Source organism: Monodon monoceros, unplaced genomic scaffold, assembly GCF_005190385.1.
Source record: "Monodon monoceros isolate NGI ecotype Baffin Bay Population unplaced genomic scaffold, NGI_Narwhal_1 Super_Scaffold_3, whole genome shotgun sequence".
Classification (NCBI taxonomy): domain Eukaryota; kingdom Metazoa; phylum Chordata; class Mammalia; order Artiodactyla; family Monodontidae; genus Monodon; species Monodon monoceros.
In genome coordinates, this window is record NW_021703780.1 from 40,808,942 (window position 1) to 40,881,030 (window position 72,089).

The 72,089-nt window shown below is 42.7% G+C and overlaps 2 protein-coding genes across 2 annotated transcripts in view; both read right to left on the reverse strand.

The window, feature by feature from the left end:
- Positions 1–482, reverse strand: part of LOC114907142 (rano class II histocompatibility antigen, D-1 beta chain-like) — a 1,965-nt gene extending 1,483 nt beyond the window's left edge. Inside the window, exon 1 of the mRNA XM_029242452.1 lies at positions 1–482. This exon is cut by the window's left edge and continues 1,483 nt beyond it. The gene's annotated coding sequence lies outside the window, so the exon portion shown is untranslated.
- Positions 483–13,259: 12,777 nt separating this feature from the next.
- Positions 13,260–51,879, reverse strand: GCLC (glutamate-cysteine ligase catalytic subunit). Its single transcript, XM_029243445.1, has 16 exons — positions 51,321–51,879; positions 33,651–33,763; positions 32,632–32,814; positions 30,306–30,419; positions 28,686–28,744; positions 28,430–28,563; positions 23,961–24,035; positions 23,372–23,488; positions 22,152–22,290; positions 21,618–21,730; positions 21,046–21,138; positions 20,644–20,748; positions 16,344–16,425; positions 16,164–16,267; positions 15,952–16,072; positions 13,260–14,881 (listed from the first exon to the last, which is right to left on the reverse strand). The coding sequence occupies exons 1-16, from the start codon at positions 51,468–51,470 to the stop codon at positions 14,670–14,672; spliced, it is 1,914 nt and encodes a 637-aa protein (XP_029099278.1). The 5' UTR covers positions 51,471–51,879; the 3' UTR covers positions 13,260–14,669.
- Positions 51,880–72,089: the final 20,210 nt, after the last annotated feature.

Consider the following 72,089-nt stretch of genomic DNA (forward strand, 5'->3'; position numbering starts at 1 on the left):
ACGTGTCTCAGAGCTCTTATTGGTTACATATGGTTCTGTAGCTTCACTGTGTGTAAAGATACATATAGACATAAATATACACATATATATCATATGAATGCACATATTTTTGACTTTTTGGTATTAAATTACAGTATCATTAACATTATGTTAGTTCCAAGTGTACGACATAATGATTCAATATTGTTAAAAGTTATACTCCATTTAAAGTTATTACAAAATAATGGTTATATTTCCCTGTGTTGTACAGTATATCTTGTTGCTTATTTATTTTATTCACAGTAGTTTGTATCTCTTAATCCCATACTTTTATCTTGCCCCTCTCCCCTTCCATTTCCACACTTGTAGCCACTAGTTCACTCTTTGTGAGTCTGCTTCTGTTTTGTCATATACATTTGTTTTATTTTTTAGATTCCACTTATAAGTGATAACATAGAGTATTTGACTTTCTCTGTCTGACTTATTCCACTAACCATAATACTCTGTAGGTCCATCCACATTGTTGCAAATGGCAGAATTTCATTCTTTTTTATGGCTGAGTAATAGTCCACGGTGTGTGTGTGTACGTGTGTGTGTGTGTGTGTGTGTGTGTGTATATATATATATATACACACACACACAAACCACATCTTTACCCATTCATTTGTTGATGGACACTTAGGTTGCTTCTGCATCTTGGATATTTGTAAATAATGCTGCAGTGAACGTTGGGTTGCATGTATGTTTTCAAATGAATGTTTTTGTTTCTTTCAAAAATGAAAATATTTTTGTCTTTAGATTTAGTTGAATTGTGAAAATGTCAAAAAGAGTTAAAGAATAACCCTGTGGTTAAAGGTAAGAAGAATAAATGGAAGTTTCTGATATCATTAATAGTGTGGAAAGTAGCATTGCTGCAGAAATTTGAGGCATTTTACTGAAAAATATTGTAACAGCCACCACTATTTATGACTTAAAAAGACAAGTTGTTGAAATCAAATAGAGGTGTGATGACCAAGACCTCGTGACATTTTGAAAAGCATGGCGTAAGGCAAAAAATAAAAATGAAGATCTTGAACTTGCTTTGATTGAATGGATTCAACAAGAAAGTAATGAATTTGTTCAACCGTCTAGTTTTGGGGGTAATGAAACAAGCTAAATAAAACCACGAAGAGGTGAACTGGAAGGTGGATGTGTGTGGAGAGTGTAAGTCTAGAATGTTTAGAAGCAGCATAGTGTATATAAGGCAGTGCTTTCAACCTCAGTGCTATAGGCATTTCGGACCAGGTGGTTCTTTGTGGCTGGGGAGAGGGAGCTGTTCTGTGCATAGTAGCCTGTCTATCAGCTTTCCTGGCCTCTACCCACTAGTTGTCAAAAGAACCCCCCTGTGTGACAACTAAAAATGGCGCTATCTGGAGCCAATGTTCTGCGGCGGGGGAAGGAACGGGGAGAAAGAGTGCTGAGCTGTCGCTGGGTGAGAACCATGGGTGTAAATCATATGAAAAAACTGTCCTGGAGAAACCGCTCTCAAGTACGGAGCAGCTGAGACTGACATAGAAAAATTTGCCAGTATTATTTCTGTTGAAAATCTTGGTCCTACATGAAATATGTTTTTTGGGAAGCCGGTCCCAGTGAAGAGCTGTTTTTTCCAATAAAATAAATTTGTTCAGTCCAACCAAAGTTGACTGATTTCTTTGCCTTGGCAATTAGTCACTGTGATATTGTGATTTATGATAAGAAACATGTATTTGTTCTTCATCCCCGTTTCTGCCACAGGTCTCCTAAAACCCTGGAAATTTCCTAAGGGGTAAAATCAGTAAATGAGTCTTTTATATTAATTAGGTGACTTTTGGATCCAGTCTAAGGAGATGTACTGGTCCATAGTCCTCCCTATCTCAATAAACAGCACCACCATCCACCTAGTTATCATGCAAGACAAAATCCTGAGGGATAAGCTTTTGATTTTCTATCTTCCAACTCCCACCATTTAATTCATTAACAAGTCACTCAACAATCTATCCCAGATCTGTTCACTTCATCGCTACTACACTAAATGAAGTCACAGGCACATCTTCCCTGGAGAACCCTTCTACTCTCCCCTAACTGGTCTCTGTAACTTCACTTGGAACCCCTGCAATCCAACCTCCATGTGGTAGCTAGAATTAGTTTTTAAAATAAATATAAATGGACTCTCCTTGTAACCCCTTAGTAGCTTCACATAGCTCTGTAAATAAAAGTCAAATTTCTCACTATGGCCATCAGGGCCTAACATGATTTGACTCCTGACTTTCTCTCTAACCTCATCTTATTCCACTCCCCAACTTGCTTTCTCTGCTTCAGCTCCTCTAACCTTCTTTCCATCCCTTAAACACAGCAAACATCTTCCCACACTTTGACCTTTCCCCTGGTTCCTCTCCCTGGAGCATTTGTCCCTTAGATCCTTCCCATGTCTGGCTTATTCTCATCATTTATGTCTCAAATGAATGTCACAGGGAGAGCCCTGTAGACACTTGCAGTGAAGTCAGGTGAATACAATTTTCTCAGTCCCTTAACCCTTATATATTTTTTTCAGAGCATTTATTGCTGTTTGAAATGTTCTTCTTGGTTCAATGTTTATTGGGTTGTTGTCTTTCTCTCTTGTCATTAGGTAACTTCCATGATCATAAGGGACTTTTTTTCTGTTATTCAAATAGAATCCTCTGTGCCTAGGACAGAGCCCGGTATATAATAGTTGCTCAAAGAAGTATTTGTCATCTAAATGAATAAAGCCATAGTTTTGGGAATTGATCTTTGTGGGGCTCCTGGTAAAGCAAGAAGGGGCTCCAGTTCCAACACACTTTTGTAATCATGACACCTTATGTCTCTTCTACTTTCCTGTGAGAAATTCAGACTAACTTGCTCTTTCTCCTCTTACTACTTGGAAGAAACATTCACAGGTAAGGAAAAGGTGATTTTTAAGAGATAGGGAACATTTCATGAAGTTTCATTTCATCCAATGCGTCTGTTATAGTGCTGAGGGTTTGTGCAAACCGGGGATTTTTAGTAGCGGTGATGACATAGTAGGGGAAAGAATAGGGAGAAACTGGAAGGAGAGGTAACCAAAGACGGCTAATTATGGAAAATAGGTGGTATGATGAATGAACCTATGAAATTTGGGCCCAAGACTCCAAGAGGTCAATGAGTTCCCTTGATTTCCTTACTGGCTTTCAGCCCTATGGGATGGAAACAGCCTTCACACGCTCTGTATCCTGCTCAGGGTGTATGGTTTGAACCATATGAAATTGCTGATATTTGACTATTTGGAGTTTATAAAAATATAATTTCATAATTTATTCTATACTAGTTGAATCTCTTCTTGTGGGTTCAGGCCAGAGAAAGAGGAGATATAGAAGAAACTGATAGGATAGAAAGGTTCAAAATAGAATAAGCACTAATAAGCACTAACCTGTGTCAGGTTTTCAGTTCTTATGAGTTCTTTGAGGCATCACAGAATGCCCCTTAGATGCTCCTTAACTACAGGGTCATTCTCAGTACTAAGGATCCCTGCTTCAGGTCCAGAGTGCTTTACGCAGGAGAAATAGGGAGAAAACTAACCCCAGCTTTTGTCAGAGTACCTCCAGTACAGGCATACAGGCCTTATGAACAGTGGGGTTTAGGGAGAAAGAAAAGGAGACAATAGATAACCAACAAGGACTTACTGTACAGCACAGGGAACTCTACTCAATATTTTGTAATAACCTATAAGGGAAAAGAATCTGTAAAAGAATATATATATATATATATATAATATATAATATATATATATAACTGAAGTGCTGTGCTGTACACCTGACACTAACTCGATATTGTAAATCAACTATACTTCAACTTAAAAAAAAGAAAAGAAAAGGAGACAATGGTGAGGTCTCTTGATACATCCTCACGTATTAGTGAGAGGTAGCCGCATCACAGATCCCATGGACATAACACAGGATCTTCTAGGAGAGATCTTTCTAATTCCTTTTGAGTCCCCATAAAATTTTCAGAGGATTATTCCCACTTTCTGGCATAACTCAACAGAATAAAGGGAACCACGGATGGGAATTATTTTGAAATCATTAATAATCATTTTAGATTATTTTTGAAAGCATTTCTAAACCCTCTCAAAACCCCGAGGGAATGGGATATAAGGCTGGAGAGGTTTTATTAGAAGAGAGTTGACAAGAAATAGCCTATATGTATATATACGAAGGCACCTTATGCTGGTCTTATAAAGAGGGCAAGTATCCAGGCTCCTTTTGTTTGTGGAAGGAATTGAGGATCCATATGATAAAGGTAAGTAGTCACTGAAGAAGATGTCGGTGTTTTAAGTAACATGGCCTGGACCCAGACAAAGCTAACTCCCTCCCTTCCCCCACACCCCAAAATAGCTCACCATCCAAGGTGTGCACTTACCTCTCCAGCCCAAGCCAGGAGCGGGCTCAGCACCATCAGTATCACTGTCAGTATTACTGTCCAGGAGCCTGCGGGGAACCAAAGGCACACCATGCAGAAGAAGAGAAGAAGGCAGGGTGCAGGGAAGCAGACAAATCTCAGTGAGGACTAGGACCCTCCTCCAACCCACATCTCAAATATTACCGACCAAGGAACTCATTTCTTTGTTCCTGGATTGGGTCGTCTCAGTTTCGGAGAACCAATCAGATTCATCTGTGAATATCATCATCAGTTGCTGGTTAGATACTCAATATGAAGTTCCTCTTTTGAAACTCAGATTTCCTTCCTTAGGAGGATTGTTTTAATTTCGTGCTTTAAAGGTTTGATCCAGTTGTATTTGTAACATTTTAACTGGGGCCCTATTGTGAGCCAGCTCTGTGCTGGTCAGCGATGGTCACCCAAATTTTTCAGGATTGTCTCCAGATACTGTCACTGAGTTTAGTGGGACCTCCAGGATACACATAGAGAAAGCGGCTTATCGGGGGCAATCCTTGTGGAATGGAGGGTCTTGAAGGTACCTTTGTAGAGCTTGTAAATAACAATGTAATAGGGTCAATGTCCAAATCACATTCTACAAGACCCTCCATGTGGAATGGAGGTTCTTGAAGGTACATTTGTAGGGCATGTAACTAACAGTGTAATAGGGTCAATGTCCAAATCACATTCTACAGGGGGCTGAGAGATTGATAAAGGACTCAAATCAGCCTTTGGCACAGCAACTCTGCTTTAGAATAATTAATATTTTATGTGAAAAAGTGATCAATCCATTCCTCCTAGTTCCCTTTTTGACTTCCTCATTTAATTGGGGATATTTCCCTTTCTTTCTCTTTTAAAAAAATTTTAATTTTATTTCATTTATTTTTTATACAGCAGGTTCTTACTAGTTATCTATTTTATACATATTAGTGTATATATGTCAACCCCAATCTCCCGATTCATCCCACCATCACCACCCCCCACCATCAGTTTCCCCCCTTGGTGTTCATACGTTTGTTCTCTACATCTGTGACTCTATTTTAGCCCTGCAAACCTGCTCATCTGTACCATTTTTCTAGGTTCCACATATATGCGTTAATATACGATATTTGTTTTTCTCTTTCTGACTTACTTCACTCTGTGTGACAGTCTCTAGATCCATCCACGTCTCTACAAATGACCCAATTTCGTTCCCTTTTATGGCTGAGTAACATTCCATTGTATATATGTACCACATCTTCTTTATCCATTTGTCTGTCGATGGGCATTTAGGTTGCTTCCATGACCTAGCTCTTGTAAACAGTGCTGCAACGAATATTGGGGTGCATGTTTCTTTTTGAATTATGGTTTCCTCTGGGTATACACCCGGTAATGGGATTGCTGGGTCATATGGTAATTCTATTTTTAGTTTTTTAAGGAACCTCCATACTGTTCTCCATAGTGGCTGTATCAATTTACATTCCCACCAACAGTGCAAGAGGGATCCCTTTTCTCCACACCCTCTCCAGCATTTGTTGTTTGTAGATTTTCTGATGATGCCCATTCTAACTGGTGTGAGGTGATACCTCATTGTAGTTTTGATTTGCATTTCTCTAATGATTAGTGATGTCAAGCAGCTTTTCATGTGCTTCTTGGCCATCTGTATGTCTTCTTTGGAGAAATGTCTATTTATGTCTTCTGTCCAGTTTTTGATTGGGTTGTTTGTTTTCTTAATATTGAGCTTCATGAGCTGTTTATATATTTTGGAGATTAATCCTTTGTCCGTTAATTCATTTGCAAATATATTCTCCCATTTTGAGGGTTGTCTTTTCGTCTTGACTGTAGTTTCCTTTGCTTTGCAAAAGTTTCATTAGGTCCCACTTGTTTATTTTGTTTTTATTTCCATTACTCTAGGAAGTGGATCAAAAAATATCTTGCTGTGATTTATGTCAAAGAGTGTTCTTCCTATGTTTTCCTCTAAGAGTTTTATAGTGTCTGGTCTTACCTTTAGGTCTCTAATCCAGTTTGAGCTTATTTTTGTGTATGGTGTTAGGGAGTGTTCTGATTTCATTCTTTTACATGTAACTGTCCAGTTTTCCCAACACCACTTATTGAAGAGATTGTCTTTTCTGCATTGTATATCCTTGCCTCCTTTGTCATAGCTTAGTTGACCATAGGTGCGTGGGTTTATCTCTGGGCTTTCTATCCTGTACCAGTGATCTATATTTCTGGTTTTGTGCCAGTACCATATTGTCTTGATTACTGTAGCTTTGTAGTATAGTCTGAAGTCAGGGAGTCTGATTCCTCCAGCTCTGTTTTTTTTTCCCTCAATATTGCTTTGGCTCTTCGGGGTCTTTTGTGTCTTCATACAAATTTTAAGATTTTTTTGTTCTAGTTCTGTAAAAAGTGCCATTGGTAATTTGACAGGGATTGCATTGAATCTGTAGATTGCTTTGGGTAGTATAGTCATTTTCACAATATTGATTCTTCCAGTCCAAGAACATGGTGTATCTCTCTCCATCTGTTTGTGTCATGTTTGATTTCTTTCATCAGTGTCTTATTGTTTTCTGAGTACATGTCTTTTACCTCTTTTGGTAGGTTTATTCCTAGGTATTTGATTCTTTTTGTTGCAGTGGTGAATGGGATTGTTTCCTTAATTTCTCTTTCTGATCTTTCATTGTTAGTGTATAGGAATGCAAGAGATCTCTGTGCATTAATTTTGTATCCTGCAACTTTACCAAATTCACTGATTAGCTCTAGTAGTTTTCTGGTGGCATTTTTAGGATTCCCTATGTATAGTATCATGTCGTCTGCAAACAGTGACAGTTTCACTTCTTCTTTTCCAATTTGTATTCCTTTTACTTCTTTCTCTTCTCTGATTGCCGTGGCTAGGACTTCCAAAATTATGTTGAATAATAGTGGTGAGAGTGGACATCCTTGTCTTGTTCTTAATCTTAGAGGAAATGCATTCAGTTTCTCACCATTGAGAATGATGTTGGCTGTGGGTTTGTCATATATGGCCTTTATTATGTTGAGGTAGGTTCCCTCTATGCCCACTTTCTGGAGGGTTTTTATCATAAATGGGTGTTGAATTTTGTCAAAATCTTTTTCTGCATCTATTGAGATGATCATGTGGTTTTTATGCTTCAATTTGTTAATATGGTGTATCACATTGATTGATTTGCATATACTGAAGAATCCTTGCATCCCTTGGATAAACCCCACTTGATCATGGTGTATGATCCCTTTAATGTGTTGTTGGATTCTGTTTGCTAGTATTTTGTTGAGGATTTTTGCATGTATATTCATGAGTGATATTGGTCTGTAATTTTCTTTTTTTTGTAGTATCTTTGTCTGGTTTAGGTATCAGGGTGATGGTGGCCTCATAGAATGAGTTTGGGAGTGTTTCTTCCTCTGCAATTTTTTGGAAGAGTTTGAGAAGGATGGGTGTTAGCTCTTCTCTAAATATCTGATAGAATTCACCTGTGAAGCCATCTGGTCCTGGACTTTTGTTTGTTGGAAGATTTTTAATCACAGTTTCAATTTCATTACTTGTGATTGGTTTGTTCATATTTTCTTTCTTTTTTTTAAACATCTTTATTGGGGTATAATTGCTTTACAATGCTGTGTTAGTTTCTGCTTTATAACAAAGTGAATCAGTTATACATATACATATGTTCCCGAATCTCTTCCCTCTTGTGTCTCCCTCCCTCCCACCCTCCCTATTGTTCATATTTTCTATTTCTTCCTGGTTCAGTCTTGGAAGGTTATACCTTTTTAAGAATTTGTCCATTTCTTCCAGGTTGTCCATTTTACTGGCATAGAGTTGCTTGTAGTAGTCTCTTAGGATGCTTTGTATTTCTGCCGTGTCTGTTGTAACTTCTCCTTTTTCATTTCTAATTTTATTGATTTGAGTCCTCTCCCTCTTTTTCTTCATGAGTCTGGCTAATGGTTTATCAATTTTGTTTATCTTCTCAAACAATCAGCTTTTAGTTTTATTGACATTGCTATTGTTTTCTTTGTTTCTATTTCATTTATTTCTGCTCTGATCTTTTTGATTTCTTTCCTTCTGCTAAATTTGGGTTTTGTTTGTTCTTCTTCGTCTAGTTCCTTTAGGTGTAAGGTTACATTGTTTATTTGAGATTTTTCTTGTTTCTTGAGGTAGGCTTGTATAGCTATAAACTTCCCTCTTAGAACTGATTTAGCTGCATCCCATAGGTTTTGGATCGTCGTGTTTTCATTGTCATTTGTCTCTAGGTATTTTTTGATTTCCTCTTTGATTTCTTCAGTGATCTCTTGGCTATTTAGTAACGTATTGTTTAGCCTCCATGTGTTTGTGTTTTTTACTTTTTTTCCCCTGTGATTCATTTCTAATCTCATAGCATTGTGGTCGGAGAAGATGCTTGATATGATTTCAATTTTCTTAAATTTACCGAGGCTTGATTTGAGACCCAAGATGTGATCTATCCTGGAGAATGTTCCGTGCGCACTTGAGAAGAAAGTGTAATCTGCTGTTTTTGGATGGAATGTCCTATAAATATCAATTAAATCTATCTGGTCTATTGTGTCATTTAAAGCTTCTGTTTCCTTATTTATTTTCATTTTGGATGATCTGTCCATTGGTGTAACTGAGGTGTAAGCCCCCCAGTATTATTGTGTTACTGTCGATTTCCTCTTTTATAGCTGTTAGCCATTGCCTTATGTATTGAGGTGCTCCTATGTTGGGTGCATATATATTTGTAATTGTTATATCTTCTCGGATTGACCCCTTGATCATTATGTATTGTCCTTCCTTGTCTCTTGTAACATTCTTTATTTTAAAGTCTATTTTATCTGATATGAGTATTGCTACTCCAGCTTTCTTTTGATTTCCATTTGCATGGAATATCTTTTTCCATTCCCTCACTTTCAGTCTGTATGTGTCCCTAGGTCTGAAGTGGGTCTCTTGTAGACAGCATATATATGGGGCTCGTTTTTGTATCCATTCAGCCAGCCTGTGTCTTTTGGTTGGAGCATTTAATCCATTCACATTTAAGGTAATTATCGATACGTATGTTCCTATAACCATTTTGTTAATTGTTTTGGGTTTGTTTTCGTTGGTCCTTTTCTTCTCTTGTGTTTCCCACTTAGAGAAGCTCCTTTAGCATTTGTTTTAGAGCTGGTTTGGTGGTGCTGAATTCTCTTAGCTTTTGCTTGTCTGTAAAGCTTTTGATTTCCCCATCGAATCTGAATGAGATCCTTGCCAGGTACAGTAATCTTGGTTGTAGGTTCTTCCCTTTCATCACTTAAATATATTGTGCCACTCCGTTCTGGCTTGTAGAGTTTCTGCTGGGAAATCAGCTGTTAACTTTATGGGAGTTCCCTTGTATGTTGTTTTTCCCTTGATGCTTTCAATAATTTTTCTTTGTCTTTAATTTTTGCCAATCTGATTACTATGTGTCTTGGCATGTTTCTCCTTGGGTTTATCCTGCCTGGGACTCTCTGTGCTTCCTGGGCTTGGGTGGCTATTTCCTTTCCCATGTTAGGGAAAGTTTTCAACTATAATCTCTTCAAATATTTTCTCGGGTCCTTTCTGTCTCTCTTCTCCTTCCGGGACCCCTTTAATGCAAATGTTGTTGCGTTTAATATTGTCCCAGAGGTCTCTTAGGCTGTCTTCATTTCTTTTCATTCTTTTTTCTTTATTCTGTTACACAGCAGTGAATTCCACCATTCTGTCTTCCAGGTCACTTATCCGTTCTTCTGCTTCAGTTATTCTGCTATTGATTCCTTCTAGTGTAGTTTTCATTTCAGTTATTGTATTGTTCATCTCTGTTTGTTTGTTCTTTAATTCTTCTAGGGGTTTATTCTTTAATTCTTCTGGGTCTTTATTAAACATTTCTTGCATCTTCTCGATCTTTGCCTCCATTCTTTTTCTGAGGTTCTGGATCATCTTCACTATCATTATTCTGAATTCTTTTTCTGGAAGGTTGCCTATCTCCACTTCATTTTGTTGTTTTTCTGGGTTTTTTTTAATCCTGTTCCTTCATTGGGTACAAAGTCCTCTGCATTTTCATTTTGTCTATCTTTCTGTGAATGTGGTTTTCCTTTCACAGGCTGCAGAATTGTAGTTCTTCTTGCTTCTGCTGTCTGCCCTCTGGTGGATGAGGCAATCTAAGAGTCTTGTGCAAGCTTCCTGATGGGAGGGATTGGTGGTGGGTAGAGCTGCATGTTGCTCTGGTGGGCACAGCCCAGTAAAACTTTAATCTGCTTGTCTGATGATGGGTGGGGCTGGGTTTCCTCCCTGTTGGTTGTTTGGCCTGAGTTGACCCAGCACTGGAGCCTACTCGGCTCTTTGGTGGGGCCAATGGTGGATGCAGCCTGCCCACCAGCCACTCCGTGACCCTGGCTTCCTGTTCCTCTGGACCCCGGGAGCAAGGGGGCAGCTGGTGGGGGCGGGGTGGGAGGATGACGTCACGGGACTTTTTTTTAAAGAATGAGGCTGCAGATGATCAGGCCGAATGCCTTGGGTTCTAGGAGGAAGGTACTGATGAGGACGGGGTACCCAGGGCATCTTTCAGGGTAGCGTTGGAGTAAATAAAATGGGAAGCCCATGGAAAATGTCCTGTGCCCATAATGGGATTTATTTTTTTTTACTATTGAGTTGTATGAATTTTTGTATATATTTTGGATATTAACCCCTTTATCAGATACATGATTTGCAAATATTTCCTCCCATTCAGTAGGTTTTTTCATTTTCTGAAGGCTGCGAAGGAATTTTTGTAGTTTGATGTAGTCCCACTTGTTTATTTTTACTTTTGTTGCTTTTGGTGTCAGATTCAAAAAATCCTCATCAAGACCTATGTCAAGAAACTTAACACCTATGTTGTCTTCTAGGAGGCTATGGTTTCAGGTCTTACATTCAAGTCTTTAACCCATTTTGAGTTAATTTTTGTGTACGATGTGAATATTGATAGTAGTCTAATTTCATTCTTTTGCATGTGGTTGTCCAGTTTCCCCAACACCATATATTGAAGAGACTGTCCTTTCCCCACTGTATATTGGCTCTTTTGTTGTAAATTAATTGACCAAGCATATGTGAGTTTATTTCTGGGCTCTCTATTCTGTTCCATTGATCTGTTCTTCCAAATTCCGTACGGATTTGATTACCACAGCTTTTTAATATGGTTTGAAATCAAAGCTGGAGGCACCATTACTCTTAATGCATCTTCCATACTTAACTTTATAATGTTTCATTTCATAAAATGTTAAGAATGAAAGGGGCTTTAGGGACTTCCCAGCCAATTTCAGCCACCACTTACCAAGAAAATGCAAATAGTCGGAGGAGTGTATCTTTCCCAGCCAAGGTCACCCACCAAGGCCTCCTCACGTCCTGTCCAGACCTCATGAGTTCCCTTCCAATTTACACTTTCCTAAATATCACTTGGCATGTATGTTCCGAAGTTTTTACAGGGAATGTTAAATATTTACACAAAAGCATAATGGAGAGGAGAGAGCAGCTGGTAGATCTCAGTGGCTTATCTTCAGGGAGAGCCAGGGGGAGCCTTAACCTAAATGGCAAATTCATTAGCAGCAGCCCCAAGAACCTTGCAGTGAAGCAGCCTATGTACAGTTCTGAAAGGGGCCTCTTCCTAGCCGAAAGCCTTGACGCCCAGTCATCCCAGGCACACATCGCACGTCCCTTCCCCCACGTCAGACACCACCAGCTGCTTGAAGGATACTGTCACATTTTCTTCTGCAAGATCCCCGAGAAACCTCCTGAGACATGGCCTCTCGCCACATCCTGGGTTTCCACACTTTCCACTCTTAGTTACTTTTGTGTAGGTGGTTTAGAAGGCGGCGGCTAAGGCCAGCTCCCTCCACTGAGGGACAGAAGGCTCACAAACAGCCTCAGGGAGGAGCCGGTGGCAGGGGTAGAGGCAGCCTGGGACCAGGAGGAAACCGCTTGTCAATCCAGGAGACTGGATGGGTTAAGTTAGGGCCAGTTGTGTTCTAAGTGAGGGTCCGGGATCAGCCGCAGCTATTTCCACCAAGGAAAAGGCCCTCTTTGCTTATCTCAGTGTTCATCGTTCTGTTCCCAAAGCCCTGAACCCTCAGCTGAGTTCAGGCAGGAAAGCTTATGAAAGGTGGTACTTTCTGTCTTGGATATAGATAGGGTGCCGTTATTTGGTTTTCAGATAAACACACATTCGAATTGAAGACCAGTGTCATTTGAGACTTAGAATTGATTTGTGTCTGAGGTACAGAAGTGATCTAAGTCCTTGTTACTTGACGTGGCCCACACACCAGCAGCGTCAGCATTACCTGGGGGCCTCTTAGAAATGCAGGAACGTGGGCCCCCATGTCAGGCCCACAGAGCCAGAGGTGCACTTCAGTAAGAGACATGTATGCAGGTTAGTTTGACAATGACCCTGCCCTAGGATCGTTCAGATAAAAGTAGACAAGCAGATGAAGCTGAGAAAAGTGGGTGGACAAGATGAACTAGGGGTTGGGGGTAGGAGAGGGATGTGAGTCCAAAGACATGGGTTGGAAACAGTTCTCTGCAGGGCCCGCTGAGCCAGTCTGAGCGGGACAGCACCCCAGTGCGCACACAGCCCGATTTACCTGTAACTCACCATGTGACCATTGACTTGGCACAGCGACAGTTTGGAGTAAAAGAAAAATTCACTTCCAGTGGTCATTTCTCCTCTCCCCACAGGGGTTGACAGCTACTAGGGAGGTGAGGCATCTGTTTTCATCACTGTGAGTCTTTCTCGAAGGAGCAGAGGATCATGATGAAGAAATTATTTCCTGGCATATCTGGGCTAATTAAAAAAAAAACCACCCTCACCACCATCCGTTTAGTTGTACAACTCACACATTCAAGAGTTTTCACAATGCCAATTCCATTCTTTTATTTCCTCATACCACAAACACTTTACTGCCTTTTTACAAACTGAATTTACACAAGCAGATTGCAAAGGAAAAACAGGTGTTCTTTAATCCTCCAAAATGCATGTATGAGATATAGCACAAACCTTAGCATCTATACACAAACAGGTTTAGCTGAAGCTTTATGGCAATTTCTTAAAATTAGCATGACAGTTTAGATATTTATGCCTGTGAAGTTTGCATAATCTACTATACATAGTTTTTTCAGAAGCAGTTTTAAGACTTTTAACTAATTGGGGGGAAAAAACTTCAACAAAAAGCTCTAACAACTCTGTGAAACTTAAATTATTTACAATTAAACATTTAGGGTCCTGATTCACAAAACTTAGTGCATATCATGATTAATTTATGAGTTTCACAGAGAAGGTAAGTAGTATGTAGAATAATCCCCAGGTAAAATCTAGAATGAATGGCTTTTAGAAGAATGTCTGTAATATGCTTACTGGAAACTAGAGGAAAAGTAGCAAAACAAAAACTTCAGCAGCTGTGTTTGATTTGAAAATTTAAGTAGACAGCCGCAATCAGAATAAACAGGTGACCACAACAGAAGAGGTGGCGGCATTTTTGACATTACTCTTGGTATGTACAAGAAGAAAAACGATTCTCCCCTTTTTCCATAAAAAAATTACCCCCAATAATCACTACACGTGAACTCAGAGTCTTTCTCCAGAGTTGTCTTCAAACTTGATGCCAAAATTAGCAAACGTAGACAGAAAGTACTGTCAGTTCAGTGGGTTCTGTTTAGTGGGAAAAGCTTGGGACAGGGTTACCGAGGGGTTAGCTATTCCAACTACAAAAGAATCGTCATAGGTAAGGTGCCGGAAATCTAAGCTTCCCCTCAAAGCACTTTGGTGGATTCAACAGTGATTTCAGGTATATGCCAAAGGAGATGACTCAAAGAAAGTTAGCAGGACAAACTGTTTTCAAGGTGAAGTGATAGATTTCAGTGAATCAGGTCCAGGTAAAGTCTTTTAAAAAAACCCAAAAACTTATAGTAAACATTTTAAACTCTGGAATGCAGATATGGTATAGTTATCAGTAAGTTACATTTACAAAACCGTTTCCACAGTAGTTGCTCCAGAGTCAGAACTGAAAAATGTACAAGCCAGCTCACAAATGACTTTAGATAGTGTTATTAAAATACATTGTTAATCATAAAAATACTTTACTATGTACATGTACACTGTATAAACTCTAGATTTGCCTAAACCCACTTCTGCCGAGCAGCTCAAGAAACAGTGCAGTGCTATTATCTGGTCCTCACACCACGCACACGGGCTGATCCTGCGGTCAGTCTTTCACTAACACGGTGAAGCATTTCTCCTTCTGCAGGACGCCTAGTTGGAAGAGTCAGTTTTACTTCCACTGTACTTTACTTTCCTAAATGCTGGTCCAAGTAACTCTGGGCATTCACATAATTCATTTGCGATTTGGTTACACTTTAAAAGAAGGCTATAGTTCATCTCGTCAGTTATTACACTGTCTTGCTTGTAGTCTGGATGGTTTGCGATGAACTCCCTCATCCATCTGGCAACTGTCATTAATTCTCCTGAAAAAAAAATTTTTTTTTTTTTTTAACAACTTAATGATAGTGGTTTTTTTTGTTTGTTTGTTTGGTCTTCTTCTTTCGTAAGTTGACATTTATTGGCCCACATAGTACAATCCTGAAGAAGAATCAGTGTGGCCTTCTGGCGTAGCCACGTGGCAGGGGCCAGGAACGAGCTGTGTTGCGTGGCTGTAATGTTGAAGAATCCCTCCGGGGAGGGTCTCACGTTGTAGGCAGGCAGTGAGGACACACACCTCCCACTGCTATGGGACCTGTTAGATGCCACCCACATGGTGATGCTGTCGGCTCTAAGACACGGGAGCCAATGTGTGCGGACTAGAGCCCGAGCTCTCCCATCTGGCCAAGTCCTGCCCATGCCGGTGTCAAGAGACTGCCCCGGGACAGGAGCGCCCCCGAGTTCCCCAGAGCCATCTGATCAAAGAGGCGGAGAGAATAATGAGAAGTAGATGCATGAAGACAGAAACTGGCAGATACAGCGTTTGGGGGGTGGGGTATATCCTTTGTGGGTCTGGAAATTTTACAGAAGCCTCGAGCAAAATACAGATGCCACTGCTACTCTCCTCTTAGTCACGGCTGACAGCTCCCCACTCACCATGATCTCAAAGCTGAGAAAGTGGGGTTCCAGGGCACCCCTGTAGGGAGGCAGGGTGGACGGCCACCGTCTTAGCTGTGCTATTAGTTAACCTGAGGACTGGCTTAGACTCACTGTGCAAAGAGCCCAGGGTGCCTCACGACACACACAGTCGGGCATAAATGTCGAACAGGCAATCCAGATACTGTATTTCGTTGCCTAAGAGGCCATCGGCTTAAAGATGCAGCGTTATTGTATGAACCAGTAAGAAAAAAGAAAAAAAGCACTGCTAATCAAACCGTGACTGTCAAAGATTACAAGGTGCATCCAACCGCCGAGATGGTACAACGTGGGAAAGTTCATTGATTTACGATACCGTATACTTTAATAAAAGACTGCTTTAAAAACTGAATATTGTAAGATTGTGAGGTTCTGCCTACGTTAAAAGATTTTTAAAAAAGCAAAGTGCAGAATGCCATACCGGATGCTCTCTTCTTAATCAGCTTCAGGTAGTTCAGAATACTGCATCTGGTGTCCACGTCCACCTCCATGTTTTCCAAGTAAGAGTTCAGGATGGGGATCAGCCCGGGGAACATGCCTTCCTGCAAGAAGCGGGGTGCGCTGTCAGCCGACTCCCCGGGGGCGGGGGGTGGGGTGGGGGGAGGGGCGGGGTAGCTGGGGCGCGGGCCCTACCTTGCCGTTGATGATGGTGTCGATGGTCATGAGTGCGTACTCCTCGGCTGCTGGCTCGATGCTGCCGGTGGTCTTGCTGCGGCCGTCCACCATGGCGTTGCCACCTGCCAGAGGGGCGCAGAGGGTGTTAGCGGCCCGTGTGGCCTACAGGGACCCCAAAAATGCAAGAGAAGGCAGTACCTTTGCAAATATCTTTTCTGAAATAAAACAATCCCTGCAGGACGGCATCTCGCTTCTGTGCTACTTTCATGTTCTCATCAACCTGAAGGAGGAAAACCATCGCAGCCAAGTGAGAACGTTGCCAAAGTCAGGGCACTCCCGCTCCGGCGCATTTGGGGGCTGTGGTGCCTCGCTCACCTCGCGGTCTGGACCCATCTGGGAAGAAGCCTCCCACAGCCAGCGCTTGCTGGCGGCCAGATAAGACTTTGCACTGTCATGTGGGGCTGTGTCCCTCAACCCCAGACTGCTGGGATGTGCTTTTTAATAACAATGGGGCAATTCTAAGAGAAGCTTACCTTAAAAATCAATGCGAAACTTACACTCGTGTAGGCTGCCCACATCTCGAGGTCCCTTGAGACACCCTGGGATGAATCTATGGCATTGGGAGGTCAGGGGGCTGGTCCCTCCTCACAGCCCAGACTCACGCTCCTGCCTCTCCTGCCACCTGGAGTTGAGGGCTGTGCCCTCCCCACCTCTGGGGCTTTGCTGCCTCATAGGCGGGCTGTGGGATCTGGAATAAGGTGACCCCTCCCAGGGTAGGTCACCGATGCTGCCTGCCCACCTGCGGCTCTGCCGTGCCCACTCCCTCAGGAGACCCCAACCCCTATTTGTGAATTCTCCATTTCTCCAATGACCTTTTAAGACCCTCAAAGTAGAGCTTTTAAAACTTTTTAGTAGTAGTCCCTTATTTCTATAATGAAATCTTAGGGGACTCTCCATATACAAAACAGACACAAGTCAGAGGTCATGTTGAAGAGGGATGGTCAGTACAGAGTCTTTGATTACTTAGCTTTGCCCCCTCACACTGATCAATTCCTATCATTATTTTGTTTGTTTTAAGGCACATATGACCTTCGGATTAATCTAGATACAGGAACATATTCAAGCGATCCAAAATTCTATCATGGCTAGGAACATCTGGCTTCATTTCTAATAACGTTTGTATTTTTCTTAGTCTTGACAAAAACTCACAAAGATCATCAGTTTTAATTTCTGCTTTTATGAATTCCTTTTAAAAAGCTGTAATTTTACTACAGCTCTTTAGATTCTTATTTAATTACTTAGGTTTATTTTTAATATTTCTGTTTATAGTACTTAAAGCTGTGATTTTCCCTTAGAAATTATCTTTGCTGGCATCATTTTCCTAAACAATCTATAATTCTAGTTTTTAAAAAAAAATTTTATTGAAGTATAGTTGATTTACAATATTGTGTTAATTTGTGCTGTACAGCAGTGACTTCCTTATACACATATGTATTCTTTTCCATTCTAGTTTATCCCAGGATACTGAATATAGTTCCCTGTGCTATACAGTAGGACCTTGCTGTTTACCCATTCTATATATACTAGTTTGCATCTATAATTCTAGTTTTGACTTAATCTAGAACCTACTAGGAAAACGATTTAAAATTTCCAATAGTTAAATGTTTCCTGAACATTTTCTTGTTCAACTTTGGTGGGAATGTATCCTATACAGTGTCTACTTCTGAGAAGTGAAAATTTTCCTTAATTAGTTTTTGTTATTCTTCCTCAGGGCATTTAAAAAAGGTGTGCCATGGTGTAAGATTTGTGATCAGGCGACACAACCAAGCTTATTAACTGTGTCATTTAATTCCCCTGTGGCCTTTCTCATCCTTTGATTATATGGCCTGTCAGTTACTGAGTAACACGCCAGAAACTGTGCTAAGTGACTTACTCCACGAACCCCGCATGGCCTTACGACAGCCCATGTGTCTCTGTTCTACACCTGCGAACTGGGGCACTGAGAGGACAACTAACTTGTCCCGGTGAAAAAGGTAGTAAGTAGTGCAAGTGATTCATGAATTGAGTGCTCACCTGGAAGCCACATCTTACCCACCGTACTACAGTGCCTTTAAATTCTTCTTACGCTGCTGAGAAATGTTTGCTACACTTTATGTTAAAAAAAAGAAAATGGCTCTAATGTTATCTTGAAAAGAGTATATAAAATTGTTCCCTGTATCTCATTTAAGACCTTCTCACATTTTGTCTGTTAAGACTTTGCCCTTCCTGAATTGTTAAAAGGTCACATGGAGCTCTTTCCTGTCAACATCTGTCCTTGTTTTAAGTATATCTTATGCAAACAACATGTACCATTACACTGCTATTTTATATCACCCGTTTTAGCTTTTGAATAGGAGAATTTAGTCTATTCAAATTTGTTTTCATCTTATTTTACCACTGTATGTTGTCTGGACCATAATGTCTTATCACGCCCATGGCCCCAGACCCACTTTTGTGGCACCAGGAAGCTTTGCTTGTTTCCCACCTCTTTAGCTAGGAGATTAGAGGCGACAAATCCTATTTCTATACTATTAGTGGTCTTTCTTACTTTTAGACAAGTAGTTTTGAAACTCTCTCTACAAGTGTCAAGCATTAAGAAGTATCTACCATTCCCCTCCTTCCACTATCCCCTTGCTAGATAAGATTTCTGGCTTAATTTAGCCCTAACTTGATCTTTTTTGTTAGAATCACTTGCAATTTAAAGACTAGTTTGGCTGGCATGGTTCTAATTCTTTACCCTTCGGATTCTGTAGACCTCTCGCCATCTCTTCTAGTGTTTAATGTTGTAGATGAGAAATGATATCAATTGATTTTCTTCTCCCTCTTGGCCGGAAGTTTAGGTATCCTAATTTCCTCTCCTGTCTGGACAACTGATCTTCTCTTTGAGATTCAGAAATTCCTAGACTTGGGTTCTTCTTTGAATAATTCTGTCTCATCCTCAGTGGACTCTCACTCAGGGGAAATTCTATTTCTTTATTTTCTTTATTGTATCTCACATCTCTTTTGTATAGACTGTTCTCTTCTTCTAAATTTTGATACAAACCCTGAGCTTTCCAGAGAAATCCTCTCATCCTTTTTCCCATAATCTCTGTTTCTTTGCCATCCTGCTGGGATGAATCTCAGTTTGGTTCCCCTAAATCACAGACTTTGATCTTCAACCACACCTGCTTACTGGTAAGCATACTGAGTGTGGCTACCACATCCCTTGTTTCTGAGAACTCTTACTTTCCAAATGTTCTTTGGTCCACAGGGCTTGTTTATTTAAGATGTGACCTTTCTCTAGAATTTCTTCGAGGGCACTAATGAGAATTTATCTTAAAATTCCTTCCAGTTTCTAAATTAACTGTGTTTTGGGACTTCCCTGGCAGTCCAGGGGTTAAGACTCTGGACTTCCACTGCAGGGGGTGCGGGTTTGATCCCTGGTCAGGCAAGTAAGATCCCACATGCTACACGGCCAAAAAAAAAAAAAAAAAAAAATTAACTGTATTTCACTGAGGGTAATATACTCTGCAGGCCCATGGGCTCTTCTCTTTAAAAGTTTTCAATTTTATACTGACTTTCAGACATCTATATCTGACCGCAGAACAATGTGGGTCCACCTATATGAGGATTTTTCCAGCAGTAAATACTACAGTATTCCATGATCTGCTGCTGGTTGAATTCTCAGATACGGAGGAACTGACTATAAGTTACACGCATGTCAAGTGTATTTCATAAACTGGCAGCTCACGTGAACCCTCCTTACGTGCGTTCATCTCCCCAGTGGCTGTACCACATTCAGGGTGTGTGTGTGTGTTGGGACAGGGCAGCTCTGCTTCTCTTCCCTCCAGCCCTGAGCCCTGGCAGATCCTCACTCCGCCCGGCAGCCTTTCCCAGCCACTCTCTGTGCCAAGAGACCCACCGGCCAGGAACCAAAGGTCTCTATACTCACTTGGCTACTGCCCCGCGGCCCCCAGCCTTGCTGCCTCACAGCCTGGAACTGTTCCAAGGCTCTGCCGGGAAACTGCTTCCGGAAAGCTCCTTCTTGGTTTTTGTTGGGCTGAGGCTGATTCAGATTTGTTTTTCCAGTAGTGCAGCGCCAACTATGTTCTCCAGAAACCTCTCCAGTTTGGTTCCATTCCCTGCACTACCGAAGTTACGCGTCCCTCCGTCCTGAGTCTAATATCGTGATCGGCCTGGGACTGGACAGGGCGAAACCCATTTTTGGGAATCCCTCCCGCCATCATCTTGAGTCAAAAGCCTCTAGAAACTAGAGATTGTTCAAATGCAACCCTAAATGTCTTCCAAATGGGCTGAGTAAGGAGCTACTATTAACATTTTTTTCCAGGAGTCTCCACCAAAACGGTACCAAAATCTATAGCATAAACTTAGGCTTAAAAAGAAAAAAAAAAAAAATACATAAATGAGCAATGGATGATAACCTACAGACACCCAGCCCTACACTGAAACTCGTCCTTACCTTTGACAGCGGGATGAGAAAGTCCAGTTTGTAGGAAAGGATCACCCTGGTGAGCAGCACCACGAACACCACGTACGCGGAGTTCTCGAAGTCTGTCAACTGAACCTGGACACGGGGCCCGAGACATTAGGGGCCCACCGTGCAAACAGCTCCTCCCTGCGAGGCCCCTGAGGGTCATGTCTTTCCCAAACATCTCCTAACCTCCCACCTGGGTCTGGAAGCCTCTGCCCACCATCTATTCTCAGAAGCAGTCCTCCCGAGCTGCTGCACTTGCGTGTAACACGCACACACGTGATCTGTGCTGCCTTCCAAGTAACCCGAGCTTCTGACAAGGGTGCGGGTGGGTGGCAGGTGGCTGGGAACGGGTGCGTCCAAGTCGGTTCCTGCCGACGGGCTGCGTACCTCCATGGGCCGGAATTCCACTCTCCATCCAATGTCGGAGTTTGGAGGAGGAGGTTTAAATCGCATTGTCTGCCAATTTGTGGACTGAATATTCTGTATTCAAAAAGCAGAGAATAAAACCAATTTTCCAGTAAGGTATTAAGATGATTTGATATTTAATACGTGAAGCAGACCGTTTACTGTCCATACCAAATACTCTTCAATTTACAAATACAAAAAGGTACAATTTAAGATTTTCGTGGAGCGTGACCTGCTAGGGAGACAAAACAGCAAGTGCTTAACGGAAGTCAGGCGACACGACAGCAGTCCTGAAAGAAGCGGTCGTGTTATTTTCCTGTGCTGCATATTTGCATTTTTCATCGCTATGAAAATAAGAGAAAATACTGAATGAAAAATCCAGAACCGGAGAGTAAGAATCATAAAATAAGGGTACTTGAACCAATTTAAAATCTTTGCTGCACTGGGTCATGGAGGTCATAGAAGGCTTCTACTGTCATCAACTCCTTGCCCCTCCAGACAACGGCCTCCACCCTGGATAGTGAAGTGAAACACCTTCAAAGCGGAGCAGATACCTCAAAATGGTCAGACTCGTTGGCGTCGTCCAGGTGGATTTTCTCTTCAAACAGAGTCAGCGGGTCTCTAATGAAGAGATGAGCCACGTGCTGGGCCAGGAGATGATCGATGCCTGCAGAGAGAGGTCACACCACTCACATCAGAGCTGTTCTCCATGCCCAGAAAGACGGCAGGACAGCTCGGGAAGTCTGAAGAAAGGGCATCTAGAAGCTTAGGAAATGGCTGGGCTGTGCAGGATTCTCGTGTCTCCCAGGATTTTATCCTATGGAGTGTGTTCGCTCCTTACACAATGCCCGTGGGGGCAGAGCTGTGGACCGAGGGACAGACCTCCAAAGTCAGCTCCTTTTGCTAAAAGTCAAGATCTCACAAGTATCTGGAACTTGAAACTTTAAGAACAAGCAGCCTCATGAGAAAAGTTAAGAGACTTCACACTAAAAATAGAAGCCAGGCCAGGAGTCAGCAAAGGAATTTAAAAGGGCTTTGAAGAACTAAAGGCTTACAATCAAATCTAGACAAAAGGAACAGAGGCTCACCTTCCTGCAACAGTTGTTCATAGATTTCTTTGTGTTTCGTCAGGTCGATGTCATTATATTTCTCACCGCACTCAGATAAGTAACTGTCTATTGAATCATATCGGGACTTACTGATCCTATAGTGGTTGTTCTTCAGTGGCTAAAATTGAAAAAAATTAAATGAATGCCATATAAAATGATGTGGAAACAAACTAACGCCCCAAATAATTATATTAAAAGCCTATATACTATATTTGTAATTACATAAAACTGTCCAACCCGAACACGAGATCCCGAAAAAAAGCTAGTTAATCCTGAAAAGTATTAGAAAAATTATATTAAAAAAAAATCTGGAGACAATTTAAGTAGTCTGTTTTCTGACATGACTTAAATATATATATATTTCTTTTTCTTTTTTTAAAAGTGGATCACCTTCATTCTCATTAAGATAGGAAAATGCCAATGTTGAAAGCGAAACTATAAAACTATAATGTAAAACAAAGCTATTAAAATGATTTCTGCTTTAAAGTTTATTTCTACTTAGAAGGCATGTTCAACAACTTATGAACAATTACATAAAGAGCAGAGCATCAATAGGGCAGCCCAGTCGAGAACATCAGAATCACCTGTGAGGGCTCCTTTGGTAACATGTATGTCCAGGTCCCAGTTCTGGACATACTTACTCACTGGGCTAGGGTGGGCCTGGGTACTTATTTTTAAAGATCTCTATAGGTGGTTCTGATGCACAGTCTTGGTTGGAGAGATGCAGTTCAACATGCAAACAAGAGGCACAAACCTACCTCATTAGGCAAACCTAACCCTCTGTAACAGGCCAAAGAACCTGACAACAGATTACACTTTCCACAACAGAGAGCACCACAGACAAAGCACTCATGTAGCACCAAAAAGCTTTCTGGTAAAAACAGCCATCAGCACTGACTCCCAAAATATAGAAAAATTGTACTACTAATTTTTGAAGGTAAAACAAGTACTGGCTCCAACAAATGATGAAAATTAACTTGAACGCCCCCCCCACCGCCAACCAAATCACATTTCCTACATTCTCACCCCAAACACGCATTGTGGAGCCAAAGACAGGTTGATAACCTGTCAGCTTCTTCCCATGTGTGACTAACCCACTCAGGGTAAAAATTTAAGGGCAAATTCAAAACTGTAAGCAGTGACAATATCCCCATTTTACCTGCTGGACTTAAAAGACTATTAAGGAAAATCACTCCCACCTCCAGTCCTCTCTCCTCCCGGGTTCTATCATCTACAGATGCAGAAATCACGCCCCAGCGACAATCAATGTCTGACACATAGCCTCGGTAAAAAGGAGACGCAGCGCTCAAAGCCATCTAAAAACAAACAGAAGTAAGTACCTGCAAGTTCAAAGTGTCATTTACATGCTGAAAAAAGCTTCATGCAGTTACCTCTGGTCTGGAAGAATCAGTTTATGCAACCCCTACAGATTTCTACTACATCTACTGCTCCTGCCTTCTCATGGTGAACTACACCAGAAGTGACTCCAGTCCTTGCCTCTGATTCTTTCAAATCATCTTCTCTATACCGTGAGGACAGGCGGGATGGGAGGGGGAAAACGGCTACGCTCAAGCTCGACACGTCAACACAAAAATGCCTTACTGGCAACGGTAAACTCTACAGCTTAGACTCTTATCCATTAGCTCTAAGTCTGCGTATTATTCATGTTAGTTCAGTTCTAAATGAAGTCTTAACTGGACTTAAATAGTACATGGTCAGCAAATTTTGCACGTGCAGCCTTTATTTTGTACAAAGAAGTAGTTAAAATTAGGTGTGATTTCTACTTACGACAATTGGGCAGATAGTGGCCAACTGATCGTAAAGGTATCTGGCCTCAGATATGCTGCAGGCTTGGAACGTTACCTGTTTTAAGAATCCCAAGTTATTACACAACAACACAAAATCAGTACCATCCTCCACAAGGAGCCAAGTCTGAGAAGGAAGGTGGCTGGTCATGGCATGTGATGGTCATTCCGTTGATGACAACATTGAACACGGGAGTTTTAAGAGCTGTCTCGGATGAATTTTGCTAGAAAATGGCTTTAATCATGTTCACATCCACTATAAATAACCATGTTCCAAAGTTAAGTAAGATTAAGAAGTCAGGAAAGAGAAATAAGACCTAGATTAACAATGAAGTTCAGCCAGGCGTTTCCTCTTCCACTGACTTGTTTCCTTCTACAGCTGCCCATCCACATCTGTGGGCTTGTATACATTTTGGTACAAAAGGGGGATCTGGAGATGCGAAGGATGGGTTTCAGAGTTCACTGGTGGCACAGTGGGGGATAGCTCGGAAGGGGGCAGGACTGGAGGAAGGAAGAGAGGGCAGTTAAAACACTGCAACTGTCCAGGAAAAAACTGAGGAAGTCTGGTGGGAAGAGGCACAGCAGGGCCAAAGCAGGCCTGGTGACCAGTGGGCACAGAGGAGTGAGGAGTGACCTGGGTTTTGGCCTGGGTGCTCCTCGGACAGATGGGAAGCAGTGGCGCCAGGACACAATGGGCTTATGAGGCCAAGGAAGAGCGAAACAGCCCTGTAAGCGGCTTGGTCTCCAGGGCTGGGGCCAGGAAGAAAAATCCGAGCTGGAGAAGGATTTGGGGAGTAGGCCCAGATGATGTACTAAGAAGGGCAGATTGCCCAGGGAGCTTGCACAAGACGGGTAAGTAGGACTTAAGAGTTAGGCAGAGAAGGAGATCACGTAATTGATTAGTGCAAATCCCCTCAAAACAATTACCCAAAAGAAACCAAAAAAAAAAAAAAAAAACCAGTGCTGCCCTCTGCAGGGCTGGGGCAGCGGAAGGGGCAGGGAACGCAAACTGTGGTTGTGTTGGCACATTTGGATTTTGTGTTGGTGCAGTAAATAATTTAAGTGCTTAATAGTTGAACTAGCAGCTGAGTGAATGTTTACTATTCTAATCGCAACCTGTTAGTTCCAGTAGTTTTAGCCAGGTCTCAACTTTGCTTTTTTTTGTTTTGTTTTGGCTTTTGTTTAAATGGCAGAGGACTTCTGTTGGAGACTCAAGGGTCTAACCGCTGAATTCATGGCATTTCACGTCAGTGTGGTGACTGACTACAGAAAACGATGATTCAGACCATTTACTGTGTCCTGACTTTCCTACCATTTCTATGTGAATTATTAAGTCAGTGCTATATTTTAATTAAAACGTAATGATAGGTACCCAGCCATTACAAATTAATTCAACACACGGAGAAGAGCTGTGTCACAGGTGTAAAGGAGCAAGAATGTCAAAGGTGAAAACAGAAATTGAGAAGAACTGACAGGTCACTAATAACCCAAACCAGGGCAGTTTCTGCCAGGAGGTGGGAACGCAGAAATCAGCTTGTCTGTGGGTAAGAGTTAAATGAGAAGTGGGGGAGATGGCGAGCAGAGTATTTACAGGCTTATCTGCTGTGACCCCACCCCTAAAGTGTAAGCCCTAGGAGGGCAGGGGTCTGCCTTGCGGTTCTCTGTCCCCAGTGTGTAGGACAGGGTCTGACACCCACTTAGTCCTTAATATTTATTAAGTGAATAGAGTATCTTGAAGGAAACAGGGTGCTAAAAAGGAGAACGCAGGAGCAAAGATAAGTTTTATTTTTATAAAATGGTGGGATACTTGAAAAGCTGACCCTATAGCCCAAACTTATATGGATTGAGATCAGGAATACCTAAATGTTCCCCCAAGGGTTTTGACTGCTGAATGCTTTTGAACATACATCTCTTAGTTTATTTAGGTCCTTTTTTGAGTTACTCTTAGCTATTTTAGAGTCTGTTATTTTTGTTTTTAAGAAGATCCTATGATAAGCATTTCTTCTTTCCAGGTTTTTGATTGGCTTCTCTTAGATGGCCTAGTATATACTAGACAATTCACAGGCAAATTCTGAAAAAGTCAACCCTAGAAAAATATGCTTAAGAAAACTGGCAATTGGAATTCAACAGCCGAGTTAGAACAGTGATACGACTTAGTTATTCTAAGTATATTTAGTAACTAGCTTCTTTACCCCAGGGCTGATTGAGCCATTGAGACATCACTGTGGTAAAGGCTTTAGTGGGGGAAGAAAAAAAAGAGTTCTTACCACCTTAAAAAGATATGAATATATGAACGGTTTTGGATTCTGGTATCCTTTTAAAGTATCATATAAAGAAGAGAAGCAATGTCACTAGGAAACTGATGAGGGGAAAAAAAAGAGAAAGTATGAAAAATTGATGTTAGAAACCTAAATATCTAAAATTTGTCCAGAACCCAGTGTTGAAGCCATAGGATTTTCTTGGGGGGCGGGGGGAAGCCTATCACAATATGCATGAACTTATTAAATGAGTCCTGCAAAGTCCCTCACCAAGAGTCAAGACTTTGAATATAGTTGAAGTACTTTTTGTTCTGTACAGTAAGATGCTCGCTACCCTTAAAAAACAAACAAACAAAAACTCTGAAACCATTTTTTTTTTTGCCTTATTGTAATAAGTAGTTTCTAGTGTTCCACTTAAGAGATAAAGCAGAGATTTCTGTGGTGATTGATGGAATTTGTCTCATTTACCATATACTTACATTATCTGTGCTAAAGACTTTTAAGTGGAGTATTGAAAGTGGGGTGGCTGGACACACCACTGAGAAAAAGAAAACAACCTTAAACCCATGACAAAGCTTAAACTGGATGGAAAACTGTATCTACAAGCAATAAAAATGTAAACTACCTACCATTAGGACATATTTATTTGTGTAAACACAGTGTTTCAAGGGAAAGACTATCCCTTTGGAATGGGGCAACTGTGCTGTCCATGGCAAAACACCCTGGTTTAATATTAAACCAAGAAAAAGAGGCAATCGGTCCCCCAAGGGCACTGACAGATTTTAAAGCTGTGCACTCTAAGTTCTAGAGCTTAATGGTTCTCTTTAGAAATATTTGCAATTAAGATAGGGAAGCAGATAAGGCAGTTAAAAGTCAACAGGTCTCTTTTTTATGAAGTGTGTCCATCTGGAAGGAAACTCATAGCCTAGGTTTGTTTGGAAGACACGCTTTATACCACCTATATAAGTCAGGGAAAGCAGGGAAAATGGTATCCTTGGCCATGGTTATTTGAACACACTTAGCATGTAAAAAGCTGACTCTGGCATTCAATTTTGATTATACATAGTTGTAAAATAAACACATCCAAGATACATGTGCAGGAAGGTGTGTGTCTGTGTGCAGCTGCCTGAAATGATGGGATGCTGGGTCCCCAGCCGTGTGGAGGGCAGGCAGGCTGAGGGCTGGGGGTGGGCTGGGGGGTGCTCATGTGGGGTCAGGCTTCACACCGCTCCAATCAGCAAATAATCAGAACTGGAGAAAATCTCCTTGGATAATAACAAGAGGCCCTCTTTTTTTCTTTTGAAATTTTCAGTTTGAAACTTTAAATTTTGTGCCACTTTTACTTCGGTTCTAACATGATTTTAAACAAATTAAAGGTTAAAACCAATACTGTTAATAAAAACAAAGAATATTAGCTCAGAGACAGACCTAGAAGCAGCCTTAATATAAACGCTTCTTTCAGCTGTTGAGAAAACCGAGACCAGAAGAAGGGGAGTTGCCCAAATACCTGAGAAATCACAGCTAAAGCCCAGACACAGGCTTGTGGGCAGCCCGATGGGTTCCTGCTCCCCGCTCCAGGTCCCCTGTGAGGTGGGACACCATCCCTGCCACAGGTGCCAGTAATCTGACTAGATCCAGGGGACGTTTTAACCAAGTCATTGAGAGAAAGGCTATTCTACAATACCTCCTGTGAAACGTAGCCAGGGGCAAGGCAAACATGGGCTGCTAAATATTTATTCTTTTTATACCACTAGATGGCCTTGCAGGAAAATAAAAATTTAAAGTCCAAATAATCCTTCCCTTGGATCACAAGCTCACTGGAGTGCATCCAGAATTCATTTTCAGAAATGATAAGATTTGAGCAATGTTTACAATCTCAAAGCTAGTCACTAGATGGCAGCAAAAATTAGGCACAGAGAGAACAGAGGCAGTGACTGCGGAATATTTCACCTTTTAAGTTCATTAACAACTATGTCTTTGTCGTGAACTGTAGATTCCGTAAATTCTGTCCAGAGATAACTTCCAGTGAATTTACGAAGATAACTTCATTGGTTTTCAGAAAGAAGTACTAGCTACTATTTCAACCTGATTAAAATGTGATTTTTAAAAAGGAAACATGCACATATAAAGAAAAGAAGTTAATAAACAGAAACGGATGAGGACAGCTTGCCTCTCTGGATATTTGAAATGATACCTGCAGACAGCAATTGCCCATCCCAAAGCCCATAGCATCCATGTAAATGTGGTCGGGCTTAGAAGCCTTTGCTGCCTCATCATCCTCAGGAAATGTTTCTATAAATGGAGATGGTGTATTCTTGTCCTTAAATACTGCAGTATTAATTGAAAAAAAAAAAAAAAGAAAGAAAGAAAAGAGCAGGAAATGGGTGAGAGTCAAGGATTAACAACAATGGGGGGGGGTCCCCTCCCACCCGCCACCTCTGTAGACTCACTTGGGACGTTGATGACAACCTTTTCTCCTCTTCTGTGCCGGATGTTCCTGGTGAGGGTACTAAAAAACCGACAACAAATGTCCTAAGTTGGTCACCTAAGAACCATCATGCAAAAGAAGAATTTGACAATATGCAAGTACACGGAATGAAATCCTCCCTCAAACTAATCCTCTAAGACATCCCTACTGAAAATTCACGTGGACCGAGAGACTGAGGGGATTTCCTGAAAGAAGGCTTTGCATTAATACCACGTCCTTTGGTTCTTGTTTGAGAATGTCATTCTCTCTCCTGCCCAAGCCCTGATCCCCGGCTCCGTGTGACTCACCAAACCAAGCTCAAGTGTCCAAGGTCTGCCGTGGTCTGGCCTCACCCTATGTCTCTAACATTTTCCATGCTAAGTCCAAAGACTTGAGCCGAACTGTGGTACTCATGTTTCCCGGGCATCTCTGGACCCCAGAACCTCAGCACTCCCTCCACCCATCCTGCAGCATTAATACGATCCTCCAGCCTGCGATGTCTGATCCAGAAGCCCCTAGGCAAACTGTGGCTGTGAGCACTGGACGTGCGGCCAGCCCTAATTAAAATGTGCTCTGAGGGTGAACACACAGCACATTTTGAAGACTTGGTACAGAAATAAAGTAAAACTTATTAATAATTAAAAAATACTGGTCACAAGTTGGATATATAGAGTTAAATAAAATACACTATAAGTTCACCTTTTTCACTTTTTTAAGGTGGCTACAAAATTACTACTAAAATTACACGTGTGGCTTGCATTATGGTTTTACTGGGCAGTGCTGCTGTCGACGGTGTAAATGCCACCTCTCTCAGGAGGCCTGCTTTTGACCCCCTCAGTCAGAAGCACCTTCCTCTCTCTGGTGTTACCATCTTTGGACACCTGTCATAATCTACCTTTTCTTGCAGCTGAAGATCTCCACCTTCCCCTTGGCACACTATAAACACTTGATGTTGGAAACTATGTTTATATGTCTTTATCTTCCCCACGGACTCTGCACGTAGCAGGTGTGCAGACCTGTTACAGGAATGAACACTGAGAAGTCACAGGTCCCTAACTCTAGGTCAGGAGCCCGGGTTCAGGATGACAGGTGAGACTCAAAGGTCCAAAGCTGAGATCAGACTGGTGTGGGCCCTGAAGCAACTTGAAACCCTAGAATTAAAACTACAGACCAACAGACTTAGGAGTTAGTGGAACAGAAGGTAGAGCATGCCTACTATGTACACAGGTATTGTACACATTTTACCTTATTGTGAAGGTATATGGAGTGGGATGAGAAGACCACAGATACTGGCGGTAATTTTCAGAGGAGGAAAAGGTAAAAATGATGACAAGAAAGCTTCTCCAAACAGGTGTTAACAGAGCTAGGATTGAAATGCATCTGTGGCTAAGTGAACAACTTTAGGATCACTTGGAAAACAGGCAGATCCAGCCTGGAAACAAGCAGCACCAACCGAGCAGCCTTGGGGGACCGAGAACAGGCGTAGCTGTGGGTCTGTGGGCTCCTCTGGTTAATTACCACAGGAGCTGGAATTCAGGACTCCGGGAGGGACACTGCACCCCCAGGGCAGGGATCCAGGGATCTGAGTCATCCACACACTCACCTGAAGCGCGGGTGCTTGTTTATCGCTTCATCAGGAAAGAAGAGGGACTTGGAAGCTCCTCCTTCCACTGGGTTGGGCTTGAACTCGGGCAGTGTGAACCCAGGGCAGCCTAATCTACAACAAATTGAAGAACTAAAGAGATAGAATCTGTCTTCAGGGATTAAAAACATGCATGTTTAACGTTGCCTTTTTCAGGGGTCTGGCACACAGGTGTTCTGCAAACACTGTGCCCCTTGCAGCCATGCCTTTGCAGTCTGTCTTGCTCACCAAGCTCTTCTCTTGTGACTGCAGCCCTTTTGCCGATTTTATCAGAAGCCTCCGTCCACTCAGGGTCTGCAGAGCGCTTACTTACGTCCTGGCTGCCTTGGCTGTTTCCCCCACGCGGTTTCTGAGGTGTCTTCCTTTACCGGCTCTGACCCCTGCACACCACCACCTCCCCATCAGCTTGGTTCGACTTGGGACAGGCCTCCTGCTTCTTGCCTCTGCCAGGCACCTCATGATTCCGTCCAGATCAGGCAGGTTCTCTGCCGGTGCCCCTGTCCACCCCCAGGATCTCCCTCTGGAGGCTGAAACCCAACGCTATTATCTCCCTTGACCTGAGGAAGAGCTTTAATTCCAACAGAGAAACAAAGCAGGGTGTAGATCGACAGTGGGAAACTTCTGGCTTGGGAGCCAAGACTAGCCGGTGCCTTATTTTCAACCTCACCTTTTATAAAACTGGCCGCCCATGTTCGCCTTGTGGACAACAACTGAACTTGCCGATCTTATCTGGAAAACAGCCCCAGCTATGATGGGGCTCCTCAGAGTTCCTGCAGCTCCGTACATTATTCACTGACAGCCTGCAGCCTTAGGAAAAGCCCTTGCAGAGAGTGACAAACTGAGATCTGGGGGTCTCTCTGCTGACCGGAATCAGGCTGGAGAAGCACATGTGTACTTGGCAGGAAGCGGGCAGCCAGGACTCAGACCTGCACCCCCAGCCCCACTTTTCCTCCAGGCCAGCACCATCCCACGGAACCTCTGCAGGGATGGAAATGCTCACGACCTGCACTGCCCAGGTGGGTACTGAGCAGGTGGAAGGAGGCGAATGAGACTGAGGAAGTGAACTTCTCATTGTATACAAGTCGGATTGATTTAAATGTAAACAGTCACACGACCACTGTTTGGGTTGCTAGGCCACACTACAGTTGCACCTGTTTACGGAAAGAGAATCACCCTGTTTACACTGAAGAAACTGAGTCTTGCTCTCCCTCTTGATCCCGAAATAAAACTTCCCTTATCATTTAACTGTGGATGTAAGGTGAGGCTTCTACAAACAAATAATTATTATCTTTGTTTTGTTTACAAATCCCAAAATACCCTCTCATCATAAAAGATATGGTTAGGCTTTTTTAAAAAAATTAGATTTTTAGAATAAAACTTATTCCTAGCTCAACTCTCCTCCCTTCATAATAACTTAAGAGAAGGAAAAAGATACTTCTCTAAATGTCTGATGAGTTGCTTAAACAAGGTTTCAACTATTTATATGTGACCATGGAGATTTTAAAAAACAAAATTCCCTTTAAGTGTCCTAAGACCAGTGGTGTGACTGTGAATGCCTATGTTCATCGTGGACATTTATCAGGAAAAAAAAAGAAAGCATAAAAATAGTTCAGAGTGTTCCAGGCCACGGATACCAATCCCCAAAGTGCTTTTGAACTTTGGGGAGGTAAGCATACTTTGCCACAATCTGACAGATATCTGGCAGAGATAACCAGATTTACGATTTGGTAGAACTGCATTCTTGCATACAGGTCCTATGTATAACTGTGTGATATTTACGTACCTCATAATAAGCTAAGGACAGAATTTCACTGTTCATATTTACCTTATATTTACTCTTATGAAACTTTAGCCATAACTAGGTTTGATGACAAATCCTAAATCTTTTCAGCACAATCCAAACATGACCCAGTGACTCCCTTGTTCTTTGTTAATATGTATCAACAGACCCTGGGAGCGCTGATGCCAGCCCCTCGTCGGGGGGCCCCCCTGATCTGATCTGGGGGTAACGCACATCCTTCCTTGTGCACTGCTCCTTCCCCTCGGCCTGCGGAGTCTGTGGCCCTCGGGTCCTTCCACAGTCCCCCCGGCCACCACCACCACTGGCAGAGGCTGGCATATGACTGCCTGCAGCTCTAATGTTACAGATTCTACCGGACACAGTGTGATGAGGATGACCTGTCTGCAAAGCATGAGAGCTGTGGGGTCAAGTGCTGGGTTGTGATCTGCTCTCTTGATACCCGGATGCTCTGAAATGCCAGCCATGCACGTTGACACAGGGACTAACCTGGGAAACGAAGTGATTGTGCAGAGGGCCTGGTTTTCCCCCAGCAGAGATGTCGCTTCCTTGCGGCGCTTCCTCATGTTGTCCTCGACCGTGTTGAACTCAGACATGGTCCCTCCGTACGGCTGGCCAGGTGTCCCCTCGATCATGTAGCTCCCATACTCTGGTCTCCAAAGGGTAGGGTGGCTACAGAGGAGAAAAGGTTTCAGTCCATCTTATTCTTCTGCTGCAGTCTGCTCCATTTTTAGTTTTGAAAAAGTTGCTTCCAAAAACTTAGAAACGACTGGGTATACAAGAAGCCAAGGGCTCTTTACAATTCCCAGTGGCTGTTAATCTTCCACAGCTTTTCAACTACATAAGGGTTACAAGTGCTGGGTCTAAAATATTTATAAGTAACTGAGACACACACAGGGCATGCACTGTCCAAGGCAAGCAAGCCTGTCCACTCTGCGGGGAAGGACGTGGGGATTTAAGGCCTCCTTCAGTTTAAGACTGGGTTCCAAATGCAAACCCAGCCTCCCAAAATGTAGTGGGTAGAAAAATGAACTGGAGGTACATGCCCCCTTCACCTCTGTCTACTGAAATAAAGAAATATTTAAAAAACATCCTGCCAGCCAAGCAAAACCCATCTGCAAGTTTTCTCTGACACCATGGTTTGTGATCTTGGTAACTGCCAATTTTTTAAAAAAATATTTAAATAGTAAACAAACTTTATATTGAGTTTACTCTTCTAAGTGCTTACTAACGTATTTAGAATGTCTACACCCTAAGGGGTAGGTATTATTATTATCCCTGATTTACAGTTGAGGAAACTGAGGCACAGAGAAGTTAAGTACCCCATCTAAGGGTACCCAGCTATTAAGCAGAGGAAGCAGGATTTGAACCCAGGCAACTGGGAACCAGAGCCAGAGCCCTAAACTGCTGTGCTCTCCTGTCTCCTGTACGTGGGAGGAGAGGATGATATTCCAGTGGTCCTAACAGTTTCAGAAACTCTCAAAGAAGCCTTCAGTACATCAGCTTACTTTGGGTTTGTCCTTTCCCCCTTTTCTTGCAGAGTTTCAAGAAGTTCCTCTCCAGACAGTACCAGTTGGGCTTTTCTATTTTCATGATCAAAAGATACCAACATGTATTCCACCTATTGAAAATAGAGGAGAGAAAGATGAACATTCCTCCAGACTCGTGCTTGATGCGACCTTTAGGAAAAGTAGGGAAACGTGAAGGTTGGAAAGGATGACAGTGTCCTGAGGAGTCACATCTGCTTACACAACGGTGCTTAGTGAGTGAGGTTTGCATAATGCAAAAACCTGGAGAGAATGGCCAACAGTGGCCTTGTGGGAGGACAAGGGCTCTTACGTGATTCCGTCTTCCCTCGTTCTACTTAACACCTTATAGAAAGGTCAGGATGCCCATTCTGACAAACTGTACTTCGAGAAAGAAGTACTTCAAAGCCAGGATTCTGTAAATCGCAGTTGCACGTAGCAGTCGCATTTTACAACGTACTTCCTCGGTGGGCTTACTGTAAGTTTATGAAAGGGGTTACCTGAGCGTTCTAATCAAGGTAGATTATCCTTCCTCACTGGTAGGTTATTTAATCATCCCACTATGAGCCTCACTAATGGACAGTTAAATCAAAATCAAATACACCAATGTAGAGGTATTAGTTTAGGAGTTTCGGCAATTTTGTTTCGGTTTTTCAGGAATAATTTAAGACCACTTCCCCACTCTGAACTCATACAGAATTTACAATGCAAGGTGCACTAGTGCATTCATAACAATACCTGGTGGAATTCTGATAAAAAATCAAGAGTGAAATACCAAAGTAAGACTTTTCTGGGCAGAGTACAAATAGAACCTGCATTTGTTTTCCCTGAAATCACACGCTGCCAAGTCACGATAGTTGGTGTTAATAGTGCAGATTGTGGCTCACTATTCACGGTTAAAATAAGACACACATCATCCACAGGTAAGTGAAAAGACTGGAGCTGGACCGTTCAGGCAAACACTTGAGAGCACCCTTTGCACAAGACCCCAAGACACGGATGGCAAACTTGTGGCACGTGGCAGACCAATCCCCAGCAAGTAATTTGTTTGGCTTATTATAAAAGAGACAAGCAACAATACATCCACTATCTACCTTATCCACCTCACATTTCACATGTAAATCCAGATCCCAGCCTTAAAAACAAACCAAAGCGCAGAAGCCCAGCAGGAGGCCTGGGTCCAGAGGGGCTGGGGCTGGGCAGCCCCCCTTTGAGGGGGGCTCTGGTCTGCAGACCCACCGTCCCGGTGGAAGGCATCTGAGTCAGTCCTCCCTATCACAGAAATAGTACCATTCAAGAGACTGATTTGCCCTTCAGCTAAGAAATATAAAAGGGGAAAAAAATGTTAGTAACCATAGGGAAATAGCCTGGCAGGTTTAAACGACAACAAAAATAAACTTTTGATGAACTTTTATTAGTTGTTGTTATGGACTGAATGTTAGTGCCCCCCCACACCATTCTTATGTTGAAGCCCTTAACCCCCAATGTGATGGTATTTAGAAGTGAGGTCTTTGGGGGGGGGGCAGGTAATTAGATCAGGAGAGTGGGGCCCTTGTGACGCGATTTGTGCCCTTATAAGAAGAGACGAGAAAGATGATTTCTCTCCACTGTGTGAGAACACAGCGAGAAGGCAGCCTTTTGTAAGCCAGGAAGAGGGACCTCACTTGGAAACCAAATCTATCAGCACCTCTGACCATGGACCTTCCAACCTCCAGAACCGTGAGAAGTAAATGTTTGTTGTTTAAGCCACCCAGTCTGTGGTATTTGTTACAGCAGCCTGAATAGACCGAGAGAGTTGTCTTGCTGGCACTGAGGTGAAAACAGCACCTAATTTGGAAACAATCTAGTTCCATAAGACTCAGAAGCAGCTACAGGCAGTTCCCTATTTAGGGAGATTGTACTTTGAGAAAGCTCCTCTGTCAATTTCTGTGTATATTAGAAAAAAGGAATTTTCAAATTCCTTTGAAACAATGTTATACAAAGGTCTCTGGGCCACCTCTCTGAAGTATTCAACCTATCATGCGTCTGACCTCTGGAGACAGGGAACCCATCACTGCGTCCCTGTGGAACAGTGAGGTCCTACGTTGCTTCCCAGGCACTGGGATGAAGACTCCGGCCTCCTTACACCCTGGAGAAGGGGTTGCAACCAGGTGGTCAGGCCAAGGAGGGGGAAGGTGCGGGGTAACTCAGCCCAGGAGGACTGGGCTACAGGGCGGGGTCCGCAGCCACCCTAAAGAAATTCACAATTCAGGATTCAGGGCCAGCTCCCTCCTCCATTCCACCGGCCCGAGCAGTAAGCAGTCTTGACTTCGGCTGGGACCACCCATTGCATCTAAGAGACCTGGTTTTCTCCTTACACCGACTCCTGAACAAGCCCGCAGCCATCTTGTGATAAGGCTCTAACTAGCTGATGACCCATCAGTGCTGAAACGCAGCGTCCTGCTGCCTCCACACCCTTTGTCCTTTCACCCAAAGTCCTGTGGTCGGCAGGTGCTGGGAGCACTGCACAGAGCCAGGTGGATGTGGCTCCTGCTGTCAAGCTCACAGGTGGCTGAAATGACAGCCAGTAACTCAAGGGAGCTAAATGGTCTGGGGCACGTGTAACAGGAGGGTCTGGTCCCGCCTGGGGTATCAGAAGGTTTCCTTGGGGGGAAGGGGGTGGCCAGGCAAAGGAGAGGGTCGTCATAAATACAGCCCCCACTCCTGACCCCTGTGCTTCCCCTGACCACCACCCTGACTGCAGCGTAATCACCTGGCTGGCTGCCCAGAGATGCAGATAAACTGGGCCCACCCCTGGAGACCATGTCACAGTAGTCCCGCCTCTAGACTGTAAACTGTTTTAAAGCTAGTGACTGTGCCTTCTGCCCAGAAGATGGTTTCCCCACACAGCAAAATACTAATGACCAATATTTTTGAGCACTTTCAACCACCCAGTTGGATGGCGCCCATTTCCGTATCTAGCAAGATACTCAAGCCTGGAGCACCCAAAGGGGTCCTCGAACCAATGGTGATGCTACTTGGTTTCAAAATCACTTGTAGTGATTTAGGGAAGACCTGCGTGGCAAGACCAGAAGAGCAGCTGTGCCTGAAACAGTGGGTGAACTTGAGGTGACCACCATAGGTCCAGGAACCCTTTGTATATGGTGACATTTTAGACTATAACTGTTGAAATGTTATTTTAAACTGCTCTATTTTCCCCAAAAGGAAACGTTTTAGTAGTTTACTCTAAAGTTACATCAGGGAACTATACTCAATATTTTGTGATAACCCATAAGGGAAAAGAATCTGAAAAGAATATACATATGTGTATACATATATATGTATGTGTATATATATGTATGTATAACTGAATCACTTTGTTGTACACCTGAAACACAACATTGTAAATCAACTATACTTCAAAAAAAAAAAAGAAACGCACAGGCCAAAAATAAAGTTACATCAAATTCTTATAATATCTGCTATATTCTGACTTTTCCCCCACTATGAAATGCCATTTCATACCACAGAATAACACAGGGAAGTTTACACAAAATAAACGTGGCCTTGCCCTGGCCTGGTCTTCCTCCAGTGTCCTAGACCAGGACTTCAGCTAACAGAGCAGGAGGTTTTTATGCATAATACATTAATCTCAATTTTAACACTGCGTAAAACGATGAAGTTCCTATACGATTACGTAAAGTAACTTCCTTGAATCATTACCAAAACAAATTCTTCATATGCCAAGATTAGGAATATGAAGCCTCAGTGAAAAATTTTAAGATTCAGGAGACACCAGGGAAAATTGTGATGAATCTCATAGAGGGGACAATGACACCTTTCAATAAAGGAAAGGAAAAAAAAACACCCTCTCCTTTATGGTAGACACAAGGCACGTGTGACCTTTCTAGATTTAAAATTAAAGTAGGGTTTCCCTGGTGTTGCAGTGGTTAAGAATCTGCCTGCCAATGCAGGGGACACGGGTTGGAGCCCTGGTCCAGGAAGATCCCACATGCCGTGGAGCAACTAAGCCCGTGTGCCACAACTACTGAGCTTGCACTCTAGAGCCCGTGAGCCACAATTACTGAGCCCATGTGCCACATCTACTGAACCTGCGCACCTAGAGCCCGTACTCCGCAACAAGAGAAGCCACCCAATGAGAAGCCTGTGCACCGCCATGAAGAGTAGCTCCCGGCTCGCTGCAACTACAGAAAACAGCAACGAAGACCCAATGCAGCCAAAAATAAAATAAAGTAAAATAAAAATTTCAGTTCCCAAGTCCCTAACGATATCACAAACGATTCAATTACTGCAGGAAGTTGTACTGGACAGCACTGGACTTAAACCCGAGAGAAATCACCTCTTGGAATTATATCTGGACACACTTACTGATGCATTACTGCTGGTGCAAAGGAGAGCCCCGCATGCCGATCTGCTCTTTCATGTCCTACAAATGGTGTGAGACATTTACTTTCTGGGCCTCTGAATTGACACTGGCTGATTTTTTTTAACCATGCCACTACACTTCAGGCGTGTGTCAGTTTTCATTTTCTGATGGTTACAAAGACCAGGCTAAGTCACTCCTACCTTATTTCTGAACCAAAGTAGAACCCAACCAGTCTGCTCCCACAAATTAACCTCACAAAAGAGAGCACATCACATGAAGTTACCAAAGGAGATGTTTGCTGTGGCCACCAACACGGGCACTCTGCAACTTAGAAACCTAAGCCAGAAGACACGTCCTCCTAAAGAAATAATACTGTAAATATAAATAGCTCTTATTTACCTCAAAACACCTGCAGGTTAGTACTATAGCTTCTGGGTTCTGAGGACAAGTGAATTCTTTGCTTCTTTCCTGAGAACAGGGTCCTGGTCACCGCGCGGCTGACAAGAGAGGGTGTCTTGGACCAACTGCTCTGCAGCGCTTAGGTGGGGAGGGGGCGGTGAGGGAGTGAGAGGTCAGGGCCCCTGGAGGACTCCCACGAGGTAAAGGAGAACTCAGGGCTTCAGCAGGGCTGGCTCAGGGCCCCAGGCACTCCTGGAGCAGGTGACTGACAAAGCAAGCTAGGTCCCTGTAAATGTGTTTAGAGATGAAGTTGGCCCAAATTCAGGGACCACCATCGAGAGATAAGGAATTCAGGGGTTTAGTTCTTAGGAACTGGTGATAGATTAACCCACCCAACAAAGGGAGGGTGATGCTTTCTAAAGAGACCTAGATCCAGTGCCGAAACAGGACGTGCAACTCCTAAGTCACTGCTGTGCTCAGAGGGGCCCTTGGGCCCCCAAGGGCAGGTGACAGCGATTCCAGACCTCCAAGTCCAATGCCATTCCACCACAGTGAGGGTCTCCTTCATAACCGCATCTGATGGTGCCTGGATGCTGAGGCAGGTCCCACCAAGAGAGCAATTCTGACCTGCTGAAGACAGGGTCTGCAGGATGCAAGACGTGCTAAGACAAACCCCTTCCTGCCATACCTGGAATTCACGGGAAAGGATTACAATCTCTGTTTGAGATAAACCAGAGCTCCTGACTTGGGGCTCTGATGCTGGCCCACTACCTGCGGCCCGGGACAAGGTCCACCTGGCAGCATAGCTATCAAGTGAGGTCAGCCTCATCCCCACAGAGGCTCATCTGTGTCTGCCCTCTCACAGGGCTAGGCTGCCAGCAGAAGATTAGCTGGAAAGGCCGCAGCCACATTGCTAAACCTGTTAGCATTTGCCCTGCGGACCGAGAAACTGACCACACATCCTCGACTTTTCAGATCTGAAAGTGTAGCTGGCATTTCACTAGGAGGGAACCACTGATCATCTGGTAACCAAAAACACCGAAGCTTGCACTTGTTGCTCGAGACCTTTATCAAAGCAGCCCACCCGCCTTGTTACCCCACCCCACACTCTACTCCTTTCCCTTCCACCTCCAGCCTCGCCTCGGGTTGGAGCCTAGTTTGAATCTTAGTAACATCTGTGTTTTTTTCTTTTATAAAATGAGGATAACGCCTACCTCAAGGGGCCACTGGGGAGGAGCACACAAAGTAATGTGTCAAGTGCCTAAAGTGGTAGTTGAGTACACATATCCTCACGTGTTAGTGATGATTTTCTAGCCCTCAGGCAGGGACACACGTATCGAGGCGGAACAGTGTCTTTTAAGTGTTCTTACGGGTCCATGGTGGCCTGTAATCAACATTACCAAAAAACGTTGAAATGAGTAGAATAAATACCAGAATATGTCATTCATGGAAAAGAAGTACTATTTCACCCAAATACAGTTTCGCGCTGTGTTTGTTTCAGGCACTCGCGGTCTCAGTAAAAGGAAAGACTTCATGCAGAACACCGCCAGCTCCGCGACAGCGGGCACAGGTCAAGTCACCCCCCTCCCGGACACTTTCAAATGGCTCAAACTCAGCACATCTTAGCACCCTCACCACGTGTGCCGCCCCTCCACTCCAGCCCTGCCCCCCAGGCTGCACCCACACAGGCCTTCCTTCTGCTTCTCCACCAGCCAACCACTCCAGGGCCTGGACAGCACCACTGCTCTCCGCTTGGAAAGCTCTGGCCGCAGCCCCTCAAGTAGCTGGCTCCTGATGGGCTCTAGTCACGTGCTACCTCTTCAGCGCAACCCTGGCTAACCCCCAACACTAGGACCTCTCTTGTCCCATGCCCAGGGGTGCCACCCACACTAGTGCCTTGTGGAGTTGTGGAAGTGGTCACCCAGGCCAGAGCAGTCTTAATTTCCCCTCTCTCCTCACAAATACTACAATTATGGACATTTGGAACATGTCCTAATCTAACAAAGTGTCCCTTCCAACTCTAAACTACTGTGTCTGTCATTAAACTCTTCCAGAAGTTCTTGTGGTATAAGACCATCCATTTTTCTTTCCCTCTCAAAGATAAGACAGTACACACACTGCATTGCCAGGAAGGGAATTTTTTTCAAATGCATCGTCTTGCTACCTAAAGCTCACCCCTTCTAAGCACATGATCTCTTAAATTGTATGCATACATCAGTGGAAATCTTTCTAAAACTGATTACATCCTCTTCTGCTACAATAGGAAGATACTAAACATACTTCCACTTTTTTATTAAGGCTTCAGACTCGGGGCAATTTCATTTCTTTAACAGAGCAAGGCCCTGGGAGGCACCGGCTGCCGTGTCGAGATCTGCTTTTCCAAGCTGCTCTCCGACTTGCTCTCTGATTGCTGCCTCGACTGACTTTTTGTAGTTCATCCTGAACCGTGGAAGGAAATGACCAGCTTGCAGGAATTGTGTATAAAGTGAGGAATCTCCGGGTGAGGGCTTGAGACAGGCTTCCAGGAGTAAAGTGCATGCCCTCTGTGCCGAGAGGGCTTTTGCCTGCTTCCTAGTTCTCGCTGTCTGTGTTTTGGGGCCGGCAGCTCCTGAGCCCTGGATACCACTCACACAGCCATGGAGGGAGGACCACAGGCAGGGCTGCTGCCACACGGCGTGCTGGACGATATGCCTTCCAAGTGCCTGACTTGCGTAAATACGTGAACGCTTTAGCGGGAAATGAGGGAAGCGCTCCCAAATAACCTCTCTAACGTTCCTCTGAGGCTTACCGTGCGCAGCGTATCCTTTCAAGCAAAACAACTTTTTAAATTAAAAAATGTAAACTTTCACGGAGGCTCTTGCCTTCAGGGTTTGTTTTAACTCTGCTAAATCATCATCCAGTACAAAAAAAGGAAGGTGTTAACTAAATCCAAAGGACTGAAAAAAGGGCCTGGGGGATGAGAGACAAGACAGTGGGTTTGTGTGAACATTTATGTAATTAGGAACATCTGGTTTGGGGGTTCTTTTGTAATCTTGTGGTGGAAATAAGTTTAATTACTAAATCCTGACCGTAACAGACACAAACATCTAAGAACACAGAAAGCTCTCCAGTGTCCAACAGAGTAGAGCCGTGGCCATATGAATGCTGCAAAAATATACCAACCTAGATAACCAAGTTTCCCGGACACCTATAAAAGATGTGCTCTTTTGGCTAGAGGTCTGACGCTTATTTATGTTTCCTTAACTTCTGAAACATCTGAAACAATGTCTGAGAAACCCAGCCCTTAAGTGGAGGAGATTCAGGGTCATCATTCTAAATTACTCAGTCCTTTATGATCAGTTTCAATATACAATCCCCGTGGCTACTAAGTAACCAAAATGCATATGCTTTCCCAATTCAATTCTGTTGCTTTCTGAAAATCATAACCAAGATTTCAAGGACCCTACATGCTGTGAAAACATGCATGGGCTTTGAGCCATTTATTTTGGCTGGAAACCAATTTTTGCTCTTTTCCCAAGTTCTAGTATGTTCGAGGTAGGTCGCTGCCAAAGCCTCCAGTCCCCTAACCGGCCAACTCCGGCTTCACTTCCGTTCCCATCCTTGCACTCCTCTCGAAAGCCTGACATCCTTCCTGTCCCCAGGGCAGTCCTACTGCCCCCACTGGTCCTTCTCCAGATCCCACACATGTCCAGGTCCTTCTGTGTGTATCACCAGGGTTCGGAGGAGATGGCCATGCTTCCTCTCTGGGTTAGTCATCTCGCTCTCCTCCTTGGTTTTAACCCCATCTTTAGGCCCGTGGCTGCCCTGCCACACACACAGCCAGCTCAGATGTTGCTCCAGCTCCCTCTGCACTGTCTACCCTGCATCTCCACTGTATGACCACTGGGCTCCTTCACCTAGGAGGTCCCAAACCAGAAGATCCAAGCAGTTCCCCAGGAACTATCCCCACAGGCTACACTCTCTCCCCTCCCTCAGCATCGAGGTAACCTCTGCAGTGGGAGCTCGCAGCCTCTAGTTACCCTCCCAGCCCGTTTTCCCCACCACCGCCGAAGAGACCCAGGATTAGTCTCCCGGTACGATTCCTGGACTGACAATACCACGTCTCCTGGCATGGTCCATTACAAAGGACCTTGACATATATACACTAATATGTATAAAATGGATAACTAATAAGAACCTGCTGTATAAAAAAATAAATAAAATTCAAAAAAAAGAAGATATAGGTATATGTATGACTGAATCAATTTGTCGTACATCTAAAACTAACAACATTGTAAATCAACTATAGTCCAATATAAAAAAATTAATTACAAAAACCCCCAAAAAACAAAGGACCTTCGACAGCCTCAGCCTCTAGCCACTCCCCTTGCCCTGCTCTGGTCCCACACCACGGCAGTGATCCTCAACTTCAGGCACTTCACAGTCGCACGTCTGCATACACCCTTCCCTTGCGCTCTCTGTCTCCCTTTGAGATCCTCCCAGAAGGTCCCCCACTCCGCCCCCCATCTCTAAGACTCCCAGGATCTCCAGGCAGAGAGCAAACTCCTCCCCTCCTCTCTCCAGCCTGTCCCCTGACCCTGCCATGCCACTGGAGTTCTTCAAGGGCAGGGAGCTTCTCCCTTTTCTTGGTTTCTCTCTTCAACCCCATGCCCTACCACAGGAAGTCCTTGATAAACAGGAGTCACTCAATAAATACTTAAAAGCCATCCATCATGGAAATAAAGCCTTTAGTGTTTGCCACATGTAAGTGAAGCTTAAGTCTCAGTTTTTCTGAAGGAAACAGCCTGCGATAATATCTTGTTTTTATTTTTTTTTAATAGAAACATTATGGTGTTCAAACAGGTTTACTTAGGAAGTTAAGGAAAAGGTTTTAGAAACCTAATATCTATGGGTTTGTAATCAGATTACTTTTTCAGTAGCCAGTAAAGTACGTTCTCTTTGAAAAATCCTAAAACCCAAAAGGTGACGGGATAAGGAAACGGATTCTACTGTCTCTTGTACACATTTCCTGATTTTTGTAAGTTGTGTGGCATTTAAAGCATTCTGAAACAGTCAAATTGTTAAAAGATACAATTAGAAATTACATACACATATAAAAGCATGCAATTCAAAACCAAATGACAGAATTTTTTCATTACTCTGGCAGATGAGGAAATTGTGGTCCAAAGAATTTAAGTTCTGTATCTAAGGTCACACGACTGTTTGGAGGAAGACTTGGGGCTGCACTCCCATCTTCAAGTTAGTCCATTCTTAAACATGTATGCAAACTTCAAAATAATTGTGTTTTCACCAAATACCCAGTCATAGGGCGATAACAGTGGTACTAAGTGATGAACATTACAGCATAAAGGCAAAGATAATCCTGACTTAAAAAACTTGGCTATATCTAGGTTGCTGGAGATATAACCATGAGGGTAGCTAGCCTTTGGACAAAGTTTACAGACAAAGGAGAGCAGAGCTCAGAGAAAAGGTAGAAAGACTTCCACTTCTGTTCAAGATGGAGTAATAGCGATCAATTTCACACCCCCCCCACCCTGAAAAAAAAAGAGAGAAAGAGAGAAAATACATAAAAGAATTTTCAAGACACTGGACATCAGATAACAAAGGGCAGAAATCCCCGTGATAGGAGGGACAATTTTAAAGTGAGTGAGCCCTACAAATGCCCCAGCTTCCTGCCTGGCGAGAGGCACTAGATCATGGGCAGGGAGGTGAAACAGGGCCCACAGTGGGAGTGGGGGTTTGGTGGGGGGAAGGACTCCCTGAATTGAAGAGATAGAGCTGAGTATCTGAGGAAACCAAGTAATTTAGAGGTCACAGGACCAAGTACCAAAGAGAAGAGAGCTGCGCAGACAATTCCGGAGATCTGCAGAGGGTCCCCCCTTAAGGACTTGGTAGTAAATCGACCCACACGTGAGAGGTGAGGACCCAAAGCTGGGACAGGGTGCCTTCCCCCCGCCAGAATGGAATAACTCCTAGTTCAGGGCATTGAGGAAGGTATCCCTGAAGGCTTTGCCTTGGCAGAAGAGAATAATTAGCCCTAAAGTGACACTCTTCCGGACCTGCTGAATAAATTGTAAAAGCAAGACCTGAAAGGATCAAACCATCTCCAAATAACTATATTCCAGAACAAAGCTTAAGAATACGTTTAGGAAAATGCAAATATCAAGCACCCAACGAGGTAAAATTCACAATGTCTGGCATCCAATCAAAGACTTACCAGGCATGCAAAGAAGCAGAGAAACCTACTCAAAATGTAGAGAAAAAGTCAAGTGAACCTGACTTTAAATGACAGAGATGATAGAATTAGCAAAGACATTAAAACAGTTACTAGAACTGTATTCCCTATGTTCAAAAGCAGTATAGTAAGGTTGCAGGATACAAGATAAATACACAAAATCAATTTTAATATATTAGCAACAACAGTCAGAAATTATAACTTAAAGAGTAATACCATTTACAATTAAAAAATATGAAACACTCAGTGATACATCTGACAAAAGACATGAAAGACTTGTCCACTGAAAACTACAAAACACTGATGAGAGAAATTAACAAGTGGAGAGATATACTTGTTCATGGGCTGGAAGCATTGTTAAGATGTCAATTCTCCCCAAACAATCTACAGATTCAATGCAACCACGGTCAACATCCCGGTAGGGTTTGTTTTGGGTAGAAACTGTCAAGATGTTCTAAAATTCATGTGTAAATTCAAAGGACCTAAAAGAGTCAAAATGAGTTGAAAAAGAGCAAAGTTGGAGAGGTAAGACTACCTGATCTCACAGTTTATTATAAATTATAGCAATAAAAAGTGTGGTATTGGCATAAGGACAAATAGAGCAATGGAACAGTACAAAGAGTCCAGAAATGAAACCACACATAGACAACTGATATTAGACAAATGTGCAAGGGCCTTCGGCAGTGGAGAAAGGATAGTCTTTTCAACAAGTGGTGCTGGGGCACCGTGCAAAAGCAACCAAACCCAAAAATCCATAGCCTGCATCATATACAAAAGTTAACTCCAAAAGGATCATAGACCTAAACGTAAACCTAAGACCATAAAACTTCTAGAGGAAAATACGGGAGAAAACCTTAGATAACGAAAGATTTCCTAGACAGAAACACAAATTCTATGTTAGAGGCTCAGATAATATTCTGACATCTTTCCTCAAGATATGGGGCCTTACACTGAACATTACCTAGGTTTCTCCTTCAAAATGAAGCTACAGAGTTCTAGTTAGTACCTTTGCTAACACCACTACTAGACATTCCTAGAAGTGGTACCTTTAGAAGTGATACCCTGGACATTCCTCTTCACAAAGAAGAATCCAACAGTGATGTGGTGGGGTCACAGTAACTTGTTCAGGAGTCCAGAAACATGTTCTAGGGGAGCCACGTGTGCAGAAGGAATAAATATTTTCCTCCCATTGTGTTTTCGCCATATTTAAAGTACATCAAAACCTCTACGTATCCAAAGACCTCTACAAACTAATCCTACCTGTTCACCGCACTGACAACACCACCAGACACAGAACGCTCACACACCAATGCTATTTCTCACCTTTCTGCCTTTATTACACTGTTCACTTGCCCGGAATCCTTCCCTTCTCTTTCCTTCTCTTCATATAAATAACGACCCTAATTCTCTAGGGCAGCTTCCCAAAGATGGTGCCTGAAGCATCACAATCACCTGGGGTGCTGTGTGTCTCACACGTCTGCAAAGGGCACAAGGGAACATCTGGAGGTGATGGAAGTGTTATATGTACACAGATGTTTCCTATTTCTTTGTTTTGACTGTGGTTGCAGATATCTGGTTGTATACACTTGTTAGAAGTCATTGAGCTCTATGTTTAAAATGGGTGCGTATTACTGTATGTAAATTATAATTCAATGAAATTGGTTTAAAGAGAAAGCCCACATAAAACTATATAACACGAAATGAACAGGGGGAAAAAATCCCAAACTGAGATGGACACCAGAAGTGATAGTCAAGCTCACATTTAAGCCAAGCTTAAATTCTTAGCCTCAATTCCTAATACACAGTTGACCCTTGAACAATGAGGGGGTTAGGGATGCTGACTCTCCCCACAGCCAAATATCTGCATGTAAATTTTATGGTCTGGATCATGTGGTACTCTAGTACGTTATTTATTGAAAAAAAAATCCATGTATAAGTGGACAAGTGCAGCTCGAATCCATGTTATTTAAAGCTCAACTGTACACACAGTCAGTTTTCTGGTTCCCTAACCTTCAAAAATGAACCTCTTGGTTATAAAAGGTAATTTTGAAAAAAAAAAAAGAAAACCACCAGAAAGCTCTAACCATATTTCACTCTTTTTCCTCGATTTTACCACCGTGCTTTAGACACATCAGTAAATGCGGATAAACTGATGTCCACAGTGACAGCAAGAGACAGAAAGATGCAGCAACTGTGCTTCGTGTGCAGAGGGCACACAATGACCTACGGAATCTTCATGAATTCTCAGAGTAATTTTTGCTCAGTACCTTATTCTAAGAAGTCATTGTCAAATAATGCATTTTAAAAACACAATTTAGATTCTGAAATGCAGTTTAGAAATACCATAAACAATTACTAAGCTAATGGAATACAATTATATCTGAATGGGCAAATTTCAGTTAAAAACCGGCAAACATGGAATGCCTCATTCCCCGATAACCATGGCTATTTAAATGATATATTTTAAATGAGATATCCTGGGTATTTAAACATTCCCAAGTGAACATTTATGAGTCTTACTTAAAAGACTAGGCGCTTACTTGTAAACCATTCCAACAACATTATCTCATTTAATCTTACTAACTCTATAAGGAAGGTATTACTCTCCCCATTTTACAGATGACAAAACTGAGATAAGCACTTCGTCCAAAGCTACACAGAGCCTTCAATTAGACTCAAATGACTATGCTTTTGTCCATTCTAGATTTATAGCTCAGGATGTTATTTCTGCTATAGGATCATAAGCTTACTGATTAACAAGCTATGCATTTTCTAATTAGTCATGTAAGCATTCTTAACCTACATAGGTAATTTGAAGTTCAAACTATGAATGATATGCCAGCCCTTTATAAACCCCATCTCAGTTCTTATTGGTTTTACACATGATAATAACACACTTATAAATATTAAAGATGTATATTTCTCTCAAAGTTCTCATAGATTTATCTGCTAATTAGAGCACAATTGACCTTCTTGCCTTTGAAAGGCAAAAAAGAAAAATCAGAAAAAATGTTTCCTTTAAAATGTTTTTCTGACACCTCTGTAACCTGGAGAGTTTGAACTCTGTAAAAAGAGATTTGATGAAATCTCATACATTGTAAATATTCCAAAACCTGGTGTAATGTATTTAAGAAGTGGACCGTGGAGTCAGACAGATTTCAATTCTGATAATGCCTCTGCCACTAAGTAGCTGAAGAGCCTGGCAGGTAGCTGACACTAGAGGGATATTAGGAAGCATTCAAGAGTCGAATTTACTGCCACATTTGCAGTGTTTATAAACTTCCTAGGTTTGTCTTTTAATGTGCATACTCCAACTTACAAAATCTGTACCTAAAAAGTTGTGTGTGGGCTGTGAAAAGAGAAGTGCTTACTTTTTTGCATAAAAGAACGCTTAGCAGGCATCAGGGCCCCCAGGAACACCCATCTCACCTCCCCCTCACCCCCATCTGGGGTAGCATGAAATATCTTCCCAGTACCTGGGAGTTAGAACTTCGATTACCCACAGTAACAGCATGATCAATGGGTTGGGACCAGCCACACTAAAGGCGAAACTCGCATTTGTAAGCTGACCTGGGAATCTGCCTGTTTCTAAGGTTCTCACAGGAAAATACTTCTGAATTCCAAAAAGCCAGCAGACACACACTTGTACAATACAACCATTTTTACCACAGTGACTGGTGGCAGCCTTCTCTTCACTCAGCAGTCTAAAGATGATCCCAGGCGAGTTTCAAAGAGGAACAACCCTCTCATTTTCCAAAGGAGGAAACTGAGGTTCACAACCACCAAGGTGGTTGGCAAGCCTTGGAATACAACACAAGTGCAACTCCAAATCCAAGTTCTTCCTGATAAATACCACCAGAGACAAATACTGTCCTAGCGCCAAGCATTTCCAAAGTGGCGGCAGGCTCTCCTTCCAACCAGATCTACGATGATGGGTTTAGGCTGCTTTTTTTCCTTTTTTAGTCCATGGTCCTGTAAGCACAACATCAAAACTTCCACAAAGAGCAGTACTTTGGTATCACGCTGACCCAGCCCAACATATCACGTCCCAAACACCCCTTTCTGTCTGGTGGGGCCATCCTTCATCTCCAGGGCCACGGCACCCACCACACCCTTCTCCACTTTTATCGGCCCAGCCTGATTCTTGGCTGTTTCCTAGGCTTCTGCATCCAAACAAGCTCACTTGCAGGCTGATTCTGCCTGCAGACTTTTACTCAGTAGACGTGACAGGGAGTTCCCACTATGCGCAAGGATCAATGCTAAGAGTGTTAACGGCCTGCTCTTTCTCAGAGGCTCACCTCGTCAGGGAGGCCTGCCATGATAAATGTGGGACTCTGACTTTCAAACCCCGTAACTGCAACCACAGTAAGAAATAATTTACATGCACCCAATATACCACCCCTACACACACTCTCAAATAACTCAAGTTTGACATAATATTCTCACTACGTGTGATAAACCAATACTCTTCATCCTACCCCATTTCCATTTTTAAAGTCTCGGAGAGAAAAAAATCTAGGGGGAGAGGAGAGATCATAAAATACATACAATACACAAATAATACACAGTAGTCCCTCGGTATCCACAAGGGACTGGTGCCAGGACCTGCCAGAGACACCAAAATCTGCAGAGGCTCAAGTCCCATAGTTGGCCTTCCATTCAGCGTCTGTGGATTCAGCCAACCGTGGATCAGGTTGTATTCACTATCAGACAAAAAAACCTCGTATAAGTAAACCTGAGCAGTTCAGACTCTAGTTTTTCAAGGGTCAAAATGTCAGATGCTGTAAAGAAACAACGAATTTCAGACTTCTAAAATCTTCTAAATTTATTTCTCAACCCACTAATGGATCATGATCTCCAGTATGAAAAGTAATTTTCTGTAACATAAGAGTGATTACCTTTACATGATGCTGGAGGAACAGAAGCATCAGCAAATGCTTAGGTGTGAGACAACCCCCCCTCCCCCGCCCAAGTCACATCGCTGTCCAGAGATGCAGAGGTACCACAACGGAGAGTTAGCCCCTGTTTGATTTACAGAATCAAACTGGGGGAGACCAAGCTTTCAATGAAGTACTATTCCAGGAGTAGGAAGAGTGGGGTTTTTTTCTTAACCACCAGGGTTCACAATCTCAATTGTGAACCACCACTTCACAATCTCAATTCTTCCCCTTGGGTCATGCTGCTTATTTCCAAGAGGACTGTCAATACTGGCAGGCAGGAATTTTATTCTTTTTGAAAATCTTACACTCTACCCAAACATGACTGAAGCAGAATTTAAAGTAATAATAAATAATCAGCGGGTTATTTTTTAAATCTAAGATAACTTTTCTACTCCATGGTTTCTGTTAAACAGTAAACTCCTCATTCCAAAGGACATGGGTTTGTTAGTGGAAAAAAAGGAAAGGGAGGTGTGGGAGAGAAAAAGACATCTAGAGGGAACAGAGGATAGATCATAAAATAAACACAATACACGAATATATAAAATGTCGGATGCTGTAAAAAAAAAAAAAAAAAGAACTTTAGTCTAAAACTGAAGACTCATCACCAAACATACTGTACCCCTCTTCTGTCCAATAAAGTATGGCAAACCCCTTACGGTAGAAATGTGAATTACTAGTCATGATACTATTCTAGCTTACAAGAGCACAATTCCTTCAAATGACAGGCAGAAGTATTTTCCAATAATAGAAAAACTAACTTTTTGCAAGGAGAGAGATTCGGCACTGGTGTAGCAGCACCTTGACACTTAGGTAAAGAGTGATAACACTGACAAGGAGATAAATTATTTACACCTGAGCAAGCCATGGACAGCAAAAGGTAAAAACACGAAAAATATAAACGAAGCTTTCCAGAAGTCATTTGATTATTTGAACTGTATATACACGTTTTTTTTTAAAAACAGGAAGGAAAGGCACAAAACGCTTTGGCAGAAAAGACTTTAAAACTAACAGGAGGCAGTGCTTTCCAAATCATTCCAATAAACAATGGTTCAATATTGAGAATCTAGAGGCATTTCACCTCGAAGCAGCACACATGTGGAAGCACAGATTCGGAAAGTTTATATACTAGATCTGGGCCATGGAAAGGCACTAACAAATCCTAATTTTGAAGCTCTCAGAGTTCCCAGTTAGAATTAAAACAAGCCATGATTTTTAAAATTTATATCTATAAAGTGGTGGTCGGGGGGTGGTTGATGAGGAGAAGTTGGAGGTTTAAAAGGCACCAGGATGAGGTGGGGCGGAAGCGAAATCCTGAAGACCTGATTCCTAACAGCAACCGGCCTTCTAGGACAACTTTAGTCCCTTTCACGTTAATGGCATTTTGAGACGGGACCGTGGGTCGATAGGCGGCAGGCAGACACCCCAGCCTGAAAACTCCTCCAGGCACCCAGTGTCACACTTTTGCACGCTCACGCCCTCCCAGCGCCTACTCCGCACTTGCTGAACGGAAACGAACCCCGAATGAATGAATGGGAGAGAGAAGTCCGGCCAAAGGCTCGGAGCACGGCCCTGGACAGCGCTGGACGCCCGCGGGCTCGACGGGGGCCCTCGGGGGCGCGGCGGGGACCCTCAGGGCAGCGCAGGGCGCGGACCGAGGGCGCAGGGGCCTCGCCGAACAAAGGGGCGCGGATCGGCGGGGGCCGGGCGCTCACCTCGTCGCCCCACTTGAGCACGTCCTTGTGCCGGTCCTTGACGGCGTGGTAGATGTGCAGGAACTGGAGGATCCCGTGCAGCCGCACGTGGTCGGCGTGGCGCTGGGTCTCCTCCCAGCTCAGTGGCGAGCCCTGGGACAGTAGCCCCATGGCCGCCCCCTCTCCTCGCCCTCTGGGCCGGCGGCGGCCGCTCCGGGCTCCCGGCGGGCGGCGCGGGCCGGACACTCAGCTCCCCGCGGAAGGCGGCGGCGGCTCAGCCCCGAGGGGGCGCCCTCGGGCCGCAGCCGGCGGAGGAAGGGTCCGGTCCGCTCCGGCTCCCCCGCGCGAGTTCCTCGCCGCCCGGGGGACCGACCCAGGGGCTGGGTGTACCGCGCGGACGGAGGCTGCGGACCGGGGGGGCGGGCTGGACGGCCCTCTGCCCGAGGGCCTGGCCCCTCGCCCGCTCCGGCTCCCGCCCCGTTCCTGTTGCGAGGCGGCGGCGGCGGCCCCCACAGCCCCGGCGCAGCGGTGGCTCCCGCTTCTCTTTGCCGGTGTCCTGCACTACCTCCTTCCTACTTGTGACCAAAACCTGCGCCGCTGAGCATGCCCAGTGCTCCCAACCACTCGCCGCTCCCCAGCTCGATCCGCCGCTCCGGATTTTATAGACTGCGGGCTTGGGGCGGGGAAAGGAGGCGGTGCGGCCGAGGAGGCGTGGCCGAGCACCCGCAGAGACTCAGAGGCTGTGGGGTAGGCGTGCGCAGGCGTGGTTAGGGCGGAGTCCAAGGGGAGGGCCTCACCAGGCCGGGGTCGGCCTCGCTTTAAGCAAACGCGATGTGTAAAAATCCGTTTTCTCTAATCCAAAGAGAGAAACTCTGCGTTGGGGAAGAAGTTTGATTATTCGAATTAATGAAGAATCCACCATATTATTTTTTATGGAGAGAAGCGCCTCACACTTATAAAACCAGGGTGAGAGCAGCAGGGTGTGGCAAGAAAATTTGTCTACAGGTTTTTAGACGTGTACATATTATAAGTATTTGTGTGGTCTCTAACTATTTATTTGATGACATATGTTCTTTGGATGGCACAGACAGACACCATTCACCGCAACCAAAGGAGCTTTGTCAACATTTCCATAAGGATCGTTAGAAGGAATCATCTCCAAAGTATATCCCCCATCCAAACCTAGGATTCAACCATCAAGTGATTAAAATGATGCTCATGTGAGCTTACCACGGGGTGGAAGGTTTTAGGAACAGCTGGGGTTAGCCTTATCCTGGCGGGAAAGGGAAGGAACGAGGTACCTCGCCCCCAAGTAGTTGTTCAAAAAATATGTCAAAAGAGCAATGAGATGACAGATCGGGGAAAAGTGACAGCAACTAGATCATATGTGTACTGAGACCAGAAAGTGTGTACTTACTGTGCCCTCTTCCCTCACACCACAAAGTTAACATTTAGTGACCACTTAATGACTGACAAATGGGTACATGATCGTAGAAGTCTCTTCTCCCACACCTTTCATATTGGCTGTGCCCATCTCAGGGCTTGGGGACATGGATAGCCAAGGTCTGGCTGTAATGTCCACAGGGGTGTATGTGTATGTGTCTGGAGTGTGGGTGGGGATGTGAGGGGGTTTGAAGCTCAGTAGATGAGGTTTCAGTCATCTGTTTCAACAGCCAGGATAAAAACCAAGCCTCATTCTACTTTGTCCACAGCCCCCTCTTCCTTGTACCCTCCCCACCAACCTCACTAGACCTGTGCGGTCCTGGCTTTCTGCTGTTTTTTCTGCTTGGAATTCTTCACCTGACACAATCCTGTTCATTCTTTGAGTCCCAGTTACTCCTCTCTGTCTTTTGGTTGCACTTGTACATGTCACTATTTCTACGTTATGATGGAATCATTTAAAAAATATTTCCACACTAGGTAGTGACTTCCTCTGGGATAGAGATGATTCACGCCTTTTGTATCTTTAACTCTAGAAAAGTGCTTTGTATAAATGGAAAGAGGCAGTGTGGAGGTGGGGAGGGAGGGATAGTATTGGTCACTGTTTCACGAGGCATTCATGTCCAGGCGAGGCATCCAAAGGATCATTTTGTAATTCTCATAATCTCATCTCACATCTGCATACCCTGGCATTGTTCAATACAGTAGCCATCAGCCACATGTGGCTGACCATTTGAAATGTGGCTAATTTGAGAAAGTGAATTTTGCTTTTGTTTTAATCCACTAAAATAGGAATTGTAAAATTGATGTTCCATTTGGCTACTGGAAAGCTTCTAAGTAAATGTGGAACAGGTTGGGAATGTGAAGTCCACTTTTTCATCTGTAAATTTTATGAACTCTAAATACGGATCAAGTATTTCCAAAGAAAATTTATTGCACTGGAAATGAGCTGAGTGTAATACACACACCAGGTTCAAAGACTCAGTACGCACGCACAAAGAATGTAAATATCTCATTAGTAATTTTACATTGATTACATGTTTCTATGCTAGTATTTTGGATATGTTATAGTATATTACTTAAATTAATTGACCTCCAGGGTGACTTGTAATTGCTGTTACAAGGGGAAAAAACAACTACAGATCAACAGACGTCATATTTAACAAGTCATTCCCCTCTATTTGACAGTGTTTTGCATTTTCTTTGATTTACTTCTCGATTTCACTCTGTAGATTGCACCCAAGGCTGGGTTTCGACTTGTGGGAGAGGGTTTTCTGCAGACAGCCCCGCACAGAACGTTTAAGGCCTTAATGATGGCTAAAGCGAAAAGAAGGCGCGCATATCGTGCAGAATCAGCCTTGACCAAAGGTGGATTCCTGGACAGTTCTTCTGCAGAAAACAGCAAGACACACTGGGCCGGAACCCAGCGACACTACGAACACCGCATCCTGCGCTCGGGGTATCCAGGGAGGCCGAAAGCTCCGCCCCCAGGGCCGCCCGGAAAATCCGGGCGGTGGAGCCGGGGGGCGGGGAGCGGGCGCCGCTCTGAGCATGCTCGGAGTGCCGGCGGTTCGCGCGAGGAAGCGGTGCGGCCGCGGGCGGTGCACGCCGAGCCGCTGTTGTGGTCCAGCCCCCGACACGTGACTGCGCGGGTCCGGCCCCCGCGCACAGCGCCGCCTCGCCGTGACTCAGCACTCTGTGCCGGCTCAGAGGTAGGAGTCAACCCCGGAGAGGCTGGCCAAGTTGGAAGTGTGGTCCTGCACTCCTGCCCCCGGGGCTGCTGCTGCTGATGTTGCGGCAGCCATTTCAGTCTCGTCGGTTTTCGGGCCTCCGGTCAAAGAGGAAAAAAATATGTTTCCCTGTGGCCACGCCGCTCCCAGTTTCCCCCGAGTCAGCGGCTCCGCGGAGAACCCGGAGCTGGCCTTGCACAGGGCGAATGAGGACAGCAGAGGGGCTGTGCCTAGGGCTCGCTGAGGTTCAGGCTACTTGCGGTCACCCGCACCAGCCTTTACTGCTCCGTTTGGCCTGAGCATCCCCTAGATGGTGTCTTAGGTGGTGTCAGTACCTTACTCTTTATGGCGCACCTGCCTAATGCCACGCTCTTTGATTTGGAAATCTGTGAGGCAGTCCTGGTGGTTGTCTCGTTTTATGGACGAGGCAACTGAGATCCAGTAATAGCAACAGGTAGTTGCTACGCAGGGAGTTGAACTCCAGTGTGATTTCAAAGCCTGTGCACTTTTGCTGCACTTCACATCACATCCTGCGTGAAGCTGATGGCCTTCTGCAGTGGGACTCTTGGTTCTTGATACTTCCTGCACTACAGCCTTCCTCCTTTGACACACCCTTCCCCAAAAGACCTCTGGTCTGCTAGTGAGGGGCTTAAGGCTTTCTTTTTATTTTCATTAATTGGTAGAAAGACAGTTAACTTGAGTGTATGTAATACAAAATCCAAAAGCTGTGGAAAGGTGTTTCTCCCTACAATTTCACTGTACTTTGAATCTGAATTGATTATACTAAAGAAGGCCTCCAGGACCTTACGATAGAAGAGCAGTAGCCGAGAGATTGGGGTCTTCGTGTTAGCTCAGAGGGTAAGCAGCTGGGTGGAGCTAAGCAACGTTGTGTGTATCATAGGGGACCCCTACCTCTTCACCTGTTCCAATGAGAATCTGGAAGAAATGTGGTTTCCCTTCCAACCTAAACATTCTCTGATGTTAATACTACTAGATTAGTTGAAAAAGTGCAAACCTTTTTGTGTTGTGTAGTATTTCTAATGCATGATGCTGAGACGCGCGATTGCTATTTTAAGTAAAAAAAAACCAAGACCTTTATTTTTGGCCGCACTGTGCTGTATGCGGGGTCTTAGTTCCCTGACCAGGGATCCAGCCCACATCCGCTGCAGTGGAAGCACAGAGTCCTAACCACCAGACTGCCATGGAAATCCCAAGAAACACCTCTTTTAACTTAGTTTCTAAAAGCCAATTTTTAGTTTATATGGATTTAAAAAATATAAACATGTTCATTTTCATGTAGAGTTACTAAAGATCTGCTTGTCAAGGGAAGCCCTTTATTAAGCTGGGGAAGCGTGAGTGTGTAAAGAAGATGGGAGTCAGCTGGGGATGAGGTTAAAGATGTGGGAGTGAGAAAGGATGCCTTAGAGGCAAGATCTCTCAGGAGACATGACTTGATGGGATCCAGAGCACACGTAAAGAGGTGAGCTTCTTTTCTTTTTTTTAAATAATAGTATCGTCTTCCTGTGAGATGCTAGGGAAGATGTATTGGGATGGGCAGTGTGGTAGCTGAGTTCCGTAGACTCACTCTTTTCACTGGAGTATAGTTAAAGAAACACAGCTTTTTTTTTTTTCTTTTTGACTTTTTTTTTTTGCGGTACGCGGGCCTCTCACTGTTGTGGCCTCTCCCGTTGCGGAGCACAGGCTCTGGACGCGCAGGCGCAGCGGCCATGGCTCACGGGCCCAGATGCTCCGCGGCATGTGGGATCTTCCCGGACCGGGACACGAACCCGTGTCCCCTGCATCGGCAGGCGGACTCTCAACCACTGCACCACCAGGGAAGCCCAAAACACAGCTTTTTTTGATGGACATTTCCAAACAAGCACAGAAGTAGGGAGAACATAGTGTAACATACCTTTTACCCATGTTCAGTATCACTGCATGGCTAATCTTGTTTTGGGTATTCAACCCCTCTTATTAGTGTAGAGCAAATCTTACTGAGTATGATCTCAAGTGGTTAGCTGTAAGTGAGTGCTAAAGAAAAAAAGAGGAACGTAGGGATGAGGGGCGATCCAGGAAGACAGGAAGGAATGAGCAGTAGGCTAATCCCTTACTGGAAATCATGCAGAAATTGGAGGCGCTTGACGTTATCCAGTGGTTTTTATTCCAAATGTTCTAGCTATTGTTATAAATTATGGGACTTTGCATTTAAAAACAAAGCCAAAAACAAACCCAAAAACTGTGCTTGTCACATGTAGTATAAACTGTTTCACAATTGCTGGCATGGATAATTATTATGGTCAAAGTTGGCCCACTGTCAAAAGGAGAATAAGGTTTTTCAAGCATGTATTTACCCTTTTAAAGTTCCCTAATGTTAGTCTACACCCCTTCCCTCCCATTTCGCTTACACTGGTTCACACAGACATATGTAAACTTCATTGTAGATTAGATAACATCAAATAATTCACCTTTGGCACACAGCAGCCCATCATTTGTGGATGATGAGATGTGAAAAGGTGCTAACTGTAGTTACGTATACTTGAAAAGGCAATTGTACTAAATATTGAGCAATTTTGCTTTGATAAGATCAGTTCCTAAAAGAAAAAAAAAAAAGGAATAACGTAATTTTACTTCCTGAAGGTATTTTTCCACACACAATACCCCTGACATTTATTTTAGTACTTAGGCTGAAATGTAATAGGTACCTTTGGGGGAAAAAAAATCAACTCATCTAAAATGCAACTTATCCTAAATGCAACTTATCCTACAATCCACATGAAGAATCATCCATCTCAAAATGTCAGCAGTGCCAAGGATGAGAAATCTTGGTCTACATGGATCAGGATTAATTCTGAGTATTACGTGGGCTCCTTTCCTTAAGTCCTTGCAAGGGTTTCTAAGGTCATCAGAATGATTAGTTGAAACGAACTGAATATATACAATGGTTAGTATCACTTTATTTGCAGTTACCATGAACACAAATATATACGGCTGTCTAGTACACTCTTAGTCTGTAGTACGCTTCTGGAGCTTATGATAGGAGGGTGAGGTTAGGGCCCCTACTTTATCCTGTTTTTCTTTTCCTCGTGTTCTCTTAGTCATCCAATCCCGGTCTACTCTCCATAGCATCTTATTTCCTGTCCATGTGAGGCTAGTTATATATTTGTACCAATATCAATATTAAACTGCAGAGTTCTTAGTCCCCTGTCTAGATTTCTTAAAAATTCAGTTTAAAGAATGAAAACTCATTAGCTTTCTTAAAAGCTCTTTTCCTACTGGACAGGGAATATGTCATATGTATGATCAGGGCATCCAAGATGGCTATTCTCTTGTTCCCTGTACATCCCCTGCTCGACCAATACCTGCTTCACCTACACCTACTCACATGACTGACCTTCCTATTGATACATACTTGCCCCTGCCCCAGCTAGTGATTGTTTTAACTTTAGATAAGAACACCTCTACCATGATACCTTATCAAAGGGGCGGTGAGAGGTGCCCCCTTGCTAGTTTCCCTGGTAATCCATAGCCAAGCTGACGTCAGTTCCCCCTGTAACTGGTAACCTGCCCCCAGCACACATATCCCTCCTACCCCCCACCCCCCAACCCCAGCAAAGACTGCCACATAGTGGGGTGTCGCTTTAGGACCTTGCTTCTGGTGTGTAAGCTTCCCCATCCATTAAGCCATTGATGTCTCTGTTGCTGACTCCGGGCTCTTTCTCCGGTCTTGAAGCTGGGCAAACTGCGGGGTGCAGCCCGACAGCATACTGCAAGAAGGCTTGGGTGCTAATTTGCTGAGTAGTTGTAAAGATTGAAAATAACCTGCAGAGCATCTGACACATATTGGGGCTCATGAAATGGTACTTCTTTTGCATCAGTCAAGGCAGGGTAGGAATTTCAGGAGTAACAAACAGTACTACACTCAAATAGCAGTGAGCTCACGAAGCATCTTCCAGCCATGGATGATGCTTCTGCTGCTGGAATGGTAAGAAGTTTTAGATTTTTCTGGAATGACACTCCCTTGTTACTCAAAAGCTCAGTGCCTGTAAAAGCTGGGGTTAAAACTCCCCCCTGGCCACTGAAAACTGCCTCTCTGGGACTTTCATTTTTAAGGTTTTGTGACTTCTGCCAGTGTCTTTTCTGGAAGTGTCATTCAGGCAAATCTCTATGGGTTTTCTGCCTTATTTCTCCCCAAGAAGTAGCCTGGACAAAGTAGAGAACAGCTTGCTACACAGCAGCTGCCCCATGGCCTCAGGTAGGGGCTTCAAGGAGGACAGGCCACAGCTCACATGGCACGTGAGCCAGTGAGTTCACAAAGAGAGTCACCACAAAGCATCACTTTGGGATGGGTAGCCCTGCCCTGGTACAGCCCGCCGTTGCCCTTCCGAGGAGTGTTCAGCCAGGGAGATGCGCGTCAGCCAAGTAGGTTGCTCCATTTGTCCTTGATCTAGGGAAGGAAAGGGATCTAAGAAATCATGCTACATCTGTTATGACCAGGAAGGCTCACATTTATTCCTCTCCACAAACCAAATAAAACAGCACCTGATCTGGGTGATCACTGCCACCTGGTATGGTCACATCTCACTGTGGGCGGCAACATTCTTTGCAGTAAAAATATTCTCCTTTTCAAGGTGTGCAATATTATGGAAAAGTTTGGGAAAGATTTCTGTGAGGTATGAGCCCATTTTACAGAAGAGGAAGCTGAGGCTCACAGATTATTCCATCCTCAAAGGCCACACTTAGAAACAGCAAGTGAACAGCAAAACCAGGATTTGATACCAGGCCTGTTTGCCTTCAAAGTCCAAGTTCATTCCACCTTCTTCACACTGCTAAAAACCAAACCAAACCATATAAACAGTAATACCTAAATTTTGATTAGGCTTTTATGGCCTACCAAGTGCTTTGACAGAAGAAAGGGAGAATTAAGAGGGGAGGGAACGAACATTTCTCATATACCTACACTGCATCTGGTGCTTTCCATCAACCATTTTATTTAATCTTCTTAACAGTGTGAATTTCTGATTCACAAAACTTATAGTAGATGGTCTTGGTTTATTTTACAAATTTAAGTGGCCCTTTCATTATTTTCTCTCTGTACCTCACGAGTTCTAAGAACAAGCACACGAATAACTCATATTTGTGTATGAGAGTGTAGCTTTCACATAGTTTATCTCATTTGATTCTTATAACACACGTGTGGAGTAGGGCAATTTTACAGGGAGGAAACTGAGGCTGAGAGGTTACCTACCTTGCCCCAAAGTGGCACCACTAGCATAAGGCCAGGCTGGGATTAGAACACACATTATTTCTCCAACCCTGCCAGCACCTGGCCGTGGACATTGATTCATGAGTATTTCATCACCAACCCAGTTCTTCAAGAGTTGAAGTTTAGCACATAGTTTTCCCTCCCCTCTTTTTCAAAATATTCCCGATCAACAGAAAAAAAAAAAAAAAAAAAAAACAGAACAAAAAAACAAAAACAAAACAAACAAAATGTCCCCAATCAGTTGTCTTTTAAGAGCTAATACAAAAAGAAGGCTGGCCCAGGAAATGGCTTTCTTCTCTGGGTAAAGGAGCCACTGGCCGGGGGCAGATAGTAAGGTCAGTGTCTCTCTTCATCCGGGTGATGGCTTGACCACCCAGGTTCACCCCATCTTTTCCCAAAGTGTTTCTTCCTAGTACCCTCACGTGACTCCTGCCGGCAGGCTGCCTTTACACATAGGCTGCCTTAATATAACATATAATACGTTGCCTTAATATATATGCCCCCCTTTCACAACTGGTTTATATAATCTTGTAGAGTTTTAATATGACTTCATTTTAGAGATGGAAAAACTGAGCTGGAGAAAAGTTGAATGATAGAACCTGCACTTAAACCCGGGTCTTCTGACAGAAAAATCAGGACCCTCCTTGCCCTAATTGCGATGGTGTCATTTCATTCGGTAGAGACTTTCGGAATCAGACAATCATCCTTACTGGCTCAAGACTGTACAAAAGAAATTCTTAAACATGATTTTTTTGTTTTTATAAATTTCTGTTTCTTTCTCTATGCCTTTTAATTTCTTTGTCCAGAACTTTGGGGCATTAGAATAATTACCTAAGTCATGTGCTGATGGAAGAAGATAGAAAGGCTGGATGACCTTGAGAAGACCCTCAAGAAATGATTTCTTTCTAAAGGAAAATCTTCAATAACTACACTCCTTAAAGTAAACCCATAGATGTAAAACAGGCCACTCCTTTTCGGTATCATTCACTAAAACTCATGGTATTGAAAATAAAATTCTCTGCCCAGAGATGTCTCTCAAGCACATAGCACAGCCCTTTTTCCTGCCCAGGAAAACCGTATGTAACTTCTGTGAGAGCTCACGAACCATTTTGGGGAAATTCAGTGGGTTTTCTGAGTCATAATTAAATTGCAAGGGTGATAGCTAAAACCTTGAATGTGAGAATTCGTCCTTGAAGTTAAGATTATTACTGAAGTAGATTTAGGCACTATCTTCTTGTTTTCACTTTGCAAAACAAATAACTAAGAAATCTTTTACAGATGTCTTTTAATATTTAAGAACATGGATTAAATAAGTCCATAAACTAGCTATGAAATGAGTACCAATGTTGATCTGGGCTACAAAGAACTTTTGGAAATTTAGACAATACATAAAGTTCCATGATTATATAATGAAGACAGTTCTCTGCCAGTCGGATTAAATGTGTGCTTGTTTATTTAACAAATATTCGCTAGGTACCCACTCTATGTGGGTCCTGTTCTTGGTACTGGGGACTTGGGGTGAATGGGAAGGACAACGTTTCTGTTCTCATGAGCTTTCCTTCTAGAGGGAGAAGACAAAAAATAAACAAGTGAAAAAGCACAGTGATTTTAGGTGCCATTTTGAAGAAAGTAATAGAGAGAAGTTATTACTATTTGATGATTTGCGTATGTCAGACCTTCTTCTGGTTAGTTTTGCTAACGATTTAACTACCAGAGCTGTGATTTTGCAGGCCAAAAAAGCTACCAGCTCTAGAGTATTTTCCTTTGCTCCTGCTGGGGATAAAATCTATTAGTTGAAGTAGAGAGTTTTTTCCTTCTTTTCCTTCAGGTAGGTCATATAGCTTCCTTCCTAAAATCCTTCAAAATGAGATAATCATTGTTATTGAAAGACAGATGCTTTAGTTACTTTGATAGTTTGTTATGCATCTCTAGATCTTAGCAACAACATTTAAACAATTTCTAAAACCTCAAGTATTTAAGAAGGATTTATGATGGGATTTATTCAGTAAGTCAAAATAGTGTCAAAATGTCAAAGAATATTTGATTTGATGTTCATTAAATTGACATGTTACTTGGGTCAGGGTTTTTTTTTTCCAAAATTTACTTGGATTGAAAATGATAATTAGTGATATTGCCTTTGCTAACATTAGACTCTGCTCTTCTGCATGGAGACCACATTGATAGAAAGTTCCTAACACGGGGTGGGGAAGGGCATCTAGAATGTAAAACCAGAGGGAAAAAGTACAAATTGTCCCGTTTTTCAGATATTTGACTTCATTTTAGAGATGGGGAAACTGAAATTTGGTACATTTGATGAGGTCAAATTTGTAAGAAATAAATATTTTAATCCATATTATATTACACCCAAGGTTGTTTATAAATCCTGTTTTTTTTTTTCCTCTCCTCATAAAAGACAAACATAAATTCTGCTTCAAGATGGAACCCTAGCAAGAGTTTTCTCTTTTATCCATTTTTGTATTTTCTAGTTGTAAAAAGGAGATTCAGGTCATCCCATTTTAACTAGGGTAATATGTTCTGAGGTTTCTGAGTTTTCATTTTCAAGTTATGGCCAGTTTATATAGTTTTAGGGCTGTTTTATATTCAGATGGTTATATGGTAATTTAAAAGGCAAAAAGAAGTGCCAATGTAAGCCTGCAAATATTTATTTCGACTTTTAAAAGTCTGTTAAGAGCTCAATTCAGGTAACATGTTGCATGATTAATGAAAGCTGGGTTTCTTTTAACTGAGAAAGAAGACTGTTGAAATAATTAAAAAAAAAAAAAGACTATTGTGTTTTGTTTCCTCTGAGGCTTGCAGTTTAGTAATCGCATTAGTATTGCATTCCAGACTCCCAGAGGAAGGGCATGAAAAGTGGTGTAGATTATGAGGGGTTACCGGAAAAAGGGAGAGGAGGAAAGAATTGAGGGGAAAATGAAAGAAAGAAGAAAGGGAGAAAGAGAAGAAAAAAAAAACCAGGGACAGCCTGGAGCAGTGTCTTTGGTTCCTTACGGACCAACTCATTCCTTCAGATACTAGTGTGCTAGTGACAGGACTCTGGGCAAATACATTAACATCTTAGCCTGGGTTCTGGGGGGAAAAAAAACAAGATTAAGAAAAAACGTAAGAAAAGAAATTGAAAATGATAATTCCAGCCACAGAGTTATTGTGAGGTTTAAACAGCATAACATATATGAAAGTGCTTCGAAAAACTTCTCTACAGAAGGAAGTTCTCTGCAGATACTACAGGCAGACCTCAGAGTCTGCGGTTCAGACCACCACAATAAAGCAAATATCAATAAAGTGAGTCACATGAATTTTCTGGTTTCCCGGTACATATAAAAGTTATGTTTACATTATACTGTAGTCTAGTACTATGCCTTAAAAAAATGTAAATTTTTAATTAAAAAAATACTTTATTGCCAAAAAAATGTTAACCATCATCTGAGCCTTAAGCAAGTCCTAGTAATAACATCAAAGATCACTGATCACATGCAAGAGGGAAGAGATATGGGAACATATGTATATGTATAACTGATTCACTTTGTTATAAAGCAGAAACTAAAACACCATTGTAAAGCAATTATACCCCAATAAAGATGTTAAAAAAAAAGATCACTGATCACAGATCACTGTAATAAATATAATGATAATGAAAAAGTGTAAACTGTTGAGAGAATTACCAGATTGTGACACAGAGGCACGAAGTGAGCAAATGCTATTGAACAAATGGCATGAATAAGCTTGCTTGACGCGGGGTTGCCACAAACCTTCAATCTGTAAAAAATGCCATGTCTTCAAAGTGCAATAAAACGAGGTGTGCCTGTATTAATAAAAGGTACAGGCCCATTTACCATCTTATTTCTAAAACTATATTTGAGGTATTTCGAGGGGCCTCCAAGCCAGGCTCAGGCACAGAGAGTAAGATGAACATCCTTTATCTTGTGAGGAAACTTGCAGTGTCTCAATACTCAAGTGGGTGCATGTGGGTGCAGGAGGAACAGAACAGTATCTCTTTGATTAGTGCCTATTGTAAACAAACAAACAAACAAAAACCCCAAACCCCCCCAAACAAAACAAAACAAAGAAACTGTATTTGTGCATATTTAAGATATGCTATCTTATTGGGAAGATACTGGGTAGGTGATTCATTCTACAAGACAGGAAAAGGTGAAGGAAGCTGATTCATCCAATTCAAGGCCAGGATCCAATAATTATGGAGGCTGTGTTCCATTCACTGAGGCCATAGTATGTGTCCGTCACTGTGTTCAAACTCTTAAGCATACTCTCATTTAATTCTCACAACCACTCTATGGGGCCAGCAGTGGCAGCTGGCTACAGCTCCACGTGGCAGCTGAAAAAAGCAACCTTCAAGGATTTAAGCATATTTACAAGTTACATATCTAGTAAACGTCAGAGTTCGAATCTCAGTCCAGGTGTTCACCACCTTGCTTCTCCACTTCAGCTCTCCAAGCATATCTGTGACACCTGCTCTTCCCCAGTGTGTAGGGGCTCAAAGGCAAGGGGCCCAGGGCTCTCCTGCAAAGTCTGCTGTTGGCCCTGTGGAATCAGAGACCTTTTTCCCCTACCCGTCCCCCTTTCCTGTAGCATTTCCGGAGGGTGTCTGTGTTCCTTCTCCCCTCTTGGGGTGGCGGCACCATCCTTGAGGGCATCCATGGCTTGCTTCTCAGTGATGTTCTCCTAGTTCCAGAGGTTGGTGAATACTTTTCAGGGGTTAATGGAGGAACTGGGAAGTGTCAGGGTTCAAAAACGGGAAAGAGGGATAAGTTAGGAATTTGGGAGTAACATACATACTACTGTATATAAATTATATGGGAAAAGAATCTGAAAAAGAATATATATATATGTAACTGAATCACTTTGCTCTACAACTGAAACTAACACAACATTGTAAATCAACTATACTTCAATAAAAAATAATTTTTTAAAAAAGGGAAAAGAGGCAGGAAAAGGAGTAAAGTAAGGGTACTAGGGAAATATGAAGAGATCTAATGAGTAGTAGTTAATTGCCTACTAGGTGCCCAATACTGTGATAGGTGCTGGGACAAAAATGTGAACAAAAGGCAGAGTAGTTCTCTCTCTGTTTACAGCCAGGTTGGGTAGAAAGAAAGTGGTGTTAAATAAAGAGATGTGTGAATTAATGCATAACTTTAAGTTATGATGTCTTAGGACAGTAGAAGAGTGCTATGGAAAGGAATAAGGAGAGGAGGATACAGTTTATTTTTTTTAATTTTTAATTAAAAAAAAATTTTTAGATTTTTTTTTAACATCTTTATTGGAGTATAATTGCTTTACAATGGTGTGTTAGTTTCTGCTTTGTAACAAAGTGAAGACATATACATATATCCCCATATGGGAGATAGTTTCAGAAAAGGCCCTTCTGAGAAAGTGATATTGAAAACATGTTTATAAACTGTTTGATACTGAAATACTTGTATATTGATGATTCTAGAATAATATAACTATTAACCTTTGATGGAAGTTATGCGTAATAGTAGGAAATACATTTATTTTTATTACATATGCATACTATAGTTTTTGAAAGTAAATTTCAGCTGTAAGTGAATATTTCTATATCTGCTATAATTATAAATTTTAAGGAGCTATTACTATCTTTGTATTACCTGGAATAAGACATAATAATCATTGATTTTTACAGATAAAATATCAATTGTTTTGTGAAGAGATTTCTCTTTTCCTCATATCCCCCAATTAACCAAAGTTTAACTCCTTCTATACATATAATAGAAATTATCTTCTCACCATTTAATATATCTGTTTTAATATTAATATTCTACAGTATGTGGGCTACATCTCATTTTTAAGTCTTACTTATATAACCACAGAGCGTTTTGTTTCCAGTAAAATGTTACTTAAATATTTGGTTTAGGATACATCTGCATTTTCATAGAGAATAAACTGATAAAATTTTAGCAACAGTTAATGGCCAAATAAAACATTTAGAAAGCTTTTCCAAAAAAAATACAATAAAATATGTACTTTCACCCTACCTTTTTATTATTTTTTTAGGATATTTGCCTTTCTCTTATTTATTTATTTATTTATTTATTTATTTATTTATGGCTGCACTGGTTCTTCTTTGCGCGTGGGCTTTCTGTAGTTGTGGTGAGTGGGGGCTACTCTTCTTTGTGGTGTGCGGCCTTCTCATTGTGGTGGCTTCTCTTGTTGCAGAGCATGGGCTCTAGGCACACGGGCTTCAGTAGTTGTGGCACGTGGGCTCAGTAGTTGTGGCTAGCGGGCTCTAGAGCACAGGCTCAGTAGTTGTGATGCACAGACTTTGTTGCTCTGCAGCATGTGGGCTCTTCCCGGGCTCTTTCCTCAGTTCTGATTCTTCTTTGTTACAGTCTGAAGTCACGATTTGTTTTATGATCATTGTTTATGATTAGCATTATGGCTGGGGTAAAATAAATTTTTTCCCCCAACCCTTCTTATTTAAATTGATGGTGCAGCTGACAACTACAGTTGACCCTCGAACAACAAGGGGTTTAACTGCTGGATCCACTTATATGGATTTGTTCCAGTAGTAAATACTGCAGTATTACAAGAATCCTTTGTTGGTTGAATCCTGGGGTATGGAGGGTCCACTATACACGGATTTTCAGCTGTGAAACTGTGAAGAGGGTCAGCACCCCTAACCCCTTCTTTATTCAAGGGTCAAATGTAATGGATCTTGGAATTGGCAAAATATGGCATGATGTACGTAGCGATTTCAGCAGCAAGTCTTGCTTTCCTCCACCTGGGGTATAAAATGAAATGTCATTAATTTTTACAAAATTTTATTGGAGTACAGTTGATTTATAATGTTGTGTTAGTTTCAGGTGTACAGCAAAGTGAATCAGTTATACATATACATATATCCACTCTTTTTTAAGATTCTTTTCCCATATAGGTCATTACAGAGTATTGAGTAGAGTTCCCTGTGCTATACAGTAAGTCCTTATTCCTTATCTATTTTATATAATAGTAGTGTGTGAATATCATTAATTTTTATATCCAATTTACTCTGGTTCTTCTCCCCAGAATGCAATTGATTAACCTGAGCCCCTGCCCCCATCCCTCACTTTCCCACATTTCCCACTAGGTATTTCTGCGAGCCCTGGAAGGGGTGCCTTGCACCAGGCTTATAAGCCCCTCCTCTCCTGTCACCGCGATGGACCCACATGCTCTCTCTCCCGCTCTGTCTGGGCCACACCCACTGCACTTCCTGTGCCTCAAGGACGGTCTCTTCAGACATCCCAGGTCTGTATAGACAGGGAAGTCCCCGGATGCTGCCTCCACCTGTGTACAGTCGTCAGAATCTCAGCGGCTTCAGAGTGCCGGGAGAGATGTCTCCAGGGCTGAACTGCACTTGGTCTGGAGGCGGCTCTGCTGGAAGCCAGATGGTCTCCAAGCCTCCGAGGGACGCTTCTGTGGCACCTCCTTACCTCATTGCCGCATGGATCCCCCATCCCTCCTTTTTGCCCACCTTCCTTTCAGAGACTAGTCTCCTTAAGAGTGTCCTGGCTGTTCCAACTCATTCCCCTCTGAACAAGGAAACTGCAGCGGCCTCCTTTTCCCCCAAAAGGCATCAAGTCATTTAAAAGAAAATTCAGAAAAGGCAGTCAGCAAGAACAATGGAGACTACAATAGCTGTTGCCCCATTTTAAAATTAAGAGACTCAGCAGAGAAGATTTGAGGTTGAATGATTTGTCCAAGGTCCCAGAACTAGGAAAACCACGGACAGGCGGAGAACCCAGAACTCTCTGTGCCACTGCCCATAAGAAGACTGAGTTTTCTTTGTCCTCCTGGCTTTTTTCTTTTTGCCTCTTGCTGAGCCTATCAGCTGAGGGAGGTGGAGTAAGAAGTGGGAAGCACATCTGTCCTCCAAGTGCAACTGGTTTAACCCCCACCCCACCCCACCCCTTTCATGTTGCTTCCATTGTTTCAGGCATAAAACAGGGACAGTGTCCTAACAAAAAGGCTTCTGAACATGTGTTTCAGCTTTTACCTTGCATTTTTCTTTTTTTAATCCCGTTTGATATATGCTTAAAAAAAAAAAAAAAAGGAAGCTCCAGACAGCTGAGAAGAAATAGTTACAAAAGTGATGACATCTTTTGTTATGAAATCATTCTTATGATTTTAAGTGAGTTTGGCTTTTTTTTTTTTTGATCAGTTTTCTCCCTTGAAAGAACCAGTGAATTGAAATGCAGTTCATTCATTCATTCCAATCTTTTTATTCCCTCCCTCCCACCCTTTCTTTCTTCTTCCTTCATTGATCATTTAGGAGACACTTGCAATATTTGAGACAGTGCTAATGGGATACAGAGATGAATATAGCTGGTACGTTCCCTAGGATACTACACTGCAAAGAACTGGATCTTGAGAACGACGGTAAATACCAAAAAAACTTTAGTGTGAATTAGAAAAGGATAATTATTTAAGCAAAATTCTGATGAAGTGCTAGTTTTTTTTTCTTTTTTTTGCGGTACGCGGGCCTCTCACTGTTGTGGCCTCTCCCGTTGCAGAGCACAGGCTCCGGACGCGCAGGCTCAGCGGCCATGGCTCATCCCAGCCGCTCCGCGGCATGTGGGATCTTCCCAGACCGGGGCTCGAACGCGTGTCCCCTGCATCAGCAGGCGGACTCTCAACCACTGCGCCACCAGGGAAGCCCTCTGTTTTGTTTTGTACATAGATTTCTCTCCACTGGAAGAGAAGGGCACTGGGGAGGCATCAGTGGGAGGTGATACATGGGCTAGACTTTGAAGGACAAGTGAAAAGTTGTTATGTAGAGATTGGGACATGGACAGAGAGTTTTGGGCAGTAGGACCATTAGGAACTACATCATGGAATCAGAGGACATAATCCACAGTGAATATTCTATTTTGATGGAATGTTAGATTTTCAAGGTGAATGATAAAAAATGTTTTAAAAGGTAGATCCAAATCTAGAAGACATAAAATGCCAATCTAAAGACTTGGGACTTTGTTTTGTTTTGTCCTATATTGTGCTAAAACTTAAGCCAATGGTACCCCTCAGTTTATAGCAAAGTTTGGCCATTGGTCTGTGCTAGACTCTTCTGTTTCATTCATTCATTCATTTTTATTTCCTTTTATTTCCCACTCCCAGCAATTGCAACCTTGCTAATGCACTTGATAGTCATAATTTTTTTGTATGTGTTTTTATTATATAAGTACGGTTGTGTGCATGTTTTTTTAAAATACCCTTCATTGTGGAAAATTTCAAAAGTAAATGAACTATGCATCATCCACTTGTAATAATGATCAATTTCTGTCAAATCTTATTTTATCTATAGCCCCACCTACTTTAGCAATCCCTCTGGTCAGATTACTTTGAAAAAATCATAGACATTATATTATTTCATCTGTAACTATTTCAGCCTGAATCCTTAAGGGATGAGAACTTTTTTGGGGGGAAACATAACTTCAATGCTATTATCTTGTGTAAAAAATTAGTGAAAATTCCTTAATTATTTCTTCAATAAGTGGTGTTTGTATTTCCCTAATATTTCTGTAGAATATTAGAGGAGATGGAAATTTTTAAAATCTGTAAATTTGGAGGAGGAGCCCTGCAGAGTGGGACTAACAGTTCTGAGGAGGTGGCGTTGCTCTCAGTGGATCTTGTTGAGGCTGGCTGGGGGAGTGTCGGGAACCCTGAAAACCAGGCTCAACTGTTGCTACTGGCACAGACTCCACTGCTGGGGAAAGGAAGGCTTGAGGGGTGGTAATGGTTCCCTTTTTGATTTTCCAGTTCTTTGCAACCTGGCTAGCAGTTCCTTAATTATGTTCAATACTCACTGTTAACAATGGCTGTGTGTTTCCGCCTCCCAAGTGGACACCAACTGAGAGACATCATCTCATCTTCCTTTGGCTTCTCCTCTCCACCACTGCATTGATATTATCTAGAGTTTTAATTCTAGATTATTATAAATATGTATTTTTATTTTAAATTTTCCTTTTATTTGCTCATTTTTTAAAAATAAAAAATTGGGGTTTGTATTTCATCTATCTTTTTTTTTTTAAGTTTGTTGATTTTGAATATTTATTTATTTATTTAGGCTGTGCTGGGTCTTAGTTGTGGCATGCAGCATCCTTTGTTGCAATATGCGGGATCTTTAGTTGTGGCATGTGGACTCTTAGTTGCAGCATGCGGGCTTTTTAGTTGCAGCATGTGGACTCTTAGTTGAGGCATGCATGTGGGATCTAATTCCTTGACCAGGGATCAAACCCGGACCCCCTGCATTGGGAATGCGGAGTCTTACCCACTGGACCACCAGGAAAGTCCCTCATCTATTTTTTTCAGACCAATTTTATTTTTCTGGTAACTTTAATTGTTTTTCATTTTAACAGCTTGATCGAGGTATAATTGACATACCGGAAACTGCACATATTTAAAGTGTACATTTTGATAAGTCTTGGCACATGTATACACTCTTAAAAATCATTACTGTAATCATAATATCACTATAATGAACGTATTCATGTCCCCCAAAAGTTTTCTCCTGCTGTTTGGTAACCCTGCTCCCACCCCTCCCTACCCTTCTTCCCCATCCCCAGGCAACCACTTACCTGCTTTTTGTCGCTGTAGATTAGTTGCATTTTCTAGAATTTAATATAAATCGATCAAACACTATGAACTCTTTTCTGTTTTTCTTGTTTAGCATAAGTATTTTCAGGTTCATTTATGTTACTGCATGTATCAATAGTCCATTCCTTTGTATTGCTCAGTACTATTCCATTATATAAATGTATGGCAGTTTGTTTATCCATTCACTTGTTAATGGACATTTAGATTGTTTCCGGTTTTGGCTATTACCAGTAAATTTGCTGTGAACACTCGTATAAGTCTTTGTATGGACATATATATACTCTCTTTTTCCTTGGATAATTCATTGGAGTGGAATGGCTGGATCAGATGGGAGGTGTATGTTGAAATTTTCTTTTTTTCCACATCTTTATTGGAGTATAAATGCTTTACAATGTTGTGTTAGTTTCTGCTGTACAACAAAGTGAATCAGCTATACATATACATATATCCCCATATCCCCTCCCTCTACAGCCTCCCTCGTACTCTCCCTATCCCATCCCTCTAGGTCATTAAAAAGCATCGAGTTGATCTCCTTGTGCTATGTGGCTGCTTCCCACTAGCCATCCACTTTACATTTGGTAGTGTATATATGTCAATGCTACTCTCATTTCATCCCAGCTTCCCCATCTCCCCCGTGCCCTCAAGTCCGTTCTCTACGTCTGCATCTTTATTCCTGCCCTGCCACTAAGTTCATCAGTGCCACTTTTTAAAATTCCATATATATGTGTTAGCATACGATATTTGCTTTTCTCTTTCTGATTTACTTCACTCTGTATGACAGATTCTAGGTTCATCAGCCTCACTACAAATAACTCAAGTTTGTTCCTTTTTATGGCTGAGTAATATTTTATTGTATATGTGTGCCACATCTTCTTTATCCATTCATCTGTGGATGGACATTTAGGTTGCCTCCATGTCCTGGCTATTGTAAATAGAGCTGCAATGAACATTGTGGTACGTGTCTCTTTTTGAATTATGGTTTGTTCAGCGTATACGCCCAGTAGTGGGATTGCTGCGTCATATGGTAGTTCTATTTTCAGTTTTTTTTAAGGAACCTCCATACTCTTCTCCATAGTGGCTGTATCCATTTACATTCCCACGAACAGTGCAGGAGGGTTCCCTTTTCTCCACACCCTCTCCAGCATTTATTGTTTGTAGATTTTTTTTTAACGTCTTTATTGGAGTATAATTGCTTTACAATGGTGTGTTAGTTTCTGCTTTACAACAAAATGAATCAGTTATATATATACATATGTTCCCACATCTCTTCCCTCTTGCATCTCCCTCCCTCCCACCCTCCCTATCCCACCCCTCCAGGCGATCACAAAGCCCTGAGCTGATCTCCCTGTGCTATGCGGCTGCTTCCCACTAGCTATCTACCTTACATTTGGTAGTGTATATATGTCCATGCCTCTCTCTCGCTTTGTCACAGCTTACCCTTCCCCCTCCCCATGTCCTCAAGTCCATTCTCTAGTAGGTCTGTGTCTTTATTCCTGTCTTACTCCTAGGTTCTTCATGACATTTTTTCCCTTAAATTCCATATATATGTGTTAGCATACGGTATTTGTCTTTCTCTTTCTGACTTACTTCACTCTGTATGACAGACTCTAGGTCTATCCACCTCATTACAAATAGCTCAATTTCGTTTCTTTTTATGGCTGAGTAATATTCCATTGTATATATGTGCCACATCCTCTTTATCCATTCATCCTATGATGGACACTTAGGTTGTTT

Bases quoted from the DNA above. Each gene is read 5' to 3' on its own strand.
- GCLC (XM_029243445.1), bottom strand. From the start codon at position 51,470: ATGGGGCTACTGTCCCAGGGCTCGCCACTGAGCTGGGAGGAGACCCAG. The intron at 33,764-51,320 runs GTGAGCGCCCGG...TATTTTCAATAG, and splicing joins TGCTCAAGTGGGGCGACGAG to GTGGAATACATGTTGGTATC. The intron at 16,268-16,343 runs GTACTGCCTTCT...CCCCTCTGGCAG, and splicing joins CAGAAAAGATATTTGCAAAG to GTGGCAACGCCATGGTGGAC.